The 72089-nt window shown below is 29.1% G+C and overlaps 1 protein-coding gene and 5 long non-coding RNA genes across 10 annotated transcripts; 4 read left to right on the plus strand and 2 right to left on the minus strand.

Moving 5' to 3' along the window:
• Positions 1–21842: 21842 nt before the first annotated feature.
• On the minus strand, positions 21843–23800 carry LOC121118362 (uncharacterized). Of its 2 annotated transcripts, XR_005864415.2 has the most exons (4): positions 22905–23800; positions 22697–22846; positions 22043–22649; positions 21843–21986 (listed from the first exon to the last, which is right to left on the minus strand). It is a non-coding gene; the product is annotated as an uncharacterized lncRNA (long non-coding RNA). The 2 variants fall into 2 exon arrangements; XR_011780201.1 differs by having other exon boundaries at positions 21844–21986; positions 22697–23800.
• Positions 23801–25000: 1200 nt separating this feature from the next.
• On the plus strand, positions 25001–26126 carry LOC121118122 (uncharacterized). Its single transcript, XR_005864346.2, has 2 exons — positions 25001–25209; positions 25405–26126. It is a non-coding gene; the product is annotated as an uncharacterized lncRNA (long non-coding RNA).
• A 1390-nt stretch (positions 26127–27516) lies between these two features.
• On the plus strand, positions 27517–30538 carry LOC139905454 (uncharacterized). Its single transcript, XR_011780202.1, has 2 exons — positions 27517–29681; positions 29750–30538. It is a non-coding gene; the product is annotated as an uncharacterized lncRNA (long non-coding RNA).
• A 4559-nt stretch (positions 30539–35097) lies between these two features.
• Positions 35098–42031, minus strand: LOC121117808 (aminomethyltransferase, mitochondrial). 4 transcript variants are annotated; one of them, XM_040712309.2, is made up of 9 exons: positions 41783–42031; positions 41559–41684; positions 39341–39392; positions 38887–39098; positions 37915–37977; positions 37419–37631; positions 37081–37356; positions 36330–36509; positions 35098–35666 (listed from the first exon to the last, which is right to left on the minus strand). In XM_040712309.2, the coding sequence occupies exons 6-9, from the start codon at positions 37595–37597 to the stop codon at positions 35126–35128; spliced, it is 1176 nt and encodes a 391-aa protein (XP_040568243.1). In that variant the 5' UTR covers positions 37598–37631; positions 37915–37977; positions 38887–39098; positions 39341–39392; positions 41559–41684; positions 41783–42031; the 3' UTR covers positions 35098–35125. The 4 variants fall into 4 exon arrangements, with proteins under 4 accessions (XP_040568243.1, XP_071744732.1, XP_071744731.1 ...); XM_071888631.1 differs by having other exon boundaries at positions 39331–39392; positions 41783–42004; XM_071888630.1 differs by having other exon boundaries at positions 38887–39174; positions 39266–39392; positions 41783–42004.
• LOC121117810 (uncharacterized) lies at positions 39389–40397 on the plus strand. The gene is made up of 2 exons (XR_011780203.1): positions 39389–39834; positions 40013–40397. It is a non-coding gene; the product is annotated as an uncharacterized lncRNA (long non-coding RNA).
• Positions 42032–44317: 2286 nt separating the features above from the next.
• Positions 44318–45938, plus strand: LOC139905455 (uncharacterized). The gene is made up of 3 exons (XR_011780204.1): positions 44318–44996; positions 45056–45194; positions 45257–45938. It is a non-coding gene; the product is annotated as an uncharacterized lncRNA (long non-coding RNA).
• Positions 45939–72089: the final 26151 nt, after the last annotated feature.

Raw genomic sequence — 72089 nt, forward strand, 5'->3', positions numbered from 1 at the left:
AGTTACAACACGCACAAAATTACAACTTGTAAATGACTAATATATATATTTAATCAACTTTAATTTCTATTTTTGTTAATTTTTCCTCAATAAAATTACGAACCTTTAAAATTAAGTCCATATTTTCTAGCCAACTTTCATTTCAAATCCCGTTTCTATTATTTTCAAAAATGTAATAGTTGTTCAATATATTCTAAACAAAATTTGATTTATATTATTTTAAATATACTTTAGTTTCGATATGTATTGTTAATTTCCTCTAATTGATCAAAAATTCATGCATTGAGTCGAAATTTAAGTTTTATATTGATCCTCAATCTTTTTTTAAATACTTACATTGATAGTTTCCTAAGCTAAAAAATGTGGTTAAGGTACGAAAAGAATTCGTAAAGTAGAGTTTATAGGCTAAATAAAATGTCTTCATAAACCACTTAAGGTTTTGATAAACATATAACTATTTTTAAAAAAATAATCTCTATGTATTTTTCAAATAATATTTTTATGTGTTTCTGATAAAAAAAAATCCTTATACATTTGTTGGAGGTAACTTTTTTTTTTTGCTGTTTGAAACCCGGTTCATGTTCGATATATACTAAATTTTGGGGTTCCATAGAATAATTTTTGATACAAATTAACTATTTTTTATATAATAAATAAATAAATCAATTGCCTATTTAGAATTTAAAAACGAATAATACTAAACTCTATGATTATAAAGGGAAAAGAAACTTGCATAATTGTATGCAAAAAAAAGCTTCATATTTAGTGAAAAATAATTGAATTCAATATTATAATTTATGACTCTTTAGATTAACCTGGTTATATATATTCGATTAACATGCAAAAAAAGGGAATAATAATAAAGAAAGTGTTTATTATCAGAGGTTGTTTTTTCTTCAAAAATAAAGACCTATTGGTTAAATTGAGAGTTTGAGATATGAACACTAAATTCAAACACTAAAATATTAATTAAGTGTCGATTTGGTATGATGTAAATGAGTTGATATGGGTATAATATTTGTTTGAAAAAAATTGACTTCCTTCATTACCATATTTCCGACTCAATCAAAGATGAATGCTTTGTGTGAACATATCGTGATTGCCATACACAAACAAAAATCCCACATAAAAACATATTATTATGTTTTTTTTCTCTCACTTTCTACTGTTAGTATGCGTTATAAGATTTATAAAGAAAAAAAAGTTTAATGAGGATTATTTGTTGATCTAATCTTTTTAACTCTTATAAGAAAACAAGTTTTTAAGGGGCACCTAATGATATGAAAATAAGTAATAATCATCCAATATTCATAATATATTATCAATAATATTCAACCCGCTTAATTGTTATTTTGATTATGTCTTGAATTGTAATCACTTGGAAATTAAATATTCAATGAACATACTACATAATATTTTTTAGATTTTAATTGAATTTGTAGTCATTATCACGGGGGCCCTAAATTTTTCATTTTTTTTAATAAACAAAATGGTTTAAATTATCCTTAATCATCTATGTACCTACATAATTATCTAAACAATTTAAAAAAATGGTGCAATTCGTTGATTAGATAAAAGGTAAAAAACATACTGTTGCTTAGATAACTATAAACAAAGTTAGGAAAAAATCCTTAAACTGCAAGTCCAATTTGATAGTCAAGTTTATCTTCACTTGTCCTCAAATAATTTTATCGAGTCCAATTTAAGTTCTAAGAATATATTTGATAATTTTAAGTGTATTTCATACCTGTGGAAGCATTGAATTTATTTATGAGTCTTGGTCCAGTTCTTTTAATTTTTTTACATCAAAAACTTAAATCTATTTACGTAAAATAAACATTATAAATTAAAGGATAAATTAGTAAATAATCATCCAACTCTTATGTTATAAATAATTATACAATAATTAACATTTCAACTAATAAAAATGTTTATCAGATCACTATTCCAAAAAAAGTTTCATAGACAAATTTCAACCCTTTACTATTACATTATTTTCTGTCGCTCCATTCTTTCATTCGGCAGAAGCGTTGCTCTTCTAGTTCATTACATAATATATTTAATCAGTATTCCATTCTCATCAAAATTATCCATCGTTGATATTGATCTCTTGATCATCTTCTCCATCACTTAAAGTATTACCTTTTTATTAGTTCTTTCAGCGTACCTGACTATCTGCATTTTTGCTATCAAGGCTTCTATTATGAAATTTTCTTGGTGACTAGATGTCGTTGAAACTTTCCAATCACCCTTTCTCATTATTTTGTTCCATAACTTCTGCACCATCTCCTTCACTTTGTTAATTAATTGCCGTATGGACAGACATAGATTCAAGAAGTGCTCTGAATTTTCAATCGCCAAGGTACATACCATGGAAAAATATATATTTTTCACTTCCGATTTATTAGTGTAAACATTCGATATCGGAACCACTATTGCCAATAAGAAGTAAAAGGGTCCTGCAATACTGTTCTCCGTTAAAAGATTCCCAGTCTACTGAAGCACCTTATAATAATTGATGCACCACTGTTCACTGGTCATTGAGTAGATGAATATTTTGCTATCCAAGTCCAGTCTTAAATTTTGTGTAAAAGTCAAGTCACTGATTGTGTGATCAAGTTGAGTTGCAAGTCTTCAAAATATGGACTCAAATCCACGTCCAGTCGCAAGTCTGGAGACAAAGTCCCAACCCCACCCACTAATATAGGGCTTTAAATTATTATTTCTTCTGGAAATCTTGATTTTTTTATTCCAAATAGAAGCAAAACACAATTTAAAAACAACAACAAAATAAACAAGATCAATTTTTAGTTCATGCAATTTCCTGTTTTTAGTCTTAATATTAAAAATAACTTAGACATGCAAATTATATGTATGTTTAGTCCTTTTAATACAATATACTATTACCGGAATATATCCATGAATTTGACAGTAAATTAATATGATGAATACCTGAGATACTGTATAAGTCTTAGAGAAATTTTGGGAGGAAGTAGTGCACAAGTAACGACCTGATAACCCTCCCGTGGCAAAATATGTAAAGAAGTAGTATATAGACATAACTACATACAATATAATATACTACAAGAACAAGAAACTGACCTGTAGAAAAGAAGAAAAAAGGAAACACTAATTTATATTTAAATACTAACTCAATCAAGTAAATACACGAACACATTTTTTACCTAAAATGCATTAAACAAATCTGAAATCTCAATTATAGCGGTAAACCTTTTAAAACAATTGAATTCATCTTTAGTTGTGGGTATTTTTTATAATGATCGGGTAATTTATATTTTATACAAAGTTGTTTTTAAATTTTTGTTGTGTATAATTTTTGTTTTAGCTTTGAAAATCAACGATAAAATTCCCACTTTTAGTTATTTTTCAGTGAAAAAATAGGTATTACAAAACATTTCACTAGCCTTATAATTCTTTTATTTGTTGAAATATCTTCATTTTGAAAATATTGTACCAAGAGTAGCTTTATGCTGTAGTACCAGATAATATTAAGAATCAATATTAAAAAAGAGATATCAGTGCACTACATCTTCCCCTTTAACACAATGGTGTCTCCAACATATCAGCAAGTCCTATGTTGTTGTTTTTCAACTTTCGATTTATATTTTATTATTATGTCAATATTTCCGTTTCTATCCCTCATCAGTGTTTTGAATATTGATGGGTTGAATTACAATTAGCTGTGAACAATTCCCAACAGTAATGGAATAATAACTCCATATTTGGGAAGAATTGTCCAACTATCAACTGATTTGTGGTCTTTTTTCTGTTTATTTTTGATTTTTGTAGGGAAGGTTGCAAGATACAATAAAAGTAACGTCTTAAATAAAGAATAGTTCATCAGTTGGAAAAATGAGGTAATTGGCTTATTACCTGTTAATTTTGACCCTTTTTTTCTGTCTATATTCCAAAGAAAGTTCGATGATTTAAAATCCCTATAGGCCAAACAAATTTATGTACTACCCCTCTAATTATCAGTGACTAACATAAACTATCAAAAAAAATATTTTAATGAGTTCAATAAATTTTTATTTTAACATAAAAAGCACAATACATACAAAAAAATAATTTGGATTTTTGTTATTGATACAAATATAATTTATAAGCCATAGAATCTATAACAAATAGAACATTAAGAATTAAGAATGTATTAAGTTCATATAAGATAAATATTTGAAATCCATTTTCATATAGAGAATAACAACATAACTTCCTTTTTTATAACGCGTGGCAATCACCCTGTAAAAATTGTATTGGGGTGGGTGCAGCTTCATTCTAGAGGTATGATTCTGAAATGGTTTTTTTATAATACAGTTAGTTGCTATCAGGCATTGGATTAGCGAGGAACTTGCGTTTGCCTTCGAAAATAAATATATATGACGGAATTCTTTGACTAATTGCAATTTAGCACCTAATTTTTCATTGGTGCAAATTATAAAAATTAGTTAATTGCTTCGATTTTAAATGTACCATAAATTATTTTTAGTTCATTTTCATAATCTGAAAATAGCAAATTATTTGAAGAAGAATTACTCCACAAATAATTATGTTAATGAGCTAACGTTAGTGTTGCCAGATCCGGTGTCGTACACAAACTTTAAATTAGTGCAATAAATTGAAATTGGGAGATTAGAACCAGATTTATTCTGGAAAACCCAACATTTCTTAAAACCTTGCGGAATCGCCAATTCCTGATTATTTAATCAACTAATCTTCTATGTTTGTTGAATAAAATATTATGCTAATTTAATTTTCCATTTTTGTATAAAAAAACTATTCCTCTAAAACCTCTCCATAGAAACAACTAATGAAACAAAATGGTAAAACTTTTTTTATTGCCTTTTGGAAAAGGAAGCTATGTTCCCGCGCCCTTTATATAAGATTTTGAGGGCATATAGGTAATTCAAAAGAAACATTTACCTACTTCAAAAGAATAATCATCAAATAGATACTAATTGGCCGCTGTTGTGGCATCATGCAACCCTTTTTTAACTCCAAATAAGGTTTTAGTCCAAAAGTGAGTTAAAACAATGCTATCATTATGTAGGAAAAAAAAGATAAAATCATTTATGTAACTATAGTGAAAAGAAATAAATGAAATATGTGTACATCCGTACTTTTACTTGGAGCACATTTTGATTGAATTTTACGATTAATTTTATAATTATGGAGAGACCTGCCACATGTTAAGTGTACATTCAATCAAATTACTCTTCTTCAAAAATAACTATGACTATCTATATACGTTTATTAACCAGGATGATTTCAAACAGTATCTTTGAGAATGAGCTTATATTTATATTGAGTTCACACAAAAACAATCTTGAACAAAAATCAAGAAAAGGAAAAATGTTCATTAATTTTTTTAACTTCATATACACTCGTACATACAGCTAGTGTTGTCTCGATCCTTATTTAGGGCTGAAGACTGCAGTCCCGTCCAGTTCATGCCTGCATATCAGTACTAAAACTTATAAAGTTCGATACTTGATGAAGTTATTCAAGTTTATTTCTTTTTTTTATTTTAAATCAGTTCTGGTACTGACAGTCTGAAAGAACAGTCCCCAGGTCTAATAAGACCGACCTTCTTAAAATGGACTGGACCAGATAAATAAGGACTGATAGAACACTACATATAGCCCATTAATCGTTTTAAATAGTATTTAAAGAAGCTGTTCCCAACCTTTCTCGTGCTGTGATCCCTTGATAACATTTATCTATTTACAGTGATCCAAAGGGAATAAAATTAATTGAGTTGATCCTTCATCACTTCATTTTAGGAGCTAACAAGTGCCGGTGTTATTAGAAAAGGATATTGTATTCCATTTGTTGCATAGTCAGGTCCAAGCATAACTGGAACAGAGTGTGAGGTGTCTTGGATTTAGCGATTTTGAGAGCCCCCAAATATGAAGTTTCAATGGCTGCCATATTTTGCAGCTGTTATTTGCCGTCAAAATCATGCTGCTTTTTATTTACACTATCAGCTATATTCTTAAAATACTGGGCATCCTTGCATGCAAAGTTAGGATGTTTAGCGTCAAAATGGTGTTTCTTTTTGTTGGGCTTCATCTATTCGGCTGACATAATTTCTTTGCAAATGACACAATATTTTTTATTTCTTCAAATGTAATTTGCGACAAATGAATATTCATATTAATTCAATGAAAAAATTGACAATCATGCGTTGAAAAACACAATTGTAATCGAGAGTCAGTTTTGAGAAAAATCATTCTAGTTCGCTTTACTGTTCAACATGTGAAAAAATATGTATAATAAGGAACATTTATAAAAGTCTATATCACAAGTGTTTTGAGGAGAAATAAAACAGTTACCTAAAATATATAAGTAAAAGTTTTATTATGTTTAATTTGCTTTGAAGAAGAAATCTTGTTTCACAGAAAACTCCTTAATGTTTCGTGACTTGCAAAATTCCATTAAAAGATGTTCATTAAAAATATTCTATATACCTTTTTATTTTTAATTGAATAACAAATATTTACTCAGGCAAAGAGTTTCATAAAGAAGTATATTTTATTGTAATTGATATAGGCAACTTTTATTCATTTTTTTAAATTATAATCATGTAGTTCATTTGGATTTTAGAGTTTTTTTTAATTTTTGTTTCTCGAAAAGTTTGGTAAAAATGAAGAAATATAAAATTTAAACTATATTAATCCATGTTTGAGATTGAACAATACATATAGCCCTTGCATTTTCTAAATTTATTTTTTTCCATAACTATACATAATTTGTGCTACAAGAAGAAAGACTACTATTAGTTTGACTAAAAATCTTATAGGTAAATTGAAAATTCACTTTTTCATATTGATAAATGATTTCCCCAAAAATCTTAATATTATGTTATACATAAAGGACTAAAAAGTGTACCTGATAAACAATAATTTATGTCATATTTGTATAAATAATAATCATTTTAAGGGAAATTATCTAATTACTTTTGAAAAATTGTTCCTTAGTAAAAACTATTTCTTATGTATAAACTACTCTATATATTGCCTATTTCCAGGTAAAAAACAATATTTCCGCCTAAATACAGTGAAATCTTAAACTTCAAGTACTTTTTGCAACCTTTAAAATTGATCAATATGACCCAATCTTGCTTTATAAATTTGGGGTTACAAAAACTTCGCTACCAGATGGTATTTTAGATTAAGATTTGTGGTATGTATTAAATTTACAACTCATTGATTTTAAAAATTAATAACGTAATGGAAGAATATTTTTTTATATTGAATAATTAAGAAAAGATAAAGGAGAATAAAGTGTACCTTTTAAAAAAAAAAAAATACCAGCAGAAACATTTTGAACTATGTCTCTTCAAAATTTATCAAATCAACAATTTAAGAACCATTTTAATGTACATATATATTTAGGCAGTCACATAAATATATCTCTAAAGTTGTTGAAGGCCCTTGTAAAAAGTAAAAAAATGGATTTATTTTAATTGTTACTTCTTTATATTTTAATAAATATCTACTTTTTAGCTTGAACAGATGCACATTTATATGTATGTATACTTATAATTATCGTAAAAAAATATTTTTTGAGGGAAAACTCCTTTAGTTTTTTAAGCAACTGACGCAAAAGCGTCATGATATCCAAACTTTTTCTTCTTACTTTAAATATTTAACTTCTTGTTATTTATACATCATAGGAATGTGAAATTTGATTCACTTTACAGGATGAAGAAAGGATGTTTAAGTGACATTATGTAGGGTGAGTTGAGATAAAAATAATTTTGAACAAAAAGCAAGGAAAAAGATACGTCCCATTGATTTTTTACAGACCATTTTTCAAGGACATATTTAGGTCAACTACATACTTATATACAAATTTATAGGATGAGTTGAAATACCAAAAAAGTGTTAAGTACAGTTTAAAACTTTCATTTGTTCTATGAGGTGGTTAATTTGGTCGGGATTTTACCTCTCAAATCAAGTCTATAAATTTATAATTCTTTCATTGTGATTATGTATTTTTGTTACTTTAAGTGCAATTTGCACCGCCTGCAAAGTGCCATTTTTAATAATTTGTTGATATTGACGATAACACGTAGAAGGATACAAATATACCTTTTTGTTGACGGACAACATAATTTGTACATCCATCTTTTTAAAATAGTCTACCAAATAACAAATTTTTAGGTTTAGCCTTTTTTATATATAAAGATGTTATTTAAAGATTATAATTATTTTTCAAATTTAGGTTTAAAAAATCAGAAAATTGAGTATAAATTTTTTGAATTTTTTTTTCAATGATTTTGATTGAGTAGAAATGCTTATACGGTCCATTTGACAAATATCTATAAATTCACATGCATAATTTTGCCACATTTGACATTATTTGTGAAAGTTTGTAGAATGGAATTCCACTAATTTGGAAAACTTTAAAAAAAAAAAAATTAGATATCCACAAACTTTACAAAATTATTAAGAAATATACTGATCGGTCAGGGGAAATCAATTCATAGAATCAAGAGATACTATAAGATTGTCTCACTACATCAACATTATTCACCAACAACTCAAAAAAATATGAAACAGAGAGGTTTTCCTCTTTCTATAAGGATCTCACGGAGTCCTCCTTTTATCTTTTTTGTGAATGTGATAGAGCAAGTAGACTTGGCATCAATCACTTTGATAATCTGGATGCCTCACCAATTATCATAATTTCAGATATTGATGTATATATTTTAACCTATAACAAATGTGATAATTGTGGAATGTTCAAGCTATTGAATTTAAAATATGTTTAGTATAATGTGTACATTTCTATAATTTAACAGTAACAGTTTAAACAAAAATAAATATATTCTATATAATTTGTAATTAATATATGCTTTATTTATCAACCTGTATAAATAAATCTAGTTTTGAGCATCTTTTTGATACGAACAAAAATGTTACTTTGATCCAGACTTAGCTCTTTTCCAAAGAGCCTAGAAAATCTTATTTTTCATAAGTCTACATAATGAAATAATTCAATATATTATTGATTTTATAGCATATTTATTTAATATAGCTTTGCAAATATAGATTGATTTGATATTTTTTAATCAATTTCATCAAGAGTGGGATTGTTATGCCTAATATGTGAATTGTCTCGATCGTAATAAGCTTTTCAATGAGAGTTTACACCGTCAATATCTCGTCATTCTGAATTTCTTGGTAATCATTTTCGATGCATCTTTATTCAGAAGATGTTAATTCATTTGGTTTAAATGTATATAATAGTTGCATCTACGTGCATAAATTAGTGAAAGATGTTGTAAAATTGAATTATATAACCTAATTAATTGGGAGGGGGCTTATAAACTAAAATATTGTGCCTGCCTTAGAAAATGTTACGCTTAAAGAAATTTTGTTAATATTCTAATCAACAAGAGTTTAAATTATATGAAATAAGATCCCCATACCCTTTCAGGTTACCGATGATAACATACGACCATTTAATTTGGCATGAATATTATAAATTGACAAGTAACTTTGGCATCCACTTATATTTGTACGGAACGACATATGTATGTATATGATCATAAGATTATAATATGAACCTTCCAGTCAAGGAACATATATAAATATTTGTGAACAAATTTACTTTAATTTTTCGAGACTTTTTTATCTTTCTACAATCATGTATTGCTGAGAAAAATACCAAAAAACCTTATATCATAATGTTTATATGGTACATATGAACTTTACTTATATGCTGATGAAGAAGAAGTTAACATAATTTGGGTAATGTACATATTCAACATGCAAAAAAACTGCTTACACAATCCTGGTATTTTTATTTTTGTGGTGAATATACATTTTATGCGGATTATTGTTGGGGGCTGAAGATAAATCTTACCAGACAAAATAAAGCTGAATCTTCTAGTCATATAAATCATAGTCATGTAAACTATATTATATTTATGTAAATATACAAATATTTATATACATCTAACTAAATTTCTTCAGACTTAAACAAATTTTACCATAAAACTTATACACAGTAACTGAATATATCCCTTTCACTTGACGTCAGTATTGTTAAAAATATCATCTTTCAGCCCCCAAAATGGAGTCTCCTTCAATTATGATCCATTATAACGTCAGTGAAAAGGCTCAATAGAAGTGGATATCAAAGTAGATCCTCCAACTCTCTTATTTTTGTAAGTAAGAGCCGTTATCCAGAAATTTGTTATAACATATCAAGAGTTCCTTCTCCCATGATGATTAGATACCTCCACATTGATAAGTGAAAAAAAAGTTACTCAACAAACACACCTTCATCTATTAATAAGATCCAAGAATAAACTTAGAAAATAGATTTGTCAATTTACATTGATTCTAAAAGTGACTAGTTTGAATTATACTGTTCATGCATCCTTATTTCAAGCTCCTCCATAGACTCATGAGGACTCGTTGCAGACCCGTAGTGAGTGAAAAATTCAATAAGACGTATTTTCGAAGTAGTCTAGAGCAAATCCTCACAAAATAAAATTCTAACGTCCAGGGACAGTTTACAAGGAATTCCATAAAGCACTAGTACACTTCTTCATTGACAAAAACACATCAAGAATTTAGGATCTTAATCATAAGAGCTAAGAGAGATTTCATTTCAATGCTTTATGGCTTAGTTCCTCTCTCTTTCTTTCTTCCTCTCTCTTTTCAAGTGAAGTCTAACTTTATGGACTTTTATGAGATAAATTCAAAAAAGAGTTTTATCCTTATAAAATTGTCGCGGCCTTATTTCAAATTGACAACGATATAGAGTTTTTGAGGAAACTCTTTTAAAAAATTAAAGTTCAGACTTTCAGCTATCAAATGAGATACTTTTAAACTTTTTGAATATATTCGTCTTGAAGCTATAAGCTTCTGAATAAAAAACACCTATTTTTAACCTTAAACAAAGATAAATCAAGTTATAAGCATGATACAGACATTTAAAAAATAATTTTAGAATTTTTTAACATTAGGCTTTAAAATATATTAATATAAATTATCTCTATCTTCAACACCAAGCGCTTACAAAAGCTTTGAACCTTAAAAATAGCCAAAAATAGAAAAAAAGAGTATGGGCTTTTTTTTAAGGCTACAAGGCTAGCGGAAAAAAATAAGGCCATATTTGGAATCAGGGGATCAAAGTCTAATAAGTTGAGCATATACTGTTTTTCTAACATTTTTGCTGTTGAACAGTGTTATCATCAGAACTGGCTCGAAATCCTCTCTTCTCGGCCATGTTCACTCACATAGTTATTTGCTTATCAGATATCTAGGTGGGTTAATGATTTTATTCCCCCCCGCCTTATTTGTCCATTCGCTTCGTATTTTTCCTTAAATTAATTCGAATTTTTCCTTCGTGGGTTTAGCTTAAAGGAAAATTAAATTTATTGATCGTTTTTTCCCCATTTGTTACTCAAAAAAATAAAACAGCAGTCAAATCTCAAAAAATATATATAGTAAAAAAAATATCTTACATGCAATTTATCAAAACATAAATGTCGTATACTCCACTTTGAAAATATTTTTTTGTTGTAAATCACACTTGCTCACTAACAAGTACGAAAATTCTCCAAATTTTTCATAGGTATAAGTTACGTACAGAGAAAAAAAGAAGTGTTTATTAATTATCAACATTATTAAAGAAAATGAAACTATATTTGTGCATATTGGATCACAATTTCAGAGGATTTGTAAATGCGAACATAACAGTTTTGAGAAGCATTGAAAAAAGCGACACACAGTATTTAGGATATCGATCATTCAAAAAAATAGCAAGTAAAAATCTAGGTTTATACTAAATTGCAAATTGTGAGAGGGTGGAGTTTAGAATTGCTCCTTTTTTTTTTTTTTTTTTGTCGATTTGAAGTGGAATGAATTAATCGTTTTTACATGAAAAAATATCGTGCAATAAGAACACAATAACTTTAGACAAAAAGTCATCTTTCAAATGATAGTTTAATATCAAAAATTTCACTAAAGAAAGAAAGACCAAGAAGGAAATAATAAAGAGGAAAAAGATTTATATCACTCAAAGAAACCAGTTTTTGGATTGCATAGATAATCTTAAATCACTAATGTGATTAAGAAATAAGACAAAAGATAATTAATAGGTATTTTTATACACGATTATTTTGTAACGATAATATGCTTGCTCATTTACTTATGCAGATTCGATGAACATGGATAAATACATACAATATTAATTATAATAAATAATGAAAAATTATAATATTCGTGGTAAAAAGAAGAGATATTCAAAATTAATAACTTTTATCAGAATTTAAATAAAAAAAAATATAATTTAACACTAATTATTTATATAGGCAAATAAGAAATCGAGGTATATTGCATTTTTTTTTTTTTTTACATACAAAAAAATTGATTTTCATTGAAATATTGGATTCGTAAATAAAATAAAGTTTGTAAAAATTTGTCTGGCAATTCGTTTTACGTTAATTTGACACATAAAAATTGAGTTTTAACTTAAATATCTGTCATTTTCTGAATATTTTTTTTTTCATTTTTACTCATTTTTTCATAAAACGTCCATTTTCAATTTTTACGAAATGCTACAAAACGATGCATTTTGTACATAAATTTTAGACATTAAAATATTCCTTCTTTTTTTTACAAAATTAGTGCCAACCAATATTTTGCAATTTTGACAATAATAAAAGACGGACTTCTTATCAAGATAAAAATTTCCATGCATATAATTTGTGGGTATGTTATTGAAGGTTATAAAAAATTTTTATTAAAAATGCTTGCCCGCACCGGAGGGGTCTAAACATTAATAAGAAATAATATTGACCATTGTCAATGTGATTTACCACTCACTTCTTTGACCGAGCAACGCCGGGTAAACCTTTGCTGGTATCATATACAACCCAATATTTCATAGACATACTTTGATCCACTGTCCATTTTTTTATCACATTTCTGTTAATAATTGAGCTATCCCAGAATGTCAGTTATAGTTTAGAACCTTCATTTGCTTTATGATACTTTATTTGACACCTATATGATCTTTCAAATAAAACATATCAATTTCTAACATGTCATTGTCACAGTGAATTTTTGCTACTTGAAGTGCAATATACATCGCCTGTAAAGGATTAGTCAGAATCATTTGTTGAGAGAAATTACGAATAATTTGTCGAAGAATACAAACTCAATCCAAACTCTATTTTGAGAAAGATCATTATAGCTTGCTCTTGTATTGACCGGCTATAATATTATACTTTAAGATTATAAATGTATTACTGTACTTAAATTAAATCTTTTATGAACATTAATAATCTTGATAAGTCTAAGCTGTGGCAATCTTATTTTGCTAGACTATTATAAACAGCTCAATATAGGGATTAGAACCATTCATATTTTATAATTGTCACTACCCACTCAAGGAATAAAATATATTGTAGTTGTACAATAGAACCTCGGAACTCGATAGCCTTAGTAATTGAATTATCTCAGTTCAACGCAAAATGGCAATACAAATTTTTCTCAGAGCTCGAAAAAATCCAGCTTGACTATCGCACTTTTGTATAGAAAGTTATGCATGTCCTTCGTTCACATTCATTCAGTCAACATTAGTTGGAAAAATTGATTTGGAACTCTACTGCGTCGCTTCTCAACACTTCTTCCGGAACGAATTAACGTCGGGTTCCGGAGTTTTACTGTAGGTGCTAAATGTAAGCTCTTATTCAAATTCATCGAATGGTTCTATTTGTAATACATTATTTTTGTTTCCAATTCATATATTTGCAAGATATAAATTGATTTATTGAATTTGTGGTAAGAGCTTATTTGTTTAATCAAGATGTTATATTCCTATAACTTAATTTATAGTACTTCATATCTACAAATTAAGATAACATAAGCCTGGAACAACCAAAATTAGTTTTGTAGTATGTTCAGAGGGCGGCGGAAGATTTAAAACATATCATATTTGTGTTATTGTAAGGGTGAGTGCTCCTTCATTCCCATATTCATATGTCCTTGATCAGAAACATTCTTTTGAGTAGTTGTTACCGAAGGGGTATGGATAGTTGCAAAATTTGATGTAAATTGTAATATTTCACGCAAAAGATTGTGTTGCTAACAAAAATTGTATATAAAAAAACGTCATTCAAAATTTACGTAAATTTTAAAAGTTTTTAACGCTCCCAGAGAAAAATCTGAGGGACAACCCTGATCCTGATTGTCGATATCAAAATAAATACATATATAGCACAATTTTCAATGATATTGTTAATCATTCTTTCTATGAAATTATCGTGAAATCGACATTCAAGCTTGATAAATTTCTGCCTCAAAATTTTTGCTGTCAATGCCATATTATATTGAAACAGGCCCTATATTACTTCACTTTTATCATATAAAAGATAACTTATTCATCCATCAAATGAATTCCTCCTTACCTATGGGTTTGATCACCCTAAGTAATAATTTATTACAGCCATAGCCGGCATTCCTGGATATGTTTATCGGAAAAAATGAGAGGTCAGAGAGAAATTTGATGTAAGCAAGTAAAATTTGTTATACATTGAGGACAGTCGGCAATTGTCGGGAAATTTAAAATGTTTAATAACCCGAGAAAAAATAAAATGTATTTTTTAAAAAAGGTTATTACAAAAAAAAAAAAAAAAAACTTTAACGCAAATTGTAAAAGTTTTTAACCCTACAGAAAGGAAAAAAGGATAGCGGTGATCCTACTTCCAGCCTCATAGGTTGCATTAATTAGGCGTATTTTTTATTGTTTATACGTTTTGAATAATTTTTTGTATTGTAAAAATTACATTTTTTGTGAAACCTTGTGCAATATACACATGATGATTGAATCAAATGATATAGCAAATGAAAGGATGTTATATTTAATATTTTGCATGACAATTTGTAATATAAAGAGATCTACATATACATCAGATGTCATTTTCAAGCATCTTTAAATTTTAAACAGCCACAAAATAAAAGAAGGATTACCACATAAATATTAAATAAATAGTAATCTATTTTAAAATATATATCCATCCCCACAAAAAGACAAGTGACCACAAAATGTGGTTTTAATTGTTATTTGCTATGGCGAATCGATACTATTTATAAAGTAAGACTTTTATCTAAACGTATTACTTCGTTTTATGAAGTGATTTTTTAATTACATACAATTTATGTAGTAGCTTCCTCTATATTTCATTTAATAAAGATTTCACATCGTTTGAGATTTCAGTAGGACAATTCTAACACATTTCTGAATTGATGTTCTAATATTCAAACGAAAATATATTTTTTCAATTAGATATCAATATTAAATAAGGATATATAAAGAATTGGAGGTGGGTACTTGCACTTCAGACTTTCGCCTCGACTTGAATCCATATTTTGAAGTCTTGGGTAATTTTGGTCCCTATTAGCAAAAACTTGTTTCCAGGTCCGGACTGTAGAGTGGACGCATAAGAACTTCCCATCCGATATCCAAAACTTCTTACCCCCCGTCAAAGAAGGGTGCGGCTTGGGGTTGTCTTGATGATGTCTTGTTGTCTCCTATTCGTCATTGCTGGCATCTTCTGTTCGATACCCTGCTTCAAACGGTCGAGTTGTCACAGTAGAGGGCAGAATTGAGCCGGGGAAAAAATTGCTCGAACCACTGTTGAGCACCATAAATAGAAAGAGTGTGGGCCCCGAATACAAGGCAAATTTTCTTGGTCGCTTTCGATGAGTGCTTCCCTTTCAGAATGTAAAAATAAAATATATGGCCATAAAGATCTCCATAATCGACTCTATAATTTACGATTGAACTGGTTAAACACAATACTGTCAAAAAAACGTTTGTGGTATACACTTAAACCTTTTTAACACCTTATCGTATGATCCAATATGACCGATAATAAACAAAATATACTTTGAATGTGCGACATAGAAATTTCCACGTCATTAATTTTTTTTCCCCGCTAATTAAGGTTTCAGATAACATCTCAAGTAATGTACCGATACATGTGTTGTTTTTCTTGTGCATTGTTTTGATTTGATCAAAATCCCACAAAAAATGAGTGAACAAGAATCAAAAAGGCAAAGGGTTTCTGATCTTCTCGACGCACATGTTGATTCAAAAAAGATTTCAGACATTTTCAGTTTGACCATGAGGACAAGCTCTTCTGGGCCTCTTCCAGTCCTAATCTCAATCCCATCGACTTCAATGTGTGGAGTGTCTTAGAGAACAAGGTTGGGAAGACATCACACAAAAATGTGAAGGAGCTCAAGGCCAGTATTAAGAAGCAATGGGCCAACATGTCTGCCGATTATATTGTGGCAATTTGCGCCAAGTTCCAACCTCGTGTGGAGGCTGGATGCGGCCATATTGAATAATTATTGCCAAGATTGATTGCTACAAGTTTTTTTCAATAATATGATTTATTATACTTTTCCAATAAAAAGTTATTAAGATTTTGGTATTGCTTCTTGATCGCGGAAAATTTCCTGTAGTTAAATAAAAAGGGGCGGGAAATACAAAATAATTTTGTCCCCAACCTAATATATTATACCTTCATTTACACTTTAGTCTACTTTAATGAGACTAAAAAGGAAATTTTAGATAATAGAGTATGCAGCCAATGTAACAAAACAAATCTCCTGAATATTTTTTTAATAATAAAATGTTCTATAACATAATATTATGTAATTCAAATATAGTTTTTATTTAAAATTTAAAGAATAGGATGACTAATATATATATCATCTAAGTAAGATATTATTTAACATGTTATCCAAATGATAATGAGCAAATACAAATTAAAAATCAAAATTATAGTATAATTTATCATAAACTGAATTTAGTGATGAAACATTCATAAAATTGTTAGTCAATAAATAATAGAGGAGTATCTATTCAGAGCTTTATACATACATAAGGATAAACCAATTATTTATTTAAGAGTCTAATTATAGATAATATTTCCAAACATTCGAATCCTCTTCACATCAATGAAAATAAATTATATCGTATTTATAGAATGATAACCAGAGAACCCATTAAATTTGCATCGTTATAAATAACTTAATAGTTAATAATTATTTCTACAAAAATAAATTGAGTATTAGTTTAGCACAACTAGATATTTCAGTCATTAATTTATAGATCGTTGGGAACCTTATTTGAGTTATAAATAAATAAAAATTATTTTTACTAATTATTTTGAATAGTTCATCTGATTATAGGTATTTAAATTTATCTTATACTTATGCATATGCTTCAAATAATAATAAGCTATAAAAAAACTATTATTTATACCATATTATCTTAGAAGAGCTACAAATGTATGTGTATTCAGTAATATTTACTCATATCTTTTTAAAAATATATATTTACGTCTGATGAATTAAAGATGAATGAGGGATCGAGTCTTTCAGAGAGTCAATTGCCTAAGAGTTTGTATCGACTCATCAGAGGATAAAATCCATTATTATTTTTCAAAAAAGAAAAAAATTGAACTAAATTTCGACTATGGTTCATGTAAGTTAATTTCATACAAATAAAGTTAGAGATAGGGTTGAAACCATAATTTTTAGTAGTTGAGTCATAATTAGCCTCTAAAAAGTTCTAAAAACTATTTTAAAACAAAAACTCAAAACCCTCATAATCTTATACATAGGGTATTTATATTGTATATATTTTTGATCGAGATTTAATGAATGAAAATATAACTCATATAGGGGATCTAATAAATCTTCAATGCTTTACTGGAAACTTCATTATATCCCAGCTCATATAGATATTTTGTTGTTTACATTTTATTTAAACTGACAGCTACAGATCTTATTAGTTATTACCCATTTCCTTTTCAAGATGACTATATATATACATATATAGTCACCCAAAGACATCTTTTACTGTTAGTAAAGTATGTATTTGATAGTTCCTTTTAATCTCTTTTGTAGAATAGAATCCGGCAAGAAATACAAGACAACATAATACTAGCTTTATTATCCCTTGAATCCGACCATCGCTAGAGATCATGATAAAATCCTTTTCAGTACAGAGGTTGAGTGAATGTAATGTTCCGAAATTTAACATACAATCCTTTTTTATTGAAATAAATATATAATAAATGCTTTTCCTAATCATGATTAACGAAATCGATTAATGATAAATATTTTTGAATTAATGGAGAAAATGAAATCATTTAGTACATCCAAATGAAGAGAATAGCAATATATAGTTATGATGATTTTGATGATATTTCAAGGATTGTATGATAAAGAGATTGATTAATATACATATCTGGAGTTCATACTTTCAAAAAGTATAATTATAACTAATTTTGATATTAATAAACTAAATAAGTTGTTAATTTATTTAATCAAATAAAAAATTTATATAATATTACACAACCACAGGACAAATCCGTTTGTTGTTCACAAGAATGAGCAAAAACCATGCAGTTTGTGAGTTTTATTCATGCTTCAAAAAGTATGTTTCGATAATTCAGTAGAAGAGTTGTCAAAATGCACTAGTGAAAAGTCAACTTCCTTCTTTTCACATGACCATTTTTAGATTTTGAAGCATTTAGATCCATATCTGTCGAAATTGATTTGTTAAATTCAAATTTGAATGGAGCAGCAACAAAATTATCTTTAAATCTAAAGAAATGCTAGAAGAAGGAAATTTTTCTTAATAAATGGGTTAATAATGCCTTATTTGAACTCTCAAACGAAATAAATAGAACCAATCATAGAAGGAAAGAAGTAAATCCATCAAATTTACCTCCTTGTTATTCTTTACCTAAATGGAGACAATCGAAAGTCACAATTTCGAAAACAAGTGAAAGAGAAAATCATTTAAGAACCTTAAAAGCTAAACTGCAATAATTAGGTCTTTGTAATGGGAACAATAGTTTGAATGAAAGACGTGTTAGAGTGTTTGAATCCAACAAGAACAACAAAAGTTTTCAATCTCCTTTGACTGTCAAAACAAGGCATAATTTTTTTCCGTTGTTTTGTCTATGTAAGATGTAGATATCAAGAATTCCAAAAGCTCAGTATGAGAACTCATATCCAGGAGTAGATCACATGAATCTTATTCAAGTCATAGGAAACTCATATACATCAACCTATTATGTACCAAAGGTGAAGCAATTGTTTTATAAATTATCATTTCAATGTAATGAGAAAAGAAAATTCCTATCCTTGATTCATTCCATTGTTTCTTTCTATTTTTTTTTCTAGTAAATTATGTGATAATTTCCATTAATATGCATATAATCTATATATTTTATTTATATTTTTGAATGCTTAACATATAGATACATGTCCAATTAAATAAACTTATTATGCTTATATATAAATTTGCAAAAGTTATCAATTTTAATAATTAATCATAAATATTTTCAATTATTTTCAGATCAATAGAAATTTTATTGAAAGTTGTGTGAAAAATAGAAAAATATGACAAGGAAACAGGGCAAAAAGATTTATGAAACATTAAAAAAATCTTATAAAATTAGTATGATTTAAATTGGATCGTAAAGAAGTTACAGAAATTTTTTGTAAACATGTGGGGTAAAATGAGGTTAATAATGGATGATTATATTTATGAGGTAGTTATGAATAAAAAATTGATATTCATTAGGTAATTATAATCGGTGCAAGGTAACTTGAAATACAAGGTATGAAAATGATGCATTTTTGGACAGACGAGTGATGTGTGTCTTCCAACACCCGTTTTCCTTTCTTACCCTTTGTCGAAGGAGTGTGACGTCACAGCTGATATACAATTAAATTCACCAATTGAGAAAAATGTATAATTATAGGCGTACATACATTTGAGCAACCTTTAATTCAACAAGGGCTATCTTAGCAACATTCATATAGGAAAACCGCGCGCTCATTGTTTTGAATAACGAGCGAAAGACCAGGAGCGCGCTCATTGTTTTGAATAAAAAGCAAGAGCAGGGGCAAACATGCCATTTTAGAAGAGCGAAAAAATCACTCGAATTTTCTCTCATTTAATAAATCTGTATTACTTTTTCAGTTTTCTGCATAATATGAGATAACATCGAAAAATTTGAGAGTTAACGAATAATTTGAAAGATTACAAGAAAATACGGTTAAAGTTATGTCTCAAGATAAGCAAGAATATTTTTTCTATGCTTTATCTGTGGTTCTCTGCTATCTTTTTTTGACAAGCTTGCATCTCATGTAGCTAGTAACTCTATGAAAACTCAGACACCAGTTCACTCAGAGACACCGCCACATCCTTCCTGTGTGGAAATTACGTTGGAAGATAAATCTTTCTTTTTTATAAAATGAATTTTCCCAACTGAAATAGGATTTTCTAATATTTTTATGTGTCAATTGACGTAAGATTTCTTAATATAATTGTGTCTGAATAATAGATAATAATTCAATTTATATATTATCGTTTTAAGGTTAGGAAATATTTTACAAAACTGACATTAGATTAAAGTCTCATACATATAGATTTTTTCCTCATGGTTCTTAGATGTAATTTCCATGAACATCCTAACACATCCTTGGGCGTTGCGAAGAGAAGAAAAGCAACTAAGGGTAAGTTTATAAAATCCACAATCATCACTTTCTCTTTCTAATTATTCTTTTTTTTTATCTCTCTCTCTCTATCTTTCTATACCAAGAACTTTTTCACCTAGACTCAACTAGATATTAATCATACAGCAACTTTATATATTAAAATGCAAATTTTTTGCGTTAAATTTGTAAAAAAAATATTAAAAAACCAGCCTGTAAGGTTAGGTGGACCTTCAGATCGACGAGTCCAAGTTTCTAAAGACGGAGTATCATAGAGGTAGTCACCAAGTAGGGCACTGTTTTTTTTGGGGTGTGTGTGTGGGGGTGTGATAGAGACAGTGGGGATTGTTTCTGTTCGACGATTGAGCGTCCAATCTGAAATTATTGTGTATGTCAGTTAGAGTTATCATTGTGACAATACCTTCAGGCGCTTATTTACGGATTTGCCATCGGAATGGGCAGTTGTGAATCGATACACTCCATTACTTTATAAAATTCATCCATAAAGGAATAAAATTTTGCGTTATATTTTAAGTGTGTCGCCCAGTGCGTGGCCAACGTCTCCACTGAAGATAATAGGGAGTCGCTAATGCAGCATGATAAAATGACGATAGATTGTCCTGCGTAGTTATTTCTACGGCTTTTTCATTAATGTTTATTAAAATTTTAATGTAACTATTGTCTATTTATTACTTATTGATTCTTAAAAGTTAGAAACAGATGAGGATGATGTAAGAGAAGTAGCTCATGTCGTAGAGGGTGTGAGATTCAGGGTGACCAGATTCTTTGTAAAGTTTTGGTATCTATTTCTAAAATAGCTAGGGTAGAATGGAATTACAAATGTATAGCTACGCTATGACATAAAATGTTAATTATTTCTCCCTTTTATAAAGTACTTACGATTGGTACAATAGTACAGTCTATATGATTTTGTTGGCGGCCTTGCGAACGGATATTATAGTATTTTGGGCACCTTAACTAAAATCTACCATCGCCAATTTCTCTTTCTTATTATTTTTCCTTTTTATCTCTCTTTTTATACCAAGAACTTTTTTCCCTAGACTAAACTAGATATTAAATATGATGTATCATTGAAAAGTATAGATATAGGAAATTAAAAAATTAGATACTACAATTTTTAATTTTCTAATTTTAATTTGAATGAGTTTGAATCAATGAAGTAGCTAAGAATGAATGATAATAATTTATACGTTTTCAATATAAACCCAAGATATTTTTTAACGACCACTTCCACTAACCTCTAAAAAAAACAATTTTGGATTTATATTTATTAAAGTTTTTTTTATATCATATTATTTAAATTAAATAAGTAAAGATGTTTAAAATATATATCCATAATAGCAATAATATCCTTAAGTTCACTTCCGATAAACATTCAATATACTTCCCCTATTGAGATAAAAAATATATTATCTTTGTAAAGCAATAACATGATTTATTCTTACCTTTTAATTATCCAGTATTCAAATCTTTATTTTGTTTGTGTGATTATCAGAGGTTCAGAGAAGCAATAGTTACTAATCTGTATTTTGTCTTCAATCACTTTAGTCTCAGACGCTTACAGTGGATATAGCTCAATAACATGATCCAAAATTTGATCAAAACTCTATCCTTTGAGAATTTCTTTCGCCATATATACTCTGGAGATAGGTGGGAAAGAGATTTAATGAAGTATTGGAAACACCTAGCTTACGCATCATGCCCTTGACTCGACTCCACAAAGACTAAAGAGTATGAGTATGAGCTCCAGTCAAGGGGTCCACATAATTTCTCATATGGATCAGAGTAAAGTGTTGCATACCTAGGGAATATACCCTCTTATTAAGAACGCTAAAAGGATACTTTTAGTCTCTTCCTTTAAAGAGCCCTTAAAACATCAATCCTGAAGGAGGAATCAAAAGACTTGGCTCCAAGCAATCTTATATTTGGTCCTTCATCAATCAAGATGATGTTGATCAATGTTTGGAATGTCCGACATTTGTCTCATGCGATATGGAGAGGCTCAGGGAATCGAATGACATTTACCAAGGATTGTCTTCTAGACATGGGGGCCTATGAGGAGATAAGTGACATTTCTAAAAAGTTAGGTGCGTTCCTACCTCTGGTGATCTTTTGGATGAAGCATTAAGCAAGGAAAGAAAGCATTTCTTTTTAAGCCATGCCCATGTGAGTAAAAGAATGGGATAATTTCCATGTTTCCTTCATGGAACCCTTCACATCTGTGGAAGGGTATGTTTTTTACTTGGTCCCTAAAAAAGAAACATTCACTGGTTAGTCCCTGAATAATATACTCTTTATTCAATCTACCAGATTCTTAACACTGTCGATGAGTTTACTTTGAACCCTGGTAAATATTTTTCAAGTCCTCCTTTCATCACCTTTAGAAAATATTAATTAGATTTTAGCTTCTTGTTGCTTCTCTCAAAATGATATGCACAAATTCTGAGTGTCTTTTTAAGTTACTTTGAATCGGTGTAAGAATGTTAAGATCCTTTTTTAGGAGTATTATTTGTTGGACCTCAAGTATTTAATGATGTAACACCAGATACAAAAAAATAAGAATTAGTTTGTATATTTTAAATTCACGATGTCTAACTATTCACAGTCTTATGTATGTTGGGCAATATTTCATGTAGTGTAATTTTTGATCAAAAATTATGGGTCGTTAAGTGTTAAGAGTGAAAAAAAAAATATTATTTTAAGTGTTTGCTGTGGAGTAAGGGATTTCTAAATGTTATCTTTTGCCTTCTACGATTAAAAAATGGTTATAGTACATAATTATCTGATCAAAATAAGATGCAAATTTTACTTCTTTCTGATAATAGTAAAATGAAACGTTAGTTGATTAAATAGAAGAAGGATTTATAAAATGACAATAGTTGATTTATTGGTTATAACGGTAAGGAAATGCAAAACGTAGAGCCAACCAAAAAAAGTTTTTGAAATTAGATAAGGAAAATTGGTTGCTACTATCGTTCTTTTTTGTTCATCTTTTAATACAGTGGTTCTCAAATGGGGTTACCCGTGCTCCTTGGGGTACTCGAGATTTTAAAGGAATATATTACGAGTTTCTAAATGTTATCTTTCGCCTTCTACGATTTAAAAATAAAGCTAAAATTGATTTGTGCTGGAAAAGAGCTACTTGTGTTAATTAAATATTATAGAAGTGGTACATCACTAAACAAATGTTGAGAATCCCTGGTTTAATATGTAGATAGTTGTGGTTATAAAAACGTTATATATGTGTTTCAATATAATTTTATAATATTTTCTCAGCATTAATGGTATTTTAAATGTTGAAGGTTGTAAAAAAATGAGATTAAAAATTTTCAAATATGAATTTACAGTACTTGTGGTTAGGATAATTAATGTAATGATTGAAATTACATTATATGTTGGTTTGATAAATAATATTAGGATTTTTCGCTATGTCAATAAAGATTACTAATTTAATGGGTAGTTTGTGGCCCATTATGAAGTTCAAATGTCCACAGTTATATTACTCATAAATATAAATCTCTAAAATGAAATTTTAATATGGATGTATCGCGTCGACGAAAAAAAAAATCCCCATAGCTTTATGGGCTTATATCTCAGGTTCTAGTATAAGAAAATAGGTTTTATGAATTTCTACGGAAAGTTTCGAAGATTCTCAATATTTTGTTTTTTTATCCATTACGTTAATACGAGTCGTTTTTACGATAAAGTCCCAACGAGAAAAGATCTCTGCTCTCCTCGACGTACACATCTCCACCAAGGAAATTGAACCTTAAGTGCAACCGCTGAGGGTGGCTATATCGATTAAAAATTGTAATCATAAGAATACAAATTTATTCCATATAATATATTTATATATTTGATGTACATATATATAAGTATATAAACATAGATTAGCCAAATGGGTAAATTTTTTTCGACGACCCGATAATTAAAATGGCAGATTTTGTAATTAAATATGAAATTATAAGACGTACAAATTGTAACTTATGAAGTTAAATAATATACATATTAGGCAAGACTATTACTAAGATTTTTCAATTTGAGTAGCAGGGAGGGGGGGCTGATTTTTTCCAAATTTTCCAACTGACATCTCATTTTCCCCAAGGTTAATAGAAATACAAGGTTTATAGTAGATGAATGGATGTGTTTTTTATCAAAATTTATTTTTCTTGCCCAGCAGTTGGTACGATACACTAAATTGAAAATTCTAGCAATAGTGACGTCATATATGAGTGGTTGTGTGTTTAGTCAAAATCTGCCTGTCTTGCCCAATAGTCTGTACAATCAAGGTAGTGGGTAATATAGGTGTGTCGGTTAGCGTCTGCATTCTGATTGGCTGAGCTAATAAGTGACATCACATATGTTTATACAAATTTATTTGGGTGCCCTTTTTTTTCAATGAGGATTTTCTTAGCGTGTTTTTTATAGCGAAACTCTATAAATCGACTTTTCTTTTATGTGGTTGCTTTGAATGGTGTCGTTCTATTACTAAATAGTTGTTATGTCAGAGGTAGGAAATTGAAAGTAATTAGTCATCATGATACTCTATATTCGAGTGAGCAGTAACGTCATATTCATTCTTACCAGAAGATTCTTAATTCAATGGACAACGGTAAATAGCTTTGTTAACTTCTTGGTTTGATGATGGCGTTTGGTACTCATAAGTTATGAGTATAATCAACTTAAGCTTTTTTTTACGTGAAATATTATTTCCTATTATGAGTCGTACAAGCCAAGGACTTAATTTAACTCTTTGAATAAATAATATACGACTTGCCTTAATATGCAATTTTCTACTACTACTTAGGCTCTATTGAACCACTACCAAAATCACGTTATAATGAGAATATAGAAAATCTTTTAGCATGAGACTGTTATGTCGGTTCAACTATTTTTCAAGTTCTTGAGAATACTTCCAAATAGCCTTGCAATATTAGGAGGATAGCTGAAATGATTGGATCTCAGATGACATAACTCAATTTCATAATGGACTCTCTCCTAATCTTCTGGACCTCTGAAGATGTGGTTTAGTTGAAGCTACAAGCTTGTGTATCAGTGTCAATGCTACCCCAAAAAGTTATATGCTATATCAAACAGGAATATCATTGAAGTCCTCCTTTATACTAGAACACCTAGTTTATTTTTTATATGTACATGATTTGAATTGTTGCTACAAAATTGAAACAAATTCAATCAGACATTTGATAAATCATTTACACATCCAAGGAGCTACGAATCCCTAACGACCTTCATCAATATTTGAAGCCCAATACTCATTTTACTACATGTATCGTTTATTTTTTGCTCTAATTGGGAATTATATTATATTTATTTGGAAGATAATATTTACGAATCTATCTTATTTTGGCTTTATTTTTGTAAGATAAATTGTTTAAAAATATTATCTTATAAAAAAATAATATATTATTACATTAATTTTTTTTTTTAAGTTATAAATTATATTAAAGAAGAAAAAAATGAAATGATAATAATTACTATAAATATATTTTATTATCCATTTACCTTTAATTATCCTTAATGATTTATATTTGAATATTTAAAATACATTTGATACTATCACCACATCCAACAAAATGGAATAGGTAAACGATAGAAGATTTTTCTTTATAATAGAGGGATGTAACCTAAGATGTGAATTGATAATTGATGGCAACAGTGCTTTAATTGAACATTTAATTTGTATATTTTAAAGTAATTTATATTATCAATAGTAATACAAGCCTTTTTTTAATCAGTATTAAGTTTAAGTAGTCGACTTTGATCTTGCACGTAGTTTGATGAAACAATTCAATCATAACCGATGAAGTTTCATTATTACCAAAGATGCAAAAAACAATTAAATAGCTTAAAAATGATTTGTATAAACATATTTTTCAAATAATTCACATAACCAATAAATGCGAGATATGTATGAAAACGAAGAACCAAGGCCTGTTGTTGCTTTACCAATAGCCAAAAGCTTTAATGATGTTGTATCTATGGATCTCAAGTACTGGAAGAGAAACTGTTATTTTATGGTAATGGTCACTGCAGCTACAAGATTTTGATAGTCTATCAGTAACAAGATACCATCCACCATCATTCAAGGCATTTTCAGAACATAGATATCAAAATTTGGGCACCTACAATGTTCCTTATGGACAATGGGCGGGAAATTAGCAATAATGAGATGATTGATTGGGGAAAAAATTTAACATGAGAATAAGGAACACAGTCATATGTCTCCATTTTCGAATGGTCTATGTAAGAAGACAAATGGCATTTAGGGTATTATAGTTTCAGGGTTGGATGAAGGTGACATCACAGACGTGGATATAGCACTTGATTGGCTGTTGCAGCATGGAATTCTTTACATAATTTTGGAGACTTTTCTCCTAGACAGTTATTTTTTGGTTTTATCACGAATTATCCATCATTGAATGTTAATATGCTTCCTGCAATGGAACCAACAACTCAATCAGAAACAGTGAGAAGAAATTTGAATGTATTACATTCAGCTAGATGTGAATTTATGAAAAAATAATCAAATGTCAACATTCAAAGGATTCTTTCGCATAATATGCCAGATGGACTAATAAAAGATCTAAATATTGATGATATGGTATTTTACAAACTAAATGATTACTCGAAATGGATAGGCTCTCGTAAAATTATTGGAAAAGATGGTAAAGTGTATAAGATGTCATGTTTGATTGCTGCAAAAAGATGTGAAGATGCGAAAATTTTTTGTTAAAGAAGATGTTCCAATGCTTAAAAAAATGTCGAAGCCCGTGTTAATGGTATTAATCATGGTTATTGTCAAATACAAACAAATGTTGAATAAGCTAGTGAAGATGATGATTATTATTATTATTATCATTATTTGTTGTGGGCTGGATATAAAAACTGCTTTTTTTGTGTATTTAAATTATTAAAAAAAGGGAAGATTCGAAAAGAATTTCAGACAAAAGTGGCAAAGATTGGAAATTTCAAATATCTTGGAGTCAATGTCAGAAGCCAAAAGGATGGAATTATTCAAATGGATCAATTTTAGTATAATTCGTCTCTGGATCCCATCAGTTTGAGTGACGAAAGAAGAAAAAAAAATGGTAACCTTTGAGAGAAGATGAAATCAAAGAATACAGATCTATAATTGGCCAGCTTTACTGGGTTGCGACCCATACTCGACCAGATATTTCTTTTGGAGTAAGTATAGAAACATCAAAGATGAAGGAACCATTGGTACAAGATATTGAAGCAAATAAAATGTTCCAGAAAGTAACAACAAGCAATGTCAGAATAACTTTACTAAGGTTGGAAGATTTGAAAACGTGCAAAATTACATGTATCGATGCATCCTTTGCAAACGTCAAAAATAGTGGATCAAAAATGGGAATTTTCGTGATGATAGAAGACAAAAACGCAAAGATATGTCCTATTAGTATTACATGGGTATCTAAAAGAATAAAAAGAGTGGTGAAGTCAACCTTGACAGTTGAAACTCTGGCCCTGTTGGAAGGAGCTGAACTGTGTTTCTATATCAATAGTCTAGTGCATGAAATTTGTGGATTTAAATTAGAAGTGATTTTAAAAAAAGATTGCAAATCATTATAAGAATGCCTTCAAAAAACGAAGAAAGTAAAGGACAAGAGATTGCGGATTGAGATTGCAATGCTGAAGGAGATGATGGAAAGATCGGAAATAAAGAAAGAAAGATTTGGGTCCAAACGTAAAATCAATTTGCGAAATTTTTACCAAACATGGGAGTTCAACACTCGATCTCATGGAGGTGATCCAAACTGCCCGAATTCCGACAAGATGTGGAGAATGTGGAAACATAAACAAGTAAATTTGTTTTGTTCAGTAGGTTGTAAATAGTCATTTTTGTTACATATTTATTATTAGCAAATATATCCATTATTAGTAGCCAAGCTTATTCTTTCAGTCGTCATCATATTCGTCATTAAAAATAACCATTTTGTAAATTAAGCAATCAGATAAAAATAGAGGTCTAAATTTTACTTGAAGAAGAAGACAAATAAACTCCTTGGAAATAAAATATAATAAAGCTTGGATACTTTATCATGATGAATTGCTATGATTTTATATCTATGATATTTCTGTTCAGTCAATAATATACCAATAAATTGAACTTATATTTTGTCTTGGGATTGAATGATTGAAACAAGTTTCAAGAGCTATTACAGAATAAGGATTCCATTTCAGATTTCACTATTTGATTTGATTTATGTAACTCATATGAAACATAAGTATCCCTCATTCCTCAACCACTATCACTTTGAGGAACTGCAAAGTATCCTCTTCCTTGACTTTGACTCATATGAAACATAGGTCTCCCTCATACTCCACCACTCTGAGGAACTGCAAGGGATCTTCTTCTTTGACATCGACTCATATATTTCACTACAATATCGAAGAACCTCAAGGAGTTGAAATGTATCATTCCTTTTAGTAAAATGAAGACATTGTCGTCATTGTAGATTGGAATGCAGAGTCAGAGACTCAGAGGAGAGGGTCTTTTTTGAGTTCTTGGATGACAAGTGATCCAGGAGACGCATGAACTTCAATTTATTATCAGAAATATTAACTCCTTAAATCCCAAAACACGGATTACAGGACGAGTAGGAGTATGGATAAAACCGACGACAAAATTAAAAATATGTAGTTGTTCATGTAAAAATATTATTTGACTGTTTCTTATGAAATGACGTCATTAAACATTGGTCAACAATCATCAATAAAATTATCATTTCCTCGCTAAAACGATCTAGCTGTAAAGAAATACGCCCAAATAAATTTCGATATAAAAAACTTCGCTATATCGAGCCTCACTGAAAAAATCTTCAATATATAAAGCGGACACCGTTGTATTCACTCTAAAATTAAAACAATAATTTTAATATAACAACGTGAATAGAGAATTTATCAAGGTAGTTGATGATTTAACTCTCTACAATGTAATTGTCTGGTCAAGGGATCTCGACTCTGAAGGCGAGATCCAATGAACAAGTGTTTCATTTGGTGGATCTCATCTCCTTAATGGAAAGATCGTTCATTGTACAGGTACCTCATCATATCAAGGTGACTAGTGACTTCTGATCTCGTTAATCCCTTTACATCAATTCCTTCAGATCTTTCTCGGAATCATCGTATATTTCTACATATAAGAGCTAAGGAGTTCAACAAAACGACAGAAAATCCCAGTAAGGAGCAGTGAGAGTTCTCATCCTCCATCCACAGCTCCTTCTTTGAAATTATTGAAAGTCAAGTATGCTTCGTCTCCTACTCTAAGAAAACTATTCTATTATTAAGAGTCCTTCAGTTTACTGGATGTATATAACGCAGAATTCACTCATCTCTATCACTTTAATGTCAATTCCATTTATAAGCTGGACTTCGTGATATACGGTCTATACGGACAATTATATAAGCTCGCCACTTCAAGCTCATGCCTGATTGCTTTATTACTACTGAGTCACTTGGCATTAAAAAAAAGTGGAACTAGACTGGTAAAGATAATGTGCTTCTCTTTTCTCGATCTTTTGGTCTGCAAAGCATATTCTATTCTGTTATCACAAATAAAGATTATTCGGAGCTGTTAAGTGATTATGTGTTATACAAAATAAATAACAAACCCCTTAACTTCTGTGGACTTATGTTGAAATATCTTAATGTCATTGAAAATCCCAAACTTATTTAAGTCGAGAATCTTTCTCTAGACAGCCAAATTGCTTTTCAACATTTTGTTATATTACTCTTGCAAAGATCTAGGATCTCAACACGAATAAATAAATTATTAAATATTTTCCATTTAAGTTGTTTTATTGAAAACAATAGTTAAAATGTAACAATATAATAATAATACGATTGTTTTAGTATTGATGGAAAAAATAATAAAGGGTCAATGATATTCTTCAAAACTTACATTCCCTATTTATTGAGTTCTCCGATATCTTATTTTTTTATTTTATTGATTAATTCACTTTTATTATGGGCATGCAAATTCTATTTTGTTATTGTAATAGTTGTCAGGCGAGTAGAAATTTCTTAATAATCATTAGTGATAGAACTATTATTGGTCTGTATATAAACTATTATAAGCAATATGAAAGTGGTAAATGCTTAGAAAATTTGATTTCCTGAGTATTCTTAAAATTTTTTTACTATAATATATATCTCTTTCTGGACAAATAAGTAAAATCACGAGGCAACAGTGGCTTATTTAATGCATCATCTTCAGTTCTGTTAGCAAGACAAACTCTATATCAATATAAATAACAAATTAAGATCTAATTGTGAGTTTTTTTTTGTTTTTTTTAACATGGGCGTTTCATGTTAAGAAAAAATAATATTTACTTATTTTAAAAATATAATTGATTTCTTTCATATAATGATTATTTTTTATTATGAAACTATACCTTATATTAAGATAATGGTGTATATCCCTTATCTAAAGAAAATTGAAAAAAATATTCACAAATGAAGTAGTGCAGTGCAAACTTACAGCTACAAGGTAACTATTTGTAACAGTTGTCTACCGTATTATATTCATAAACGTAGAAAGATGTCCACCTATTTTTTTTTATTTTTCATACCTACATACAAGGGTATTGTATAAAAATAAAATGCAATTCTCACTTAATATACAGTTTGCAAGTAGAAAATCTTGTACATTTTGAGTAAGATTTCATGTAATCTTAGAGCAAAATACAAGTACAGCCTAGCATTTTCTACACATATGTGACGTCATTAAAATGGGAGGCTTACTTCTGTCAAATTATAAAAGTTGTGAGCGACACATTATTATCCAGCACCTTAGTACAATATATTATATACATCGAATTGAAAATTCTAGTGAGCCCGATTACATGATAGTCTAACCTTGTATTTCTATTAAGCTTGATTTTCCCCAAATCGAATATAAAATGAAAAAAATGTATATTTTGCCTAACTTCATAAAATTTTTGGTAAAATTTATCTAATGACATTTTATTCCACTTTTTAAATTAGCATTTTTTTAGAAAAGATCAAGCCTTTTTTTTTTTTTTTTTTTTTTTTTTTTTTTGCTTTTTAATAGTTTTGTGTCCATATTTGATTTAATGACATTTGTTAGAAAGTAAAATTTATTTCTATTTCTAAAATGTCCTTTTTTTACCCCTACTCAAATATGGAATAACATTTTTTTAGGAACGACATTTTCTCTTACTTTTATCATCCATAAAGGCGAGTCAACGGACCTGATTGAAGTTATGAGAACAATAATTTCATTTTTTATTCCAAATCTTTTTCTCTGTTTATATTTTATAGACAATGTTCTATGTCGACACTATCTTTCTTAATAAAGAATCACTAATAATAAAAATAAATTATGCACAAAAGCAAGCTATGCAATTTTTTCGCCTGATGAAACAATATGACATACATACTTTGACTAATAAAGGCAACTCTAGAAAATACTTGATTTGATGATAAAAGTTTTATCAGCAAAAATACGACTATGCAAAACTTTTATTTCCTTGTTATATTTCAATTAATTATCGTGGCTTCTGTAAATAAGTTTAATAAAATTTAGAACGAGGTAGGTATGGCATTTTGAGTTTTTTTTAAATGATCATAAAAGACAAATTATAGCTAATATTTGATCAAAATATTTACTAATTATAGAATGAGATGACATTGATATTGCAAACAAATGAACTTACTTTTTAAATAGTCCATTGATTCAATATTTGTTCGCACTTATATACTTTAAGTTGTTAAAACTTGAATTTAGAGGGCATGGATCTTTGACCAGAATGACATTGTTCCATACAGAAGATTTGTATGAAACAATGTAGTTCAATGGACAATCCACTCTGGAGAATTTTTTCTCTTTACCTTAATATTTAGGTTCGATTCCTAGCGAAGGAAATAGGACTTAATTTATATAGACTCAAACACGATTCCAAGGTCATATGTAATATTAATTTGTAATACTTTAATATTTACTTATATTTAATCAGTGCAACTCCAACTGACCAATTAAATGAATATAAAAAAAATATTAAATTCAATTGAACACTCATAATTTGACACAATAGATTGCATTGTAACCTTTCAGGATTTAACAAAATTTGCAGAAATCTTTCTTAGAATGAAGTTAGATTCGTTTGTCGGTTTGATTAGATTTTGAGTCATTTAATTTGACTTGATATTTGCAATGGTTATAAAATAATTATGTCAATTTCATCTAATAAGATATGCCTATATTTTTGCATAGAGTTAAGATTGAGAATAAATTATTAATACTAATTCCTTGTAATTTTGAATTAATATATTCTCATCACCGTCCCTTTTCGTTATTTAAACTTGTCCTTTATCTACAGAGCGACGCCAGGTCCGTACAATATACATATTTATTTTTAAAGATTTTGAATCCGCCTGATCAAAACATATCTGATACAAGCCTGATTAATTCAACACTTTGTACTGAATTGACCAGATATTTTCAACTTTTGTTAAAAATCCTTTTTATACATTTTCATAAAAATAATAAAGGTTAACTAATTCAAACTTTTGTCCAAATAAACTACAAAAATCAATTTCAATTTTGCTTTTCAAATAAGTAATTAGGCACTAACAAGACAAAAAGAAAAATTCTATTGTAATACAATTTATTTGTTCTCTGGCATATGAATCGGTTAATCCATATATATGCAATTGACTTTATTAAAAATGCTTTACTAAAGAATACATTTCGTAATAAAACTCACATTTTGCAATGAAGGCATAAAACGATAGCGAAGTGTAAATATGGATAATTTGTCTGGTATTTTAATGGTTAAAACTATAATGTAATAAAATTACTTAATACAATTTTAAAGGAATAACTTAAATATTTTAATATTTTTTATGCATATTATCTTAATAAAGTCCTAGCTACAAATGCAGTATATAAAATGCATTCTATCATTGCTGATTTGAGTACAAAAAAAAAGCATAATTAATACTTCTTGAAATGTGGCAATTAAATTACTAAATTTTGATATTATAAGTTCAATAAGTTGTTAAATTATTAATTAAAGCATATATTAAAAAAAATTATATGATATTATACAACTATACAATTGATTCGTTTATTGTTATGGCAAAAGAAACAAGAATGAGCAAGGACAATACAGTTAGTGAGTTTTATTCATGTTTCAAAAAGTATGAAGGGGATAGTTTCGATAATCCGTTGGAAGAGTTTTCAAAATTCCCTAGTGAAAACTCATCTTCCTATTTTTCACAAGGATATATCCAACCATTTTTGGACTGTGAAGCATTTAGACCCACATCTGACGAAGTTGATATGTTAAATGCAAATATGAATAAAGCAACAACAACTGCAAACAAATGCATCTCTAAATCTGAAAAAGTATTAAAAGAAGAAAATTTACTTAATAAATGTGTCAATACTGCCTTATTCGAACTCTCAAACGAAATAAATAGAACCAATCATAGCGTGAATGAAGTATATCCATCAAATTTACCTCCTGGATATTCTTTACCTAAATGGAGGCAATCGAATGTCGCAATTTTAAATACAAATGAAAGAGAAAATTATTCAAGAGCCTTAAAATCAGAAAATTCAAAAATGAGATCGTTGTTCAATGCAAACGATAGTTTGAATGATAGTGGTGTTAGAGTCTTTGAATCCAACGAGAATAACAAAAGTTTTCAATCTCCTTTGCCTGTTAAAACAAGGCATAAATATTTTCCATTGGCTTGTCCACGTAAGATCCAGATATCAAGGACTCCAAAAGTTCAGTATGAGAGGTCATATCCAGGAGTAGATCACATGAATCTTATTCAAGTCATAGGAAATCCAGCTCATATACATCAACCTATTATGTCACGAAGGTGGGGAAATTGTTTTATAAATTATCGTTTCAATCCTCATTTTCATTCTATGTAAGGAGAAGAAAAAGATATTATCCTTGATTCATTCCATTGTTTCTCTCTATTTTTTTCTCGTAAATTATGTGATTATTTTCATTAATGTGTATATATTTTATTTTATATTTTTGAATGCTTCATCGATTTTATATGTTTTATTCATCATTTTTAATAAGTGATTTTGAATAGCCAATAATTTTAGTGTTTCTTTGCTTTTTAATATTGATTTCATACATACATCCAGATATACAATTAAATAAACTTATGATTATTAAAGCTAAATTTGCACAAGTTATCAATTTCAATTATTAATCCTTTATATCTTTAACTATTTTCAGACCAATGGAAATTTTAATGAAAGGCTAATTAAGAATAACCTAGAAATATAATCTTAGAACGTTGTAATTCGAATGAGACATGGCATAATTTTTGTCTTCTACGGCTTAATAGGTAAAGAAAAACTCAAATTTAACAATATTATGATTTAATTTAATTTGATCTCTAATTGTGAATAACAATTTCATAATTGATACCAAATATTCAAAAGAGTAACAAATTGTAATTAATTCTACATAAACTTTATTTTAAATCTAGTTAAAATAGTTACACTTCACAAAGGGCATTTTAGAAATCGTTGCTTCAACAATCTTATTCCTTACTTTTACATATACAGTATTGCCAATTTTAGACATGGATTTATTTATATATCCCATTGCAACGTTATGCTTTAATGTCGGTGATGGACAACCTGAGGTAATAACACCAATCTGGTTCTCTTTGGAATCAAGTATTTCCATTCCACTTCTTGGTGGAGGACCATTGGAAACCAATCCTATTCTTTTGGACTGGAAATCTTTTTTAGATAATTGATTTAATATGATTGAATGACCTGGAAAGCCTCCTTCCTTTCTTCGTGATTTTGAAATCAACCAGTTTAAACTAGCTTCAACAGGAGTAATGTCTTCATTCATGTCATTTCCATACAAACAAAGCCCTGCCTCCAATCTAAGAGAGTCACGAGCTCCAAGACCTGCTAATTTGATCGAAGAATTTGAATTTGTTAACTTTTGCAAAACTGCCTCGGCATGTTCGTTTGGTATGGAAACCTCCACTCCATCTTCACCAGTGTAGCTACAGACCATAAAAAATATATAGAATAACAAAGTTTTACTTGAGAGCGCTGTTATTGCATCATTTCATGTCAACTGCTGCTGGGTGAGTTTATATATTTATATTTTTTTGCATTTTGTTATACTGTAAGATTTTAAAGTTTTATATATGTACTAGCGGGAGTATATGGAATTTTTCGATGTTATTAGGCTTCTGTGAACTTTCCTTCCATACAATTGACCGTAATCTCATTTTCTTTTCTTTTTTATTATGACCTGCTGAGCTTTTGTTACATAAAATTCGTTGCTAAACCTCATCAAAGTCACATTCATTATTTTATATATGTACTGCCTTTTCTCGTTCTTTAATATAACGCGCTGAGTTATACACTTAATGTTAAAAGTGAGTATTCCTCAGACAAACACACTTCGCTCTATTAAAATAGAACAAGGGCGTTGCTAGCTTTTATCATTTGGCAGCTTAGCCCAAAAAATTATCAATACTGCAGTAGAATTATTTATATAAATAGGGGCTTGAGCCCCCTCCGTAATAGTTAGTGACGCCACTGATATATCATAAAGTTCTCCCCTCAACAGCTGACATGAAGTCATGCGATAACAGCTATATTTATTTTTTCTACAAATGATATGAACAAATAGTGAACAAAATGTGTAATTGCCTTACCCACATCTTGTTATTCTGCACATAGGTACCCCACAAACAGTACCCAACGAAGTCTGCATGAATTTCAACTTTTTTAAATCAACATCTGTATGGGGTTGAAAGTATTCTGCCATTTTTGGTCCTTGTATAGCGATAAGTGCATGATCATTTATGATCTCCAGTTCGATATCCATATTATCACTAGCCAATAAGAATATTGTATTATCTTTAAGGTCTAGAGCCAAAATATTTGATAATGTTGTAATATTTATATGTAGGCATATAATATAATTTCTGTTAAAATTAAATACACATAAATATATTTTATTATTTAACATTTCTGAGTAAAGCCTTCCATACATACATATATCTATCGTAATAAATCACGTTGAAAAATAAAAATATATATAAGTAATGTCTCCTCCAATTCAATTGATTGAAAATAAATAAATAATTTTAATTTGCATAAATATGCTATATATTAAGATAAACGGAAATGCTTTTTTATCAATCAATGATAATTCTATGAATATATTTTTATGTCACCATTTACAAAAATTTGTCACATCGATTTCAATTGAAAAAAAGCTTTATACCACGAGTACAAATCTTAGTAGGTAGTACATATTTTAATATCTATTATATTTAATTTGTTATCAAAATTTGTTTGAAATTACCGTTTCAATATACGAGTACGTCATAATAATGTAATTTAGATATGTTTATATAAAAAAAAATTAATAATTGCATCAATTTCAAAATTAAACTTTACCTTTTCATTTCTAAAACTTTTTTCTTCATCAGCAAAATATCCTTTTCTTTACATCCTGCATTAGTCACGAGATAAAGAAAATCCAGACTTGTGTTCATCACAATGAGATCATCAACGATCCCCCCTTTTTCATTTGTAAATATTGTTAAACTTCCACTGTCTTCCTTCAAAGTCTTCAAATCTAATGTTGTTAGGCTCTCAATGAACTGCCTTCTGTCCTTTCCATATACTTTGCTTTGTTGCATATGTGATACATCGAAAATAGAGCATTTTTTTCTATAGTTGTATTCATATTAAATTAAGTTATCACTCCTTCAACAAAAATCAAATCAATATACCTTGTGTGTTGATGAGACTCTCCTATACCCATGTCTATATATTGCATTGGCATAGAATAGCCCGCAAATTCTACCATTTTGCCACCTTTTTGGATATGAAAATCATACAAGCATGTTTTCTTCACCTGCTCAGCAGTTGATAGGCCTCGTCTTAGTGTTGGTAATAAGCGAGGAATCATCCTAATTCAACTAACACTTTTTGACTGAAAAGTACTGGAAAAATAACCTTTTTGTAAATATGGAATAAAGAAGCAAAAGCAGGAATATCAGGTTTACTCCTCGTAATATTACATCATATTTAAAACAATAACAAATTATTTTTTTATTTAGTAATATTTAAACAAAAATCCTTCATAGAATATGTAATTAAATAGCATTTTACGAATAATGAATAAAATAAAAAAATGTCAACCTGTTGTATTGTTCTTATTATAATAAAGTATATTCATTATTGATTAATATAAATATTTTATAAAATATTACAAAGCTTACTTACTTCCAATTATAAATTATATGGAATTTTCTTGCCAATGAAAAAGCGAATAAATAATTGTTTTTCCTAGGTATAACACAAAAATTGTTAGTTTTTATCAATATATAATAATTTATTTTTTATATGTCTTATCATCTTTTGATTTATAACAATAGGTAGAAACTTATTTACTTTCTCTATATTGGTTTTGTCACGTGTATATGGCATAGTATTATGATCATTGTAACCAGTTTGAAAAAGTGATTTCAGGTGATGAATTTTGGTTTAATAAATGGAACAATTGGAGATTGTAAAGTCACAAAACCTATATTTGTTTTTATTCACCTCTCATCTTTAGCAAAATGTCTTTGCATCTTTATATATTATAAGTTGGGTAAAAGTTACAACAATAATATAAACAATTTGTACAAGTTAATTACTACTGTCATTTGATTTCTTTAAGATTACATGGCTATTATGTATTTATTAGTTATACATCAGTGGGTATTTGAACTTAATATTGTACCACATGATAATTATATTTCAGTAACTTTTATTAAAATAGTAAGTAAATATACTACTAATAAGATGGTCATCCTAGAAATATTCACTTATTTGCTTTATATTCATCCCATGAACTGTAAATTCTTCATTTAATTTTTGGTTGCCACTATTACAAATTGCTAATGAAAGTTGAAACTTGAACACAAGAAATTTATAAATGAAATAGGGTGATGCCTTTTGGAATGGAGGTTTTCCAGAGATAGACAAAAGTTCTGAACTTTTAAGGGTACAAAAAACACTGTCATCATCATTATTGAAAAGTAACTACATACATTATACAACTAACTACTTGACAGAGTTTGTCTTCCTAAACTGGAAGAGGCGAAGGAAAAATATAATGATTATTTTGCTAAATAAAACGCCTAATGAATCAACAAATTCATTGAAAATAATTGTTGAATGTCGATATTAAATGAAAGACTGTATACAAACCTAGAACTACATTTTAAGTCATTTCTTTCCTTGCTTCTGATCAAGTATATAATATTGCGTGACTGGTATTTTTGTGCGTATGCGCCTAATTTTTCCCGCTGGTAATTTTTCCTCGAGCAGATTCTGTCACATGACATCTTCGCCGCCTTTTTAGGTTTTTCTATTATTTATCGGTTCGAACTTTTTGTTGTACCTCGAACAGATTGATTACACTATCCAACAAAATTACACTTTTATATGCACAATTTGATCCCCTGATTCCAAATATGGCCTTTTTTTTCTCATGGCCTTCAGAAAAAGGCCATACATTTTTTGTTATTTTTAAAAACCTTAAAAATAGCCAAAAATAACAAAAAATGTATGTCCTTTTTCTGAAGGCCATGAGAAAAAAAAATAAGGCCATATTTGGAATCGGGATCAAATTCTATTAAATAGAACATATACGTTTTTGTACCAGTTTTTCTGTTGGACAGTGTTATATAGCTAGCAGAGCTGATAGCTAGGAGCTGAAAAGAAAAGAAAAGGAACAATGATAAAGAAGTAATCTGTAATCTTGCATTGTATATATAAATATTTATTATTATAAAGAGAAGGAGTAAGGAATCACGGATCTGTGATGCTGAGTCTATTTCGAAAGGACTCATTGGATTATGGTACGTTAATTAATCAAAGTCTTGGCCTTAGTTGAGGCTTGAAGAAATGGAAAAAACTCCATCGATAGAAAGAAAGGAATATTGTTTCTACTTTTACTATCAACGAGATAAAATAGCTCACGAAAGTACATCTCTTTTCTTGGGTTAATCTCATTTGGGCTTATTCAGGAGCACTATATTCATGGAGAGTCCACGTCTTTTCAGAAAATATATTAATACATAGGTTGACATAAACAATCAACTTTAGTATATCTACATAAAATTGAAAACTTCTTGATTTGATAAAAGATTATAGGTAATAATCTAATTATTTATTCGACTTAACAACTTTTTATTTGCGAATCTACCTCATGTATTCATGAACAACGTTCGTTTGCCAAGAGGAATCCATATATTCGTCTCCTTGGCTCTTTATTTCGTTAAGGACTCCTAAACGAGGTTCGACTACATCTCATCCTCATTTAATATTTTAGGAGATGATCGTAAAGAAGTTCAACCCTTGGAGTATGCTTTTTAGTGACCGAGGACTGACTCATGAAGAAATAGAAGAACTCATATCGTTTTGTATAAAGTCTTAACTATATAATAATATATAAAAATTCCTCCATTTCAGGATTTGTGTTTACCATAATTAAAAAAACAAAACATTACATATTATAATTTTACAGACCTGTTCAATTAGAGAATAATAACCACGTTACATTAAAAAAAATGTAGTTTTTATGTGGATATCAGAATACTGACTCATTTAAGAACATACTCAAATTATTATTATATCTTTTATTTTACAATATTATTTTCATATATTTATTTGATATATATGTAACTGTAAGAAACTAAATAAATATTCACTTTTAATTTGATTAAAGATATAAATTTTTTGGTATAAATTTTTTAAAAAGCTCTTTTCTTTGACGAATTTACTTGGTTATTAATTTCCAAGGGTTGATTTCTGGCGAATAAATTAAACATTTGTAGGAATTATATCCAAGATGTTACTGAAATAGTGACCCTTTCACATTTTGATTTTATTATCCACGTTACATTGTCTTGCTCTTTGATAATTGAATTCATTGTAGCAGAAAACATCCACCTATTTAGGAATTGGAGGCATGAGAGATCAGTTCTACTTTAACCTCATAAACTTTAGACTTAAACTTGTACTTATGTTACACATAGGTAAAACTTGTAACAAATGGTTTTGAGCTACAAAAAGTAGAAATAACTCAAAATTTAAGGAACATTTCTTAAATGTTGAAGTGTAGAATTGCATAATTGCTAAATGATCTGAAAGTTTCACCAAAAAATATCAAGAAATGTAAATTTCATTATGGACTTTGTATTAGTTTTCTAGGTGAAATTAGTTACTTTTATATTATTATTTTTTTAAATGAAATACAATGAAGTCAAATATAATTTTTGAAAAAAATAACTTATGTAGAAATAGACATAATCTGCTGTTATGTATTATTTATGTTATCCCTAAAAAATGGGACATTAAATTACTCTATAACAAACATGAACCCAAATTTTTGGAAATTAATAAATTATTTAAGAAAAGAAGAAGTGATTGCTAAAAAGTGGATATAGAAAGCGATGATTGTACTTATAGAAAGAAAATGTGCAAAGACATAAGTGAAAGACTCCAACGCCAAGTATTACATTAATTACAATTGAAAAATTAAAATATATGAAAAGCATTGCCTTGAATCTTTACAAATTTTAGAATCAGTTATGTGTTTGTACGTTATGTGTCTTCTTATGTTAATCATTAAAATAATATAAAATAATATTTCAGAAAATGACGGCTATAAAATCATCTTTTTAAAATATTTAATTTATATGAGTTATAACTAATGACTGGATAATTAAAAAAAAAAAAAAACTAAACATAAGACACACTATCGGCTCCTCCAGAGCTGATCTATAAGCTATGCATAAATAGGTGGCACATAAATAACAAATGTAAAATCACGTCAAATAAAGAGTTATTAAGTGGAAGAAATTAAATAAGATTACCTGTATTAATTTTCTATTTTACGAGCGAGGTAGATATACAATTGTTATGTCCGCATCCTATTTGCTCAGAGAATAACACCAAACCAAAAAAAATTACAAAACTTTGTGCTTTTCATTCCAAATACCCTGGAATGCGTGTCAATCAGAAAAAGATATATCATATTTTCTTAGGGAGGCATCTGTTCGAACCACTAGCAGTGGATCGAATGGCCTTGATAATTTACTTTTGATATTTCTCGTAATAAAGGTTGACCACCACCTTAATTGCACCTCTGCACTCGTAGAAATAACAATTGAATCCCTTCTCGGAAAATTTCGATCTCCCCACTTAAACAAGGACTGTATATCTCTATAATATACACGCAACCACCGGTCTAATGCTCTCCAGTAGACCTAAAAACCTTCGAGCGTCCTTGAAAGAGAACTTATTCCCTTTCCGAAGAGAGATGGCAAGCTAGCCTACCTTTACCTGTTTATCACGTTGGAGATAAACCTGAAATAGGTTTGTATTCCATAATAGACCCAAGTACCTGATGGTTAAAGACGGCTACAACGAGCTCTTCTTAAAATTAGTAGAGAACCCAAGAAGACTAAAAATATACGCACATAGTCAAGCGAGCTAAACTGTGTGAAGCTTCTTGTAATATGATATCCTCCAAATATATGCTTCACGATATATTCAGCTCATCCCATAAAAAGTTGATAACGGGGCTTCGTAACTTAGTGAATACCCGTGGGGCAAATAAGAGGCCAAATCATAGTACTCTGAATTGATACATCTTGCCCCTCCAACAGAAACTGAGATAAGGTTTATCTCTTTTATTAATATGATATGTGATATGTGGAAGATCCATCGAATATAAATAAAAACTTCTTTTGAACCAAAGTTTCAAAGAATGTACAGATTCCATTTTAAACTTGGATTCAACTAAAAATGGATGAAATCTCTTTAAATTTATAATGACCCTCCAACTTTCTTGATATTTTCTCCTAATAGCTAACACCCCAGGCACCACTTGTATCTGTTCCGAGTTTAAGTTTACTTCTTCAATAGCCCCAGAAAGTAACATCATCTGCCTTTTGAGCTTGTTCACCTTGCCGTGGGTTTTTCTCAAAAAAAGTATTTTTGGGTCCCCCTGATAAAAACTGTAACCTATAACCCTCACTGATTATGTTCAAAATAAAGAACTATCTGATACCGCACTCCAACTATCATAAAATAAACTTGTACGCCCAGTTGTACCCATTTCATGAACATTGAAATTAAATGTAACACTCAACAATTCACAGCACATAAACAGTAATTCTGGTTCAAAAAGAAGAACTCACTCTCGATAAGTATGAGACTTTAAAATACACCTACATCTGTTAGAAGGATTTTGTCTTAACGCCCAGGCGTTACTACACAAAGCTCTAAAATCGGGCTTATCATTAGAATCTTGTGTCCTCTTTGATGGTGGTAGAGGACCGTGAAACTTCCTTGAGGGACTTGCTTCAAACCTTCAGAGTGTTTGAAAGCGCCTTATCAGCCCTTGCTGCTACCACTACTGCCTTGATGGACACAGCAGGTAACATAAATAAAATACTATGTAGATTTAATAATATGTAATTTTATTTTAAAAATGGTGAAGAAATCATATGACAGTGATAGTTTGCGAGTATATAAGATATAAATAGCGGTTGTTATGGTTAACTTATTTGGCTAACTACCAGATGATTTCGGCCCTTTTTTCTGTTTCTTTTTAGAGGAAAGGTTACGTAATACAATAAAAATAAAAAATTGATGGCAGTTTGGCATTGTGTGGCAGAGGTCTTTTTTGAATATACAGCTCGCTAGAAGAGAGTTCAGTTGTTATTAAAACGGAATGGGTCCGAATGTTCTTGGCTTGAATAACAAATTCGGACTATTCAACGTTAATTCTATTAATTTTTTTTTTATCAGCTGAGTTAATAAAATTGATTCAATGATTTGCCAAAACAATATCCCAAAAGGAAGAAAAAAAAAAACTCCTTATGTGGATGATTAACTCGTTAATACTGTTACTGTCTTAGGGAAAATGTGAACTGCATGAAAATACTGATACATTAAAATTCTAATTCATAGTGATTTGGATGGAGCTTTCGTACGAAATTTCATTTGGAACTCTTATTGCATTTAGATATCCAGTACGTCTTATGATCCTCTATTCTATTCAAATTCATATTGAAAGTACCTTTGTGCCTCACTCAGTGGATTGGATCACCTTTATGGAAGGATAATTCAATTCGGAGGTGCCCCTTCATATTAAGTTATGTCATAGTTACTTCTGACCTCGTGAATTATTGCCTCTATGCTCAAGAATACATAAATATACTTCCAGATCTTTTACGATCTTATCGTATAGTTCTACATATAAGAACTGCGGAGCTCCATAAAACGACAAAATAATCGACTGAAGATCCAGTGAGGAACATGGATAGTTCTTATCCTCGACCCACTGCTCTTAATTGAAGTTCTTTAATCCTTTTCTCCTTAATTCATCTCTGCTTCGTCTTGTATTCTAAGAAAACTATTTCATTGATAAGTGTCCTTGTTGGTACGCAACACAATCTGTGGGCCAGGATATCAATCGGGGTTGCAGTGGATGGCGTCCTTGATGATATTAAATGAACTGAGGGGGGATATCAACCGTATCTATAGTGGATAGCGTCTCTGATGATATCACATGAGTTGGTGGTGGGTTCCAACACGTTTTATTAGGCGCGTTGGTACATAACTAAGGGTGATAATTTTGGTAAGAATACAAAAGCGTGCGAGGAGAAAAGAAGAATTACTTATGGCATCATTGATTAAATATACATCTTCTTCTGTCAATCATGAACGTTATCATTCCCGCCTTTATTATTCAATATTAATATAATATGAGATGGTGATAGTCGATAGAGAACTGAATAAAATCCCCAAAATGACGTCGCCTTCTGTCTGGATTTATGAAAATGGAGGCCCAGGAATTTGGAAAATACTTACCAGATAAGAAACAGATGGTTTGTCGGATTTGTCGATATAAATGTGCCTTTAGTCCCCTGTCTAGAATTACACGCCACTCATTATCCTCATCTCATAACAAGAGTATGGATATTCATCTATAAAATCAATTTGACGATGAATACATCAAGTCAGACTTTAACTTTGATCTAACAACGATGCTTATTGCATGTAATATAACCTTATCCATTGCTAATCATCTACGTTCAAAAAATTTATGGAGAAATACAAGGGTAAACATATTGGTTCCCGAGGAACCATCATTAAATTAATGGAGGATGTTGGTACTGATGACATATATAGAAATACATATAAAAATGTTTTGAGTCATCCACACCAAATGATGATCAAGTTATCAGTAAAAAGTATTTACGAATATCGAAATGGAACTCTGAATTTTGTACTATCTCACAGTAAGTATTCAATCTGTTTTTTTTTTTAAATCTAACCATAAAATATGATTCTATTTTAGCTAAACATATCAAGAATTATGATACACAACTCAGTAAAGGGCAAAAACAACTGCTTAAATGGTCACAACACGGGGGTAGTAGCTTTGGATGGTTTGCAACTAGTTTGTCTGAGACTACTTACTTCGCTTTAAGACTTGGGTATGATAATTAGGTTTTCCAATATTACATAGTCAATAAATATTACTTTTTTATCACTAAAGGCTTAGCTATGGTTGATGGGCTCCAAGAAATGGTGTCCAGAAAACTCGTAAAAGGCAAAAACAACTGTTTAAATGGTCACAACAACGAGGGTAGTTACATTGGGTGTTGCATTATAATTAACAATTGTGTATATCCATCATGATAATAGTATGTTGTTATATAAGCATACCTAAATAACGGGGGGATATCTTTTTTGATGCTCTTAATAGGGAGTAATATCGCCGGACATTACTACATAATTAGGTTTTGCTCTAAATCTTTAAGATGAATTTATTTATAAAAATTTTTTATTAGTATATTTATTGTCTAATTTTATGATTTTGACATTTACTTTATTATTAATAATTAGTTAGATCTCATCGGTAGAGATATATCTATCCTGTGCACAATTGTATATAGCAACTTCCACACGAAGAAGAGGGGTGATTATCTTTTGATTAAACTCCACGTCTCGCTTGTGTATTGCAACCTAAAGTTATGATATATTTAACTGAATTCCGATGTCAGAACAAGAAAATATTATTTGGATCAATCTATTATTTCAATATTATGTACTTATAATTTATTATTATTAATAGTTATATGATTTTAATTGTTTAATTTTGTATATTTAACTTAAATGTTTAATGGTTTATTTTTTAGTATGTAGATTATATTTAATTAAAGCCTTCTTTTTTAAACTTTGAGCTTCAAATATATTTCAAATACTCTACTTTGTCGTTTCATTAGCTATTATTCTGAGAATAAGGTTCATAATGAATTACAATTTCATGGAGTGTGACGTTTTCAAATCTACTGTAACGGATAAAAAACGTTGAAGTCAATTATACGTAGTATATCTTCATTAAACATTTTGCTAATAAATACATTAGTTATACCCTCAAAAATCATAATAAAGCAGGCAGATGATAATCACATCAGTATTTTAAACAATGATACCATGTCTTTTTTCCCCCCTCCTCCTCGCACGCGTTTTTCTCTACAATATTATCAACTATATACATAACACAGCCTGTGGGCCGGGATATCAACCGGTGTTACAGTGGATGGGGTCCCTGATTGTACTACATTAATTGACAACTCTTAATCAAGTCCTGTAAACATACTGCATATGACCCAAGCATCAATTTGTGTCTCTGGAAAGGGTCTCAGCAGATAATGTGTAATTTATGAATTTAATGATTTTGCTCATTAACTATCTTTTTCAGTTTTATGCACACTAACGGTCTTGTTCAGTTATTATGTACATTAACTAGTTATTTTGCATATTAACGGATTTCTTTCCTTAATTACAACATATACGTTATGTATTAAATCCTTAATTGAATTTCAATGTCTAGATAAGTAATTTAGATGTTTCATTCAAATGTTGTAACCATTTCGAAATTGTACCTAAATATATTTTTCTCCAATCAAATGTGTATGTATTATTTTACAAGTTAGTAACCTTTTCCCATAAAGATACAATAATAAAGAATTAACACTTCATATGAAGCTACTTATTTGCAACAGAAAATAATCTTTGTACGTTCTTTGATTAATTAAATTTATTTTTTACTGCAGTTTCATACGAGAAAATTGACGTAGCTTCACATATTGTCTTGGTGTATTTATATTAAGAACTGCGTAAATGATTTTATAATTAATTTCCACTGTTGTGCAGTTAATATGCAAATTATGATTTAAATCTCTACTTACTATCATAATATATTAGGAAAAAAAAAGTATATAACAAAGAGGGAGTATTACGTGTGTGTATTTTTTTCTTCTTCTTTAAATGAATAAAATTTAATTACTTTATTTTTGAATGAGAGTTCTTATTAACATAGTTTTACGGTCCATAAATAGACCAGTACTCATACAATTAAGTACATGCCCCATTGCAAAAATATATATAATAGGACATGAGAGTATATCATTTTATACAAAAAAGAATTTCAAATTTTTGGTTCAGTCGATTATAATAATCTATTTTCCGATTCATTCAGGCCATTATTAGATATCATATAATAAAATTCCTACTTACTTATAATTAGTGTTCTGTTAGAAATAGCCATACCCAAGACCAATACTTGCTTAAAATTTGGAGAGATTGATAACATTAAAAAACTCATATAGATTGGGGAACCAAGGCTTATAATTTAGGAGTTGGTAAAGATAGTTCAGCCCAAGGTTAATAAAAATACAATGTTAGACCATCATGTAATATGGCTTGTTAGAATTTTCGATTTGATGGATACTTTACCGACTGCTGGGCAAGACAGAAAGGTTTTGATTTCATAGAGAATAAAAATGGTATAAAAAATATAATACTAGAAATTAGTAGACATTAACTAAGTCTACTGTATTTTTGCCATATTTTATTAAAAATATTACTATACATTTTTAATTCTCTTTTGATATCTTAGGTCGAAGAACTAAATAATGTTAAGTGTCCGACAATTTGGAACGTCCGACGATGCGTAACTTATCCTACATGATTACTTGTAGTTGAACTAAACGTTTACTAACCAGAAAAAGAGAGAGAGAGAAAAAAAAAGACACTCTAAAACATGACTGGAGTGTTTTTAATTTAATTGCCAATTTTTGTAGAATTAAGTTTAAATTGTGTTTTATATAACATTTCTGTGTAACTCTGTAGTTTTTACCTCCGCAAACGAAGTTGAACGGAGGTTATGTTTTCGCCTCTGTTAGTTTATTTGTTAGTCACCAGGATTACGGCAAAGGTTTCAGAACGATTTTGATCTAACGTGGTATGAATATTTTAAATGGTTACAGTAAGAGGCCATTGAATTTTGAGAGGCCAAGCTAGCACAAAATGTTTAAAGTGTATAATCGACATTAACCTTGGAACGTATTGAGTTGCGGAGCTCAAATTGGTGGCATTGTGTAGATTGAATATAGAGGCTTCATATAAAGAGTGCAAATAATCCAAAGTAAAAAATAAAGGACTAAGTCATACAAAATATCATACATACATAATTGACCGTTATTTTTGAACAAATTCAGAAACAAAGCTGAAATCATATCTTTGTGGCACATAATGAATACCTATATAACATATAATAAAGTATGAAGGCAGTATGTATTAAATTTAATTAATTGAAGTTTAAAATTTATTTCAACTCCATTGTTATAAAGTAATATTACAATCAAAACCCAACATTTTTAACATAATATCACTAGGAATGAATGAAAAAATAACAGCATTCATTTAAAGGCTAATAAACGTTTGATTTTTATCTGGAGTTCAAACAATATATGTTTAAAAAAACAAAACAAATAAAAACATTGTATTTTGTTAGGCATAAAATTACCCTTAATGTTATTTCAATGGTAATGTTTTTAGAGAAAATAATCATGTACCATTAAATTAAACTTTCTACTTCATCAAATGTCAAAACATACTTACAATGATTTTCAGATACAATCCATTAAAAATACATGCTTTTTTAGTAAAAAAAAATTACTAATTCAAATAAAAATAAAATTAAGATAGTTTAATGTCAAGGAGTAATTCCTTTTTTGTATCAGGTCAGGTTTACAGGTCTTCGGAACAAAATGAAAACTGTTGATTAATGTTAATTTTCTCATTACTATAGGAAGATTTAGTGATTATCTATTGATATTCTGGTTCTGCCATCCTTAGTGTATAAGCAAACTATACAATCATTTAGTCATCTTGTTATCATGACTGAGCAAAAAGCCAAAACGGTGCGCATCTCATATCTCCTAGATGCTGAAGTTGAGGTGGCCAGGATAATGGACATTGTTAATTGTTCCAGGAGCCTGGTTTTTCGAGGTAGTCAAGATGAAGAATGATAGGGAAGACTGTTCCAGGAACGCAAGAGGTGGCACAATTTAAAAGGGGATCCGGAGTTCCTTGATCTTCTTCGATAACAAGATCAAGGAATACCCCACCAAACTAATGAATGCCTTCTCCAACGACTTCTCTTTGGCTGATAGGACCATCAGAAGGGCCGTGAAGAGTGACTTGAGATTTCACTCATACACGAGGACCCCACACCACCTTCTGACAGAGGTAGTGAATGCCAGGAACCTCTCGAGTCCACGTTTTGCTTCTCAACCCTTAAAATATATATTTTGTTCATACATAGATCAATATATCTTTTTCGAGACCCTTAGTACTTTATTTTTCGAATCTTTCTAAATTTGTACATCTTTTCCTCTCATTAGTTTTGTTCTGAATGTTGATTTGTGGAATTCGAATTAGGCTTGTGAAGCTGTGAAAATTCCCAACAATGATTGAATAATATTTCCAGAGAGGGATTCTATTAAACATACCCTAATACTTAGGGCTGTTAAAAAGCTATTGCTTAAGCGTTTTTTTCAATCCTATAAAAGACTTGCTCTATAATGGATCATCTACAATCGAGATTGATGGTGGTGTAAGTGAGCCTATGAAAAGAATATTGAAGCAAGGATGTCGCGGAGCACCCTTGTTATTTATTGCTGCCATTGAAGAATTTTGTATATCTCTACTAAGGATATATAGGGGTTTTGGAATTTCCTTAGGCAATTCTAAACATTTAATTGATACTTACTGGTTCAGTATTTGTGAAGTTTAAATTTTGTCTCAGCTTTTTAGTACAGCTAAGAACCACATTCCTCCTACATTTTTAGAGTAATGTTACTATGAAATGTGAAAATAAATTTCTGTTTTTAGATCTCCCGAAATCTTTGGATAAAAAAAAATTGAAGATCCTTACTCAATATTTAAGAAGACAAAAAAATTACCCCGCAGTTTCAAACCTCGGCTGGCCTTATTTTTTATAATGCTACATCTAAGGACTATGGGAAAGCTTTTAATTCCTCTATATACGGTTTTGTGGCTTGTCCCATTATTTGAAGTCTAAAACAATATATTTACTTGAACGTAAAGGGACTAGATGACCCAAAATCAAAATTCAAAACAAACACTGATTTTGTTTGGGTTTTCAAAACGAAAGGGATCCCTGGGAAAGACGAAGGCGTTGAAATTAGCATTATTGAAATAATCCTAAGCTCTTATTGCCATCAAAATTGCCAATTATGTACCCTTAGCTGCCGAAGAGATAAGAACTGTTATCATCTCAACTATTGCAAGGTATGTTGCCTTCTCTTTGATAGTTCCAGAGACATCTGGATCTGGATAGAAATACGGAGGTGATGTTATTAGGTATTATCCCTCGATGGCGGCAAAATATTTAGACTCTTTAAAGTGGATTGTAGGATCATACAAAGCGTTTTAAAAGAAATAGTCTTACTATAGAGACTGTGGTAACTTTTAATGGTGAATTCCTTCATATGTTTAATTCTTATTTGGTCTTGTTTCGGTTTTTGTTATATACTTTTATGTATGTTCTGAATTCTGTATGTTGAAGGATTTGATTTAATTGTTTTTTATCTGTAATATGTATAAAATGATTAAGTAGATTTTTTTTTGGAGAGGTATAATTATCAACTAAAATGTTAATTTATGTCATTTTTTTTACGTGATTCTTCTTCCTTCATCAATTTCTTATGTAAGTTGTGCATATAGAATAAAAACCTCAATAAAAAAATAACAACCAAAAACAGCAACAATAAAACCTGGGTTTGTTGACTGCAAGGATGGTCGTAGACATAACAATGATGCAGAACGCAGTGAACGTCCAAATGCGGCGGTAACAACAGAAAATATAAAAAAAACCACCAAATCGCTTTAAATGATCAGAAAGGGAAGTTGCGTGAGTTAACTGATATTGTTAAGCCATCAAAAGAATTTGTTGCTTTTATATTGCATGATAATTTATGTATATAAAGCTCTATTCAAATTGGGGGCGCATTTGCTCAATGTTGACCAAAAATAAAAACGTGCTGATAATTCTGAGTCGTTTTTGGGCATGATAAAACGTATCAAACAGTAATTATTGTTTTCTATGTGACAATGGATGAAAGATCGATCGATCACTTCAATCTGCAATCAAAACGATCATCATTTGAGTGGGCAGCTACAAGTGAACTTAATCTAAATCGCCCTAAAGCACAACAATTAGCTGGAAAGGTTATTGTAGCATTATTTTAGGATGCACATATCATTATATTCATAGACTACCTTGAGAAAGAAAATAAAATGAATATTACATCGTGTTATTAGAGCGTTTGAAGGACGAACTCACGGAAAAACAGCCCATTTCAGGAACAAGAAAATGCTGTTTCATCAGGATAACGCTCCGTGTCACAAGGTAATCAAAACAAGGGCAAAATACACGAATTGAACTTGGAATTGCTTTGGCATCCATCTTACTTTGTAAATTAGGCTCTCATCTACTACCAGCTGTTCACAGACCAAAAAAAAAAAAAAAAAAAATGCTTGCCAGTAAGAAATTTGCCTCCAATGAAGAGGTTTTCGCAGAAACTGAGCTGTATTGTGAGGCAAAGGATAAAGCGTTTTATAAAAGTGGTATTGAAATCTTTGAGCGGCCCTGGAATATTGGTGTTACTTTTGAGGGAGATTATATTGAATAAAGCCAATTTTGGAAAAAAAAACCCCAAACAAACACATGTTTTCTTTGTTAAGCCCGAGACTTTTTAGTCCATGTGTTATAGTGCTTGATTATTAAATGTTACTTGACAACATAACAGGCAGGAATAATGTTTCCAAAAAAGTGAGTCTGGATTTCATTTATATTACTAATCCAATTATCTTACTTTTTTTAGTTATTTTGATTAATCATTCAAAGGCGCTGCTTATTGAACATAAAGGTTGCTGAAATTATTCATCAGTTATAAAAAAAAAAAATTTTTTTTGAAGGCCATATCGGAACTAAACAAAATTTTATATATGTAATGAATGATTTAGGCTACAGTTAATATTCTAAAGTATCTTAATCCATCCCAAAGTTATAATATGAAGCTCATATGTAATTGACAAAAATAAGGGAATGAAAAACTGGACTTTACATAAAGTAAAACAATAAATTGAGAATTACACATCTTCTTGATTTTTGTTTAATATTACTGTCGTATTGACACATTAAAAACATCAATATAAATATTCACTTACCATTATTTATTTGTATTAATTTACGTCATAAGTAAATAATAAAAATTTAAATTCATGATAATTGATATAATTTAACGACACAGGAGTTAAAAGCAAATTCAATTTTAGGACAACTTTTCGGATGCAAGAGCATCTTTTAAGCCCTCTATTTTGAATTTTCCCCCAAAAACCCCCTACCCCGGAAATTACTTTTTCAGCCATGAATGCGTATTTTTTAAATCTATTTTCAAAGTAATAAGGAGAAACTAAGCAATGTCGTGATCATTAAAGCCTGTTTATGCTTAAATCAATAGTTATATAACACTTTAAGCTTATAAAGTACAGTTTGAGGGTCATATAAAAAGTCAAAGGTCACAAAACAGGTCAACTTCTTCTAAATTTTTACTTTAGGTTGTCCAATATTTAGGGTTACCTGTTAATTCAATCTTTCGTTTTATTTTAATAAAAAAGTAATGTTTGTAAAGTTTCAGGGCGTTTTTTGACCTCTATAGCCATTTGAAAATTACTTTTTTTAACAACATTCACTGCTTGTAAAGGGATATTGAAGTTTGAATTTTAAAGTTATGCTGGTGAATTTCAAAAGTTTCATTAAATTTCCTTTTCTCAAGTGATACATAAGAATATAATCCATATTTTTCATTTTGAAGAAAAACAAATTGTTGCCCAACGAATACTTTAGATACTCAAACGCTCATAATCACTGTACTTTCTTGCAATTAGCAACATCCACAAATGTTGTTACAAAAATTAGTACTTAAAATGAAAGAAATTTATCTCGATTTGAAAACAATAAATCTTTGAGATATCCTAGATATCTCCCAGCCAGCCAGTCTTTCAATTAATTCCAACATAATTGTACAAGTAATTGCTCTTTTCAAACTAACCAAAGGATTTTATCGAAAGAGGACATATGTATTTGGATTTGAAGATTGATCAATGATTATATCTAACCAAAATTATTCAGAAATGTATCAAATGATTTTTTAAATAAGTAATGAGATATTAATAAATATAATTTCAAAGGTCCATCATGGTGATCGCCATACAAAAATGAAACTATAATGAGATTGACAACTTTTGTTTTATACTATTAACTTTTCTCCTGGATATTGAAGGATGAAATGAAAATATATCTAAAGTTGAAAATATTTCAAATATATATCACGAATATACTCGTTATGGTATTTTCATGGAAGCTTGATACCTTTCATCAATATTGAATTATTTTTCTAAGAAATTAATTTCTTATTTCTTCTCTTACTCCATAACCAGTTTACCCTATTATCTGTTATCTAACTATGTGTTCATTTGTTTTTGCTATTCCACATAACAGTAATTTATGTTACTTTTGCCATTTACAATTAAATTTAGGAGTGAGCTTTTATACTTATTTCTTTAGATTTGGCGGTCAGTACAGTGGTTTTGATCGTTTGGGTATCCGAAGTATTTCGTTCGGGTACAATTTGTTTTTCATTAAAATAAAAATATGGATTATATTCTTATGTACCACTTGAGAATAGGCACTTTAATAAAACTTTTAAAATTCAACAACATGACTTTAAAATTCAAGCTTTTGAATTTCTCTACAAATAGAGAATGTCATAAAACAAAAGAAGCATTTTCAAATGACTATAGGGGTAAAAAAACTCCCTTTTAAAGACTGAAACCTAACAAACATTACTTTTTATTAAATTTAATAAAAGATTGATTTAACAGGTCACCCTGAATATTGGACACCCTAAAATAAATATTTTTATGATGTTGACCTTTTTTGTGACCTTTTACTTTTTATATGACCTTTTACTTTTTATATGACCTTAAACCTGTACTTTATAAACTTAAAAAATTATATAACTATTGTTTTAAGCATAAACATACTTTAATGAATACGACATTTTTGAGTTTCTTCTTTTAACTTTGAAAACTGATTAAAAAAATACGAATTCATGGGTGAAAAAGTAAAGAATAATACATTTATTTTTCTATATCCCTGTTTATATTCATAGTTTGAGTAGATAAATAATCGAAAGAATAAGAAAAAAACATTCTTTGAAACCTCGATCCTTAATTATAGAATGTGATAATAACTCAGAAACTAATGAAGTATCATTCCCAAAAAATGGGATACAGAAACTATACGATAAATAAAGAATTTACATAAAAGGTAGAACAAAAAAATGATATACACAAGATATTACAAAGATTTTTCAGCCTCTGGGGATGAATAAATAATCTGGTGAAGTAACGGCGTGGGATAGCTTAGGTCGTGATCAAAATAACAATATGAACCTTATGTAATGCTCATTCAGAAGTATAGACTACAAAAAATAATACGTATACTCTTATTTTTGATTTGTAGGTAGGTTCTGATTCTAATGTACATAATCGAGAAAAAGGAAAAAAAAAGGACTTATGTATTTGGAAGGATAAAGATGGTCAATTTTTTTTTGTACATACATTATAAAAGTAAAACTCTATAGAAAGAACATGGATTATTATTATTTTTCGAACTGTTTAAAACATATTCGAAATTAAATGAAAGAGGGGATGAAATTAAAACATTGACTTGATAAATGTCTTAGCCCTCAATGCTTTTTGTTGCACATATACAAACTACCAAAAAATACTTTTTACAACTGCAATAAGCCTGTCGGTAAGTGTGAGTAAATATTAGTATGATTTTGCATCAATAAATACGCTAGGTAGCTAGCTCATTATAGCTAGCTACTTTTTTGAGTTTGCTATTTTTGTAAATAAAACTGAGACTTTCAGCTATCAAATTATATATTTTTATAAAAAAAACAATCATTTTCCAGTTATAACAAAAAATAGCTAGAGTTATAAACAATGATATTGACATATTAAACATTGTGTTGGAATCTTTTAACATTAGGCTTTGAAATATATTCAATTACTTTATATTTATATTCAATACCAAACACTAAAATAAGTTTTGAATTTTTAAAAAAAAAATTGGCCTTTTTCTGAAGGCTATGGGACCAACAGAGAAAAAATAAGGCCATATTTTTAATTAGGGGATAATATGTTATTGATGTGAAAAAAGATATTGAGATTTTGTTCGATGGTGAGGAAAAAAAATCCAAACATCATTTTTTCTCTCGCTATAGGTATTACTTGTATATAACGTTTTTTACCAGCTAAAATTACTTTCAAGCAAAAAAAAATAAAAAAATTAAGGGTTAAGTAGTAATAAAAACTTTATTATTAATAGCCAATAGGGTATGAAGAAACTTAAAAAATATATATTATTCGCAAGGTAGTGCGTAGTGTTGTGTCAGTCCTCATTTATTCGGTCCATTCCAGTCTTAGAACCGGGCTTTAAGACTATCAGTCCTTCGGAATGTCAGTACTAGATCTGATTAAAAAAAGAAGACATAAAGTTGATTCACGTCATCAAGGGCCAAATAAGTTTTTAAGACTCATATGGAGGACTGAACAAGACCGGACCGAGACTGAACTAGACGGACTGCAGTTTTCAGTCCTAAATAAGGACTCAAACAACACTTGAGGTGTGACAGTATGTATCCTGTTTTTTACTTTTTAAATGACGCATGCTCAGAAGAATTTTTGCAGCGCCAGTTGTGTAAGTAACACACGTATGTTATTTCTTATTAAATAGTATTATATTTCAGAGAGTTATAGTATTTTGCCACAAGACGGCGCCACTTTCAGTTCTTTTACTTACAAACGAATATAAGTAAATAACACTCATGTCCCTTTATTATTCAGAAGACGTAAAATTAATAATTCATACAGAAAGTCTTTTTTAATTCCTTAATAAATTTAATATACGATCATTCTATTCATTTTTTTTTCTTCATTTCATACCTATTCTAGTTTAAAAAAAGAAAGAGAAAAAAAAGAGTCTATTTTCCATAAATAGAGTATTTCTAAAAAAAGGCTTTACATCGAATTGGGTAAACTTATATTACCCTACTTCATTTTACTGATTGGTAAAGTTTTGTAAATCACAAAACATTTTGCCATAATTATATAATATGTACGACGATATGGGTTTCAAATTATAAACAACAACTATATAAATAAATGTGGGTTTAAAAAAAAACTAATTATATTAGGTAAATTATTATTAGCCTAGTAAATTATTTCTACTTTTTATTACTAAACTTCATGGTCGATAAAAAACACATACATACATATATAATATTTAGTTAGTAGTCAGTATGTACCTACATATTTATGTAGGTTTTTGTAGAAATAGTAACGTCAGCACGATCAGTAATATTATATACATACATAATTTACTATTAAAAAAATTAGGTTATAAAAAATAGGTTTAATTTTTTTTTCATCATACTATATGCATTATATTTGTTTCATCTAAATAGGATTAGTATTTATTATTTACCTATTTGTGTATAGTACAATGCCTAATTTTATAATAACGTAAAATATCCTTTTAATTCAAGTAAGTGCACTGTTCCAAATAAAGGTACATTCATACATGAGACTGGCTCTTCAATATGTTTTTTACAATGTTGATGGGCATAGTCTAAAAAATGGTCCTTTTGGTAACGTTTGATACATATTGAACAATGTTTAGAGATCACCCATTGCTAGTATTGGAGAGGGCTCCTAGTACTAATATATTAATAAGTATTCCCCTCCCTCTTTATTTATATTGGTGCGATCTTTTTTCCATTCCAAAATCCTAAGGACCTACTAGTCAGTCCTTCAGTCCTAATCATTTCTTTTATTTTCTTAGCTAGGATTGAAGAACATAAAAACGAAGAAAATAATTAATGATAGCTCGAAGGTATAATAATAAGTTCTAGTCACACATCTCCTACTTTAAACTTAAGGCATCTAATTTCTTTGAAAGATGTTATGATGAAACTTCCCCAATTGAAACTGATGTAGTTAGTAGTTATGTCACTTTAGCATTTTTAGTGACCATAAAAGATCGGTCCTAGGAGTGTAAATTTAGGAAAAATAGGAACAGACTAATTGGACTGCAATTTTTTTAGTTTTTTTAGACCAATCTAACACTAACCATTGCCCTTAAAATTATAAATTTCATATTATAAATAGAAAAGTTTCTTTAAAAAAAACTATTCTAGAAAATTAAACTATATTCAAAAAGTTATAAGACAGCTTTCCTCAAAAATAGATATTTTTTAACAAAAAAAAAATTGATAAATAAAGACTGATTGTACTGTATATAACTCGCACATTTTTATCCTTTTTTTGTTACTTAATATAAAAACTTTTTTTTTGAAAAACGTTTTTTAATCTGAAAAAAAAATCAAAAATCAAATAGCCTTAAGCTCACACCTGGAGCATAATGTATTGCTCAAGGGTGGCTAAAGTGTATTCCTAATATTGAAGTACTTCCCAAGAAAATTATTATTTTTGAAGTTTTTTTTATCTTATGTTTTATTTACTGAAAAGACAAAAAAATTGCAATATAGAGTACAACAATACCTTATTTGCCATTTTCTTATAAGAAATAACTTTGTGAGAGTAAAACTATATTCAAAGATTATATATTTATCGAAAATATTTTTTATATAAACTTGCCCTAACTTGACGTATACTGACTATATTACAGTTATCCCCTAAATTGATTTTTTTATGAATAAATAAATGATAAATAAAGTAATATTGTTCCGTATATAAATTGCACTTTTTATGTATTTAACTTTACTTCAGATTAAAGCTTATTTGAAAAACGTGTTTCAAAGTAAAAAAAAAATCATATAAATATTGAATATATGTACCTAGTATAGTGCATTGAGCCAGAATAGCTAAATTATATTCCTCATGGTAAAGTACTCCCCAAGAAAATCTGAGATAATATTATTAAACCTTAATATATCTTTATATTAAGAATAACTATGAGTATACATATGGTACTTGTATAATATCAAGAAGAAGTCCATTTCACTAATTCTGTGTGTCAAAATATGGACTTTATAAATAAACCATTGTTCAAAAAATGGTTGAAATTTTATTTTATAATGTGTAAGTAAAAGAAAAAAAAGTGCTCGTAATATATGGTACAAGAATACCTTATTTCCCATTTTTTTAATCAGAAATTGTAAATAATCTTTTGAGAGGAAAACCATATATTCGAACTTTTGAAAGATTGTTTATTCATCAAAATAGTATTTTTTAGAAACTGCATTTATTAGACATAAATAGACTATTTTCAAATTCAAATAAAATTGAAAAACTTCAAGAGTAATTCGGGGCCTTCAAACAGTATATATTTTTTTATACTAAAGCAATTTTTTTGACTATGTCTATCAAACACTTTGAAAAAAAAATGAATAAAAATGATAACCAGTCTAATAGATATATTACGTTTCATTAATCACAAATATTAATATTGAAAATAAAATAAACTCAATAAAGATATTTAGATACTTTCAAAATACAACCGTTTTATATATATATATATATATAAGCATATCAACCATTAAAATAAGTAAAGAAAACACAAAGCAATGAATTATGTAGCTCTAATTTATTTCATTGTTTCTTTTAGAGAGATTTAGATAAGGTAGGAAGAAGAAGAACTGCTTTTAGCTTAGGGATTATTTGTCTGTTTAGATTTATCTTATCCCATTATAACTTTCCATAGTTATAATAATACTCTTATATGAGTTTTTTTTTCTTCATCTAAGACATGATCCTGTACATACATATGTAAAACTATAAATGTATAAGAACCATTTTTGTAATACTATGTGACATGATGGATCATAATATAACCATATGTGTCTTAATTATGGTAATTGACTTTTCTTATTTCAATTTGTAAAACACTTGGGACATTTCAACCATTTTGCAAAAAAAATAAAAATATATATCATTATAAACATTAATCTAATCTGCAATGAATTTCATAGTAAAAAAAAGTTAGATATAATTTTTCCTTAAAAAATGATTATTGTATACAAAAATGGAGAAAAATAAATGATTTTGATCTTCAAAACTATTCTAAATCTCTAAAAATAAAATTATAAATATATAAAGTTGATGTGTTATTTTGATATTGGTTCTGCAAAATTGACAAAACTTCCATTCCAATAAATATCATTAGGGTCTTTTCTTAATTCTTACACACAATATTAGTAGTTTATAATGGATTTAATAAAAATAAATCCCGCCCTTCTAATGGGGGTTCCCCCCATTAATTATGATTGTATAGACTATAAAGAACGTTGGCAATGTGTAAAGTAAACTTATCAATTAGTTATCTTATTAAGTTTCATAAATTAATGGTACTTGATACCTATAATATATAATCATTTAGAAAATAACAATACACGAATACTCAATATAAGTCTTAGATAATAAATAAGCCTCGTTTACATAAATTATAATAATTTTTGTAGCCGGAGTCGAAGTTGCTACAAATTTTCCGACTCCTGACTCCGACTTCAACAAAAATTATGGCCACTCCGACTACTCAGCCCTGCTTTCCAGAATTAAATCCCCATGATCTAGAAATCGAAAAATCCTTCAAGACTATAAAAATGTAGGTAAAACTTCGAACTATGTATTGGAAGTAACTGGCAACCCGTTTCAGTTTCTAAAAATTATTTCTGTGGAAAGGTATCTCGTTAATCTTAGATTTCCCGGGGTGTGTGAGCAATGTCAAATATGTGTGCACCGAAAATGATTGTAGATCTTCGAATATAAGTCTGTTCTCAACAAAAAAGTTATAGATAATTAGAAAATAAGGAACAACACATTAACACTCACGGAACTCCTGAACAACCCACCAAAAAAGAGCTACCATTATGATTTTTGGGGAGGACTACCACAAACAATGGAGTCCTTTAAGATAACTTTACGTCTCCAAGGTGTTTCTTCCATATCTTCTATGGTAAAAATAAACCCTGAGAAAACTGAAATACTCAGCCAATATCATGGATTTGTTGAAAAAACATAGCTTACCTTTAACACGACGGAAAACATCAAGTTATTACGATTTTGGATTGGGACCAACTGTCTGGAAAAAAATCTAGAAGGAATCACCAGAAAGATTGGTGAGCTTGTGGCTTTTTTTAAACTTTCAATCTTAATACATTGGACAAAAATTCGGGCTTGGAACATGCATATAATTTCTAAAGCGACACATTTGTTACTATGATGAAGAAATTGGCGCACATACTCTAATGATAGAGATGACGATTTTGAAATTAAATAAGAAAAAAATTAAATCGGTGAGGATAATGCATAATTCTTTGAAAAATAGAGGTCTTTCCATCATGTCTATAAATGTTTTATGGAAATTTAATAACTCCTACTGTATAGGACAACTTTGGACATAATAAAATTTCTGGAGGGCTCATTTCTCAGTGTTTTTAGAGAAAGGATACATTAATAAACCCTACAGAGGTCTTAGAAGAGTTCTGGAAAAGTTGAAAACTTACTCGGAAAGGATTCAAAGACTATCATGGGTCGTTGACATCTTTTGCTCTTAGGTGGAAATTTCCTACCAAAGGTTTTCTCTTTGATATGAAGATCAAGACAAGTCGAGACAAAACAGCAAATTCAAATGAGTTAATAAAAAAAATGGCATTGGAACAATACGAATTAACTTTTGAGAATTATCTACCAGTGCCAAAACCTGCATTGGACGTCTTCGATTGCATTTACTGAGTACGTCAAATCTTAGAAAATCCAGTCAAACTCCGATGTGGGACCCTTTTCTTAAATATTTACAGATATATTTAATAAATTATTGTGTTAGGAAGAGTGTTCTAAAAAATTCCTGACTTTCTTCATCAGAAAAATGTTTAAAGTATAGAATACTTTACGGTACTCTAGAATTATGAGCGATTTTTTTTTGTTCCGGAGATAAACGTAAATGTGGTTTTTTAGGATCAAGGAGGGGCAAGCTATCTTTTTCTCATTGTAATCAAGACACTCTGTCCAATATAAACGCCATTGGTAAACTTTTAAAGAAACATTATGTTTTTTATTACATAAAGAAAGATGATTTCTTAGCCTTTTACTCTAGAAAAAAGAAACGATTATTAATGCAGATATTACAAAGGCTCATCATTTTGTATGCAAAACTTGCTCCCGCGGACTATGATATCTCCGGTGTTTCATCCATTGAGAAGCTTCACATTCATGTTTAAAAACAGATAGTCTTTTTTTTAAACAAACTCTACAATTGAGTATTTTTAAAAAGTTTTTATTTTATTTTTGTGTAATATATTGATTTTGTTTATTCTATCCCTTTGATTAAATTTTATTGTATTTTTGTCTTAGTGCATGTATGTATATTCATATATTATTGATTTATACAATTTCATTTTCCTCTTACTATTAAATTGAAATATAAATAAGCCTTGTTGTCCAAGAACAAAAAAAAATAAAATGATCCACATTTTAGACAATTGACCTGCTAATGCATCTTTAACATCAAAATTACTTGAACAGAATCGACAAAATCAAAATTGGGCGTAATGGCTGTTACAGTATCGAAACTATATACGTTATTCATATTTTCAGCCACTTGGATTGCATTTTTGTCTTTATCGAAGAAAAACAGAAAAATATGGGGTATTTTCTTTTTGCTGGTTTTGATCTTTGACATGGACTCCAGCAACACTGAGTCAAACTATCAAAAAACTGTTAAATATGTTTTTTTAGTACGAAATCTTATCTTTCTAACCCCATCTAGAGTAAACCAATTGCACTTATTCACTTAGAGTACACCTATTATATCAAATAAGTATATTCCATTCTTGAAAATAGGATTTTTTTTGGGAATTTTGTAGAATAATAATATTACCAAATGCATTTTTTGACTGGTTGTATTTTTGAAAATTAAGCATCTTTTGAAAAAATAATAGTATAAAGAAATTACCATCAGGCTTTGTTTTTTGTTTCTCATACTTTTCATACAGAAGGAAATTAGTAAACATGAAGAAAGTTACTAGAGATTATTAATTCCGAAATTGAAACACTGCTCAAGATTGGGTCCACACACAGCCCTAAAGGAGCCGTACCGAATGTAGCACTTATATCTGGTTATTATACGAAAGTGCTGGAGCTCAGTTTGTATAAACTTGCTAAAAATGAAGAATGCCAACTTGCCACGCTCTCACGTTAGCTAAAGTTGGTTTATCATGTCTATCATGCTTTTACAACATAGAAATAAAATACATAGTGATGCTACTGAGTAATAGCGGTGGATTTTTTTTTAAACTGTGCAGTTGAAGAGGAAAAAAAAAAAGTTAGAAGCCCAAAACGTAATTCTTTACCGCTATAAGCTCTAACAATTTCTTCAAATGAATGATATAATCACACAAGTTTTAGTTTTTGATGATTAAAATACTAATGCTGGGTAAGTTTGAGTTAATTGATATTATATGATTTATTTAATTAGTTGTTATCCTTATTTAATTGTTAGTTATTTCTCGTAGCTTGATATTCTAGGTAACTCCCTTCAACTTGATGTTCAGGAATCTGGACTGTTTCCGATAAGTTTTTATGTTTCACTTATTAGATTTTTATTTCCTACAACCAAAGGACGATTAATTGTGAATGTTTCATCTCAAGATCTGTGTCAATTATTTCTAATCTTGTAGATCGTCGTCTGTATGATCTAAATATATAAGTCACTACCAATCTTGATTGACATCATCCTATATTTATATAAGAATTGTAGAGTTTAATACAAAAATATAATCGAAGCTACAGTATGGAAAAAAAGACATCTCCTCCTCCTTCCACAGTTCTTTCACTGAAACTGTTCAGAGTATTCCTCATAAATTATAATCCGTTTTGTTTCCTACTCTATGCCAACTCTTTCTGTGATAATAGTCCTTTAGTTTCCTTAATCTCTATAACGCTTGAATCACTACTGAATACTTTCCATCTCACTGGTATCAATTTCATTTATAAGTGTAAGTTAGCTCTCAGTATAGATAGTTATACATTTTGAACCCTTCAATCCTAACACCCAATTTATTAATCGTAATACTATTTTATCTTTGGAAAACAAGTAGATGTACACATAAGAAGTCAGCAATATTTTAAATATAGATGTCCCAATATTTAAACGAACATATAGGTACTTGATTAACATATCATTTCCTTAGAAGAAAAAAAAACTTTTAAAAGTTTAAAGTTATTTTTTTCAAATGTGGAAAAATTATGATACTCAGTTGCTTACAGAATATTCAAAACCCATTTTGGTTGAATCAATATGAAAAATAGTTTGACATCTTTGTTATCAAACAAAAAAAGAAAATAAATTTTCAATTAAAAACACGCACAGTAAGCGATATTGAATTTATGAAACACTTGTGTCCATGGTTGCAAAAGCCTTAAAAAAGTTGGGTTGGCCAGTACAATACAAAAATGTAAAAAAAAGGTCCTATTCTGAAAGTCCAAGTCCAACCTAATGCCTTTGATTAAAAGTCCAGGTTTTTTTTTAGATACTTGAATATTTTATAAGTTTCCATGATTATCATTCAAATTCATTCTGCATAAAAATAAATATATGAAGAGGTTACGTGATATACATATCAATTAATATAAATTATCTTTTGCACTTATACATATCATAGTAATATTGTATTATCAATACATAATGCTAAAAAAAAACACACACATACAATAAAACATACAGGCTAACCTCACCGTAATATTTTAAACTCCTCGAGGGTAGACGTTCTCAAGATATTGCCTGTCGTTCGGTTAAAATATATTTAGGATAAATTTTTTGTTACTACAGAGCTACTTTTAGGCGAGTCATTGTTGTTGGGGGCATAGCCACAAGCCAATATTCTTTCTTCATTTATATTCGATATTCCTCTTCTATTTTTCTGTCTACAATTTTCCTCAAAGGATCAATTCTACAACATTCGTAGAACAAATGGAAGGAGGATTCAATCTGATTCTTACAGCAAGAGCAAAGTTTATCAGCTTCTTTTTCTTGGGATTTGTTAGTGATGATTGTTGAGTTTTCAAATCGATATCTCAACCATTTTTCTTTGGAGTTGGCGAACGGATTCCTGAAGACAGATTTCCATCCCAATTTCCCAATGTTTGAGTTAAAAAGACCAGGGTTTGGAGACGTCCAAGTCCAAGTTCTTGAATTTATTTTCAGTTAATTTCAAGTATATAATTGTTATGTAGGATCAATAGTTTTAAGTACTTTTTTAAGAAAATCGTATATCAGTTTTCGAGTACAGGTCGAGTTGTGAGGATTAGATATCTATTCCAAATCACGTCTTGAGTATTTTATCTTGAGATCAAGTTGAGTGGCAAGACTCGTGCCATGTGCAATAGTAAAGCAAAAATATAAACAAATACTTTATATTCCTATTGACATCTTAAGGTTCATATGTTTAGTACTCAGTCAGATCTATATTTTTACACACTAGGACATTTCCATAATTCTAGTACTATTCCAGATTACAAAATAATCAAATATTTGGTATTACATATTACTAATACTATTGTATTGCTTTGGCTATTACTTATTTTTTTTCGATGGCGTCAACTGCTTCTTCACATTATCACTCTACGTTTTTTATCTTAACGGTGAGATAATTAGATATAGATGTATAATAATTATATTAATTTCGATATTATAATCTGCAAATCTTAACAATTCTCCCTTTCAATGTAACTTAATATTCAATTTCTTTTATAATATTTCCAATATGGTTATATGTTAATGAAACAAAATACATTGACAGTATTGTTTTATAACCAATGCAAATATCAAAAATCAAATTTAAACGATTCAAAATGTGATCTATTTTGTCGAATTATGTGTTATTCAAATTAAATGAATATATTTTTCAATATTCTTTTAATTGGTCAGATGGAATTGCACTGATTAAGCATAATAAACATTATTATATTACAATTCCTCCATCGGACCTAGGGATAATATATATATTGGCCATTTTATTATTTCTAGAAAGAAATTTTGGCTATTTCTTGATAGAAATACTTTAATAACTAATCATTTAATCAAATATTACTAAGCAATATTATAATACAGTATCGAATACAGTACTACGTAGATTTTAATAATATGTTATTTATTTTGAAAATAGTGAATAAATAATATGACAGTGATAGTGTCCAGAAAAGATATAGATAGCGGTTGGTATGATTGCCTTATTTGGTTAAATACCAGATGATTTTGTGCCTTTTTTCTGTTTCTTTTCGAGGAAAGGTTGCGTGATACAATAAAGATAACTACGTGAGGAACGTCTGTGATTTGAGCTTACGCATTCTAAGTCCAAGATAATAATTTTTACAGAATGGGTTGCCCATTGAGATACGTTGCACCATCAACTCAAATTTAGGATGGTTCCACATGTCCAAATCTAAAATTAATTTGAATGAATTTTTTTGTCGAAAACGTCTAAATTCTCATTATATACTTTAGATACAATATAATAAGTACTTAGTTTCAATGGACATTTTTGGTGATAGTTATCATCCTTAAAACTAGAGATGATGTATTTTTTTCGGAAATCTAGGTCCCCCCCACCGCTATTTTGTTGTTGTTTTTACATTGTGTTATACTTAGTTCAACAGGAAAATTTTATACGTCATTATTATTATTTTTTTTTTGCCCTAATTAAGGTTTCAGGTGACATCTCAAGCAATATGTGTTGTTTTTCTTGCGTATTGTTTTGATTTGATCAAAATCGGACAAAAAATGAGTGAACAGGAATAAAAAAGGCAAAAGGCTTCGGATCTTCTTGACGCGGATCTTCTCGACGCGGATGTTGACCCAAAAATAATTTCAGACATTTTTGGCATGACCGTGAGTACAGTAAGGCACATGAGAGTGGCTGAGGGGAATGGGAAAGGAGTCAAAAGGAAAGGAAGAAGTGGAGTAAATGTTTTGAAGTAAGATGAAACATTTCTCTAGTCCCTGGAGGCCAAGATCAAAGAAGATCCAACAGCATCAATGCGCCGCTTGGCTGACGAGTTAAACGCGGACGAAGTGACCATCAGGAGGGCTGTTCATGATGATCGCAGCCTGAAGATCTTTGTCAGAACTCCAAGACTTCTGCTCAACGACAGGATGAAGGTCTTAAGGCTTGAGATATCCAAGACGGTGTTCCCTGGCATACGGCATTAAAGACACAATAATTCAGCAAGGAACACTTTGCAGGACCTCTAGGACAAGACCTTTTGTCCCTCTTCCAGTAATGATCTAAATCCCCTCGACTTCAGTGTGTGGAGCGTCTTAGAGAGTAAAGTTGAGAAGACATGACACAGAAATGTGCAAAAGATTAAAGCCAGCATCAACAAGTAATGGGACAACATACCCACTGATTATATTGTGGCAACCTGCGCCAAGTTTTGACCTCGTGTGATAGAGGCTGGAAGCGGCATATTGAATAATTCTTGCAAAGATTGGTTGCTAAAAGTTTTTTCAATAATATTTTCATTATACTTTTCTAATAAAAAGTTATTAAGCTTTTGGTTATGCTTCTTGATCGCAGAAAATTTCCCTGTCGCACTTTGTAGTTTCTGTAAAAATATAAATATTTTTGCAAATGTATAACACATATATATTATTGTTATTATATAGTAAATAGGTATTTATAAACTCATACGTATATATTTATATAGGGATTGATTTTCATTTTTAAGTAATTGATAGACATGTTCATATGTCACAGGTATGTTACATGAATCTAAAACCTATTGGAAAAAGCAAGCAAAAAAAAAAAAAAGAAAGACACGCTATAAGTGCATAATATATTAAATGAGACGGAAAATGGGTAAAAATAAATTATTATCAAAGATTGGAAATGCTAATAAAGAATGATGAGAGCGTATAATTTCTGCTATTTTTGTCTTATTGAATTTATTTTATTTTTATTAAATTATATTAAGAGAGAAAATGCATGCTATACATATTATATTAATACTTATAAATATTTTATTGAAAATTGATAAAAATTTTGTCCAAGGCAGTGAAGCATTTTTTGTATTTATAATGTTTTAATAAATAATAAAAAGTAAATTTTGAGGGAGAAAAATATTTCCATTCATAAATTAAATTTTCTGAAACAATAGTCTTTAATCGAATACACCAATTCTTGTCGACATAAATAATTAAAGAGATTGTCAGTTGAGACAACTTTTTGATGACCAAAACTTCAGTCAGTTGTAGAATTTACACGATATCTCTAGATTTTCCCAGAAACATGCTTGTATAAAAAAAAAAGTATGTTTATTTGAAGAATAAAAAATCAAAAAAACTTTTACAAAACCTGCCAAATGTTAAAGATCAGGTTCGTTTAAGAAATTTTTGCAAAATGATTAGACTTTCACATATAAATACATCATTTTCAGATTGTTTTTCCGTAAAGTAAATTTTCAAAATGGAAACACGTTAGTCATTATCAATCTCTAATAGATTGAAAAAAGTCAACATGGCTTTCTTTAAGCCTTAAGTGTTATCAAATTGACCCCAAAAGCTTTCTCAGTCACACTATATAGAGAACAAATTAAAAAATTCAATACATACAAATAAATTAGAAATAATATTTTCTTCCGTCACAGTTTCTTCACATAGCACAAATCTCATAATATTATATAGAAGCTATTTGTATATAAATATGTTATTATTTTTTAAACTAACCAAGTCTAATCATTGAATTTTTATCACTTTCATATCTCTCTCATATGAAATGTCAAATCAAAAAACATTAGATTTACTTTCATTTAATTAATAATGAGGTTATAAATAATCAATACATTTATTAAATAATCTCCCGTCCAATAAAAGCTTCAAATATTAATATCAGGTTAAATGTTGTAATATAGAATTGCGGTTAGTATGAAAAACGAAAAGAAGAATAAAAGTGAATGCTAGTATTTCTGTTTCAAAGGCGGCTCATTATTGAAAGGTTTTTAGTTCCAGTTATTAAAAAAGCTCAGATTTCCCAAGAACAACGAGTAAGTTCCATGATTTTCTCATATTAAAATTAAAGTAATCCGTTGATTTCAAGAAACAATCCTTATAGTACCCTTAATTACCACTAAACTTGATAGAAAATTTCAAGAAATTCATACTATATGGAAATTTCAGTTTTGTGTGTCTTCGTTTATTAAATTGCCTAGGTTGGAAAAGCTATAAGTTTAACTTTTTAAATATAGATAATGTTGCACAATGCGTCAGAATGAGACTCATTTATTTCGTATTTATACTTATATACCTACGTATAAAAAAACAAACAAACGATAATGCTCAGTTTAGATATACAAGCAAAACCTAGCCTGATTTTTTGGTCAGTTTTGATATTATCTGGATTTTAGTTTTTTCTGTAGAGAGATCTATCAATATTATTATCTGATGATCTATTTCTTGCGAAATCAAAAGTAAAAAATATATCTGTCTAAATCATGCATTGGATTTGTGAATAACTCAGAAACTCATGAAGTTTTTGTACCATTCGTATAGTCTTTTTCTGTATGACAATATACCCTCCATCGATGAATAAAACAAAGAATTTGTGTTTATATTTTTATTTCATAGCTGCTTGGATCTAATCTAGTGAAACATCATGACAGCTAAACTGCTCTTTTTCCAATTATTCTTAAAATTGTTAAGATTAAAATGTTACTTCTCAGATTTTTTTAAAGAACCGGTAAGTTATATTTAGAGAAGTGAAAATGTGCGCATTTTTCAGTATAAGAGGATGCAATTATATAATTTGCTTGTATATGTTACAACTTGTACAATTTAAGATGAAGAGCTAACTTTTAAATTCTAAGTGTGTTCATTTTTCCTTCTCAAACCATATTCTATACAACATTAGATATTTCAGTCTCTTGGGGTGAATAAACATTATAAGGAAGTCAGATTGTAGTGTAGTTCGAAATTGGGTAAAAAATTGATTTTATTAGGCTCAACCGAACTTTACTAGAGCGTGACGTTTACATTTTAGATCACTCGCGCTGAATCCTGATTTAGTATGATTTTGATCTTATCAGATTGAAGAAATTATATAATATATATACATACCTATACAAGTATTTATTTTAATCTTTAAATATATTTGGTCATTGTAAAACTATACATGATTGTTCCCGCGGTCTTATTTCGTAACCAACATGTTTATTTTAATATTTTTCTAACACATAATATGTATTTTTGTAGGTATTGGAATTTTCTTTATTGTAGCATAACAAGTAAAAATTAAAAAAATAAATAATAATTTGTATTTATTTTTCAAACAATATGTTATGCAAAACACAATATTTTAACCATTAAGAAAAAAAAGTGGTTTTGCACCTAAAAAAGCCACAACTATCATTAGCATGAAAAAGTTTTCTTTTCAAAATACAATATACATAAATTAAAGCTAAAACTTTATAATTAAATTTAATATGTCTAGCCTATGGTATTAATGCTAAGATAAGAATGCAAATTTATTTATCTTTAATTTGATACACACTGGACTTATATCTGAAATAAATCCTTACTTTAATAAAAATATAAAATTATAATTCTTTTAAAAATTAATATTATACTACTATTAATAGACAACCCTAATTTAATATTCTATTCAACTTTTATCGATTTAATAGTTCATAAATGCACTCCATAAAGTAATAATTTATAGAAATTAAATATTCTTTTATTGCTTATTCTTGGACAACGTAAAACTAAAAGCTTCAGTATTTTCTTTTAATTTTATCTAAGTTAATTAGGTTTTATTCAATGATGAATAAATGGTTTGTTGCTTTCTTGTTGAATTGACTGATTGATTTCGTTGTTATAATATAAACAACGTTTTTATTTTGAAATTTACATAATTTAAAATACAATATGTAGTGTTACAAGTGTTAAGGAGAATATGTTAGATGAATGTTGGCCAAAATAAGACTCATTTATATTATAAGATAAGCGGATAAAAAGATATAACATAATGTAATCTTCACAACGTATTATTGAATCATATGTTGTAAATGAAGGTTTATCTTTATCAGAACCAAAGCTATAACACAAAGTAGATAATCACGCCTGTTATAAATATAAAGTTTATTTGAATTTCCAAATTATACTTAACTTGATAAAGACAATAGTACGAAAGCTTTCAACATTTTGTACAAATTTAGATCAAGGAAACACTACAACCAGAAAGTTTTAATTTTATTATAAATAACTTGTTAAAACATCATTATTGATTTATTCTGTTTGTGCCTGTTTGCTTATTGTTTTAAGATATTTTGTAAAAACCAAAGATTGTTCTTCCTCCCCCCTCCCCAACTCTAGTAATGCCATATTCCATTGTTTTAAAAGCCTTCACATAGGTAATCATTGTTGAAGTACTAAACTCATCAACCAAATTTGTAAGTATGTTTCTTAAACTGTTTAAATTTACCAAGAATACCAGAGGAGGGCTAAGATAATATGAAATAGTATAAAATTATTATTTATACAACAAATTCTAATAACCACCAGAATGGTTTGGTGTTGCGTAAAAACTGTGATTTCTATACAAATTGCAACTGGTATAAGGAGATTGTATAAGTGGCAATTTATAAATATCATTACGCTATTTTTATTACATCATCAGTTATGAACTTTTAAATTATTATATCATTTTATTCTGCTCTATGAAGATTACTTAATGTATACGTATTTACAAGTAATATAACTTTGGGCATTTCAACAATATAATGTGCCACATAATGTATATTAATTAGTATTTTTGTTAAAAAAGTATAACCTGGCATCATTATAGTTTAAGTATATAGTAACCATCCATGTCAAATTCAATATTACCTTATGTTCAATACTTTATATAACATATCTGAATTTTTAGAAAAAGAAGAGCTTTCCAATTTTAAAAAACCCCTACTTATGCATCCACTTTTTGTTCATAAATGTAGGTTGAATTATTAATTAATATAATGCTTGTACATATACGTATTAAAGTATACACTATTTGAATATTTGTAATTGGTAATAGATTTAAAAAAAGGGCTTTTAAGGCAATTGTTTGTAAATATTATTGTGTGTGAAATGGTGTGCATTTTGAATCTTTAAACACTTTTGTATGGTGATCATTGTAATAAGGATATACAAATGGTTTTTATAATTTCTTCACCAAAAATAAACGCACATCATTAGACTAAATATGTAGTAAGCTTTTGCATGCATATGTATGTAAGATGGGCAAGTAGTCACAATTATTAGATAAAAATTTCCATTTTAGCGAATCCCTAAACGACCATACATAAATATGCACTTATAAATAACGAAGTGTCTGCATATATCAATACTGACGATTAACACTTTGTTAATAAATATACGTTATGGCGCATTTAAATATTGTGTCGCACAAAATATGTCTCTATTTCATTTTATAATAATAAAAAAATTCATAAAATATATACATAATTGTATATGGGCTATGTACAATTACAAATCCCTATGATTTGAAAGATTATTTAGTCATGTGATAATGCATAGAACTCCATAATCCATATATGGGTATTTAATCTTTATCCGTCCCCAATCTGTTAATTTATTGTTGTATAATCTATATTAGGATATTTATAACTGAAATTTATAGAAAATATTTATGCAAGTATTATACTATTCATTTTTTGTTAGTTGGAAAACTCTCATCTTATCTCATCCCCTTCGATCACAGAATTACTCCTTTAGATTTTCTAATAGTAACCTCTACAATAATATAAAAATCAAAATCAAATAGGAGATTTATAGCAAGAAGATTGATAGTTGTAAAATGTTTCTCACATGA

The sequence above is a fragment of the Lepeophtheirus salmonis genome, chromosome 5 (assembly GCF_016086655.4).
Source record: "Lepeophtheirus salmonis chromosome 5, UVic_Lsal_1.4, whole genome shotgun sequence".
NCBI classification, from domain to species: Eukaryota; Metazoa; Arthropoda; class Copepoda; order Siphonostomatoida; family Caligidae; genus Lepeophtheirus; species Lepeophtheirus salmonis.

What these genes read in the sequence shown, in the direction of transcription:
- LOC121117808 (XM_040712309.2), bottom strand. Translation starts at nt 37,597, where the DNA reads ATGATTCCTCGCTTATTACCAACACTAAGACGAGGCCTATCAACTGCT. An exon ending in GAGTCTCATCAACACACAAG is followed by an intron (nt 37,357 to 37,418) that starts GTATATTGATTT and finishes ATACAACTATAG; the next exon opens with AAAAAAATGCTCTATTTTCG. An exon ending in TGCAGAATAACAAGATGTGG is followed by an intron (nt 35,667 to 36,329) that starts GTAAGGCAATTA and finishes TATGGTCTGTAG; the next exon opens with CTACACTGGTGAAGATGGAG.